This window comes from Adiantum capillus-veneris, chromosome 2 (assembly GCF_014529385.1).
Source record: "Adiantum capillus-veneris isolate H3 chromosome 2, ASM1452938v2, whole genome shotgun sequence".
NCBI lineage: Eukaryota > Viridiplantae > Streptophyta > Polypodiopsida > Polypodiales > Pteridaceae > Adiantum > Adiantum capillus-veneris.
Genome location: NC_140932.1, coordinates 106,658,290 through 106,730,378, shown reverse-complemented (window position 1 = coordinate 106,730,378; position 72,089 = coordinate 106,658,290). Strand labels below are relative to the sequence as shown.

The following is a 72,089-nucleotide window of genomic DNA, read 5'->3' as shown; positions in this document are numbered from 1 at the left end:
CATTTTTTCTTGATGTGGTGAGGGAAGACCGTAAACAAAAGACGCACATAGTAGTAATCGTCTTTCTACCTTGCTCATCTATATGTATCTCACCAATATTAGGGTCTATGGTGTAAGGGAGCTCCATTGGCATATTGCAATGGTATTGAGATTTCATAACGTGTATTTCAACATGGTTCTTTAAGAGAGTCTTGACAAGGGTGAAGCCGGGGGTGGCAACAACTTCAAAGTGAGGGGTATCAAGTAGTATATCCTACAATATGAAGTGCGGTGAGTCCTGTGATCAGGCAAAAGCTGGAGTAGATGATGACTCGATAGCATGTGTGGAGCATGAAGAGATGAGGAAGGTATGGATGATCAATAGCTGTGAGATGGTGTAGAAGTGTCAGTGGCACTACCTCCACAACATGCACCTCCTCCACCATTGGAGCGCCAGGCTTGGAAGGACTCGCGTGAGGCTCGGTAAAAATACATCACTCAGAGCATTGTGATCACTCTAAAGATGTACATGGTGAAGGGGAGGGGTGGTGTGATGCACCAACACATGGTGGTAAAGTGAAGGGGATGATCTGTGTGATGGCCAACACCTTGAGTCGAGGTAGGGTGAGTCTCCTCATACCATCTCCTCTGCTCAAGTGACAGAGATGCTAAGCAATGCTCCATGTCCCCCTAACCATAGTTGTCCATGTGAATGTGTATGAACAATGAAAAATATGTAAAAAGATAAAGAAACAAAAGGAAAGTGCAAGAATAACAGCTATCCTACATAATAAACGATTAAACTTAATGTTAAAAACCATACATCAACATTTTACACTTATTACTCAAACTTAAACTTTCAAAAAAGGAAAATATATGTTTTTATTGCAGTAAAACATATCTAACTAATTGCAATGGGATCAAAAATGCTCAAATACAATGTATTGACACTTTAAGTAGCCTCCCTCTCATTTTGGCATAAGACATTCTCACAATCATCCAAGAGGTCCTCTGCATTTTCTAGCTTGTTCACCACTATCTTTGCATCTTCATCTGAATATTATTCTATGTATTTCTCTACATTTTCTAGCTTGTTCACTGAAACCTCAACATCTTCCTTTTGCATTTTCTATAGTTGGGGGATTGTAGCTCTCGTAGAGTCGTGCCATACCATGCGGATTGACATGGAGCGAGCTTTTGGAGCAACCTTTGGAGTGAGCTTTTTTTCTCTTTTTGTTTACGTTTCATAGCTCACTCCAAAAGCTTCTAGGATCCCCCCCCCCTCTCTCTCTTTCCTTTCTCTCTCTCTCTCTCCCCCTCTGCCCTTCCCTCTCTCTCTCTCTCTCTCTCTCTCTCTCTCTCTCTCCAAGTGGGTGCTCAGAGAGCGAGAGAGAGAGAGAGAGAGAGAGAGAGAGAGAGAGAGAGAGAATATCTAGACACACACACACACACACACACACATATATATAAATAAATAAATATATATATATATATATATATAGAGAGAGAGAGAGAGAGAGAGAGAGAGAGAGAGAGAGTGAGGGAGCCTTGTTTTTGTCTTTGTATCTATCTCTCTCTCTCTCTCTCTCTATCCCACTTGCTTAGAGAGAGGGAGAGAGAGAGGAAGAGAGAGATAGAGGTAGAAAGGGTAAGAGGGATTGTGTGTGTGTGTGTGTGAGAGAGAGAGAGAGAGAGAGAGAGAGAGAGAGAGAGAGAGAGAGAGAGAAGGAGTGGGAGAGAGATAGAGAGAAATAGAGCTAGGGAGAGGTAGAGGGAGATAGAAGAGGAGTGAGAGAGAAGGGAGAGGGAGAGAAAAAAAAAGTTTGCTCCAAAAGGGTTTAGAGCGAGCTTTCTTTGTTAAATGTGAAACTTAAGCAAAAAGAGGGAAAAAGCTCGCTCCAAGGGGAAAAAACCTCTTCAAAAAGCTCGCTCCAAATGATGTACTTGTTCATATTGTTTGAGGAGGATGAGTGTGTCTCAAAGATCATTTATCTTTTTGTTGAGTCCACCTCAAGAAATCTCGCAACTCTAGTCTATGCACAATAGTAGCACAACCTTAAACCATTGCACATCAAACAACTTCAGTTTATATGCTCTATAATCCACCCTCAAAATTTATTGTAGCATTCCAAAATACATGATTTTTGTTACAATGGGGACAATTGGACGATCGTCCGTCGGCTAGATTACACGAATTTTTCCATGACCTCACACTCAAACGTGCATCACTTTGTGCCCACTCTACTCTGTAGTGGCATCCTTTACACCATGCTACCATGTCTAACTTATACTACAACAAAGAGTGTCAACATGAAAGAATACCATGCCACACGTTTAAGATTAGAGATTTACCTTGGGGCTACAACCCTACAAATATTCTCTCCTCTTCTATCACTTGTCCACCTTGTTATTGGGTCCTTGCCATGCAGGCATCTTATACTCGTGAATGATGGTAAGCTCTCAAGATCTATAGGATAAACCTTGCTAGAGCATATGTTTACCCCTTTTATCTTCTTGGGCTTCATGAGCAACATGTTACTCAAAGGTAGGTCTCATTTCATTGTCCTCAAAATGGCCAAATGTCATGTGCATCAGAATTGAAATGGTGAAGATCTATGTTTTACACTTTCACAAATCCTTCACTTCTTTACCTTGCGTTAGTGATTTGTTTTATCTTGAATAATGATTCTTTTGCCTTTCCCTAAAGAGAGGGAATGAGAGAGTGTTGTAGAGATGTGTAGAGGGAGAGAGGAAGAGAGAGAAGAGGAGAATGACACCTGATGGGGTCCTCACCAACCTGCTCAAGGCCCCCACACCATTGCCTATGTGGTAGTTTCTTTAGAATGCGTAAATGGAATGTACACACATGTAATACCTCAAGTGAAGAATCTACTGACTCGAATGATGATTGTCGATGTTGTAACTCCTGAAGACAAGGCACCACTGGGGCTGATTTGATGCACCTTTGGATCCTTCTCGATGTGGGATTGTGGATGGCCACCAAGAAATAGAGATGTGGCTTAGTTGTGCTCCCGATGTGAGAGGAATGAAGGGATGAAAATGCAGATCTCAATGACGATGGGTTGTTGAAGTATCGGACCACAACGAGGATGACTAGTGATCACAGATCCGAAACAATCTGGTGAGGGAAGGGTTGAAAATTGAAAATGCTAGGGGTTGATCTACTATTGAATGTGGTGCTAGGCTAAAATCTAAAAATGCTGGCTGAATCCTACCCAAAACACCAGGCTGAGCTGGGACTGGAAACGTTAGGCTGCTCTTTTGCTAGCGCTAGGCAATTTGTAACTTGTCCCAACAATTGGTTGCCCTCGTCCCTTTATAGGTAGGGTTTGAGTCTTATGAACTCCTTTAGTCACAAATTGTCCACCAAACCCAACAAATAAATCATAAAAATTATTTTATTAATTAATTTGACCAACGGGTCAATTTTTGGGTGAAGCTCTCACACATCTACTCACTCAGGAATTCGATCGATGCGGAGAATTTCTTGTTGGATTCCTCTAACCTAAAACTACATGCACTCATGCTAGATGCCCACCGTAGTGTAGCAACATCTGTCAAAATGCGTGCACAAACCATTTATGCAAGTGGATTCAAAAATTGGAAAACGTAATGTAATGGACTCATCCGAACATGCAGGCCCTATGAACAGGCTCTCAAAATTTCCGGTACTAATCCTCTTAGGATTCTATACACTCTTGTCTAGGAAGAAGAGAAAAATTGGCTCTGAAAGTTGATAAAACATGTCCACATGATGGTCTCAAATGAATCCACGACAACTTTTGAGAGAGAGGCTCCCCTGGGTGATGTGGAAATGTCCAAAACACAAGGTTGATGTTGCATCTACTCACAAAAAATGGATTTTCATCACCAACCTTCCCTTCTTTTCCTTGTGTTAGAGATTCCTTTTAGCTTGATTGATGGTTCCTTTTGCCTTTCCCTAAAGAGAGGGAATGAAAGGGTGTGGTAGAGATGTGTAGAGGGAGAAGAAAGAGAGAGAAGAGGAGAATGACACTTGATGCGGTCCCAACCAACCCTCTCAAGGCCCCCCGACACAGTTGTTGATTTGGTATTTGATTTAGATTGTGTAAATGGAATGTACACACATGCATACCTCAAGTGCAGACTCTACTGACTCAAATGATGATTGTCACCATTGTAACTCCTCAAGATGAGGCACCTCCGGGGCTGATTTGATGCAGCTTTGGATCCTTCTCGAGTGGATGGCCACCAAGGGATAGATCTAGGGCTGATTATGCTCTTGATGTGAAGGAATGTGGGAATGTTTGATGTAATGTGATGGTTATGAATGGTTAATGATGCAGCATGGGGATATGCCAGCAAGGGGATGGCCAAGGGGAGGCTCGATGGAATGCCAAATATAAGACCGCTAAGAGGATGGCTAGCGATTGCAGATCCGAGCCAATTCGACAAGCAAAGGGCTGAAAATTGAAAAAAGCTAGGGCTGGAGGTGGCACTGGGCTGAAATCTGAAAACATTGGCTGACCCTTGCCCAAAACACCAGGTTGACCGAGAACTGGTAACTCTAGGCTACTCTTTTGCTAGTGCTAGGCAATATGGAAGTTGTCCCAACGATCAGTTGTCCTCCTCCCTTTATAGGAAAACTTTGAGGCTTATGAACTCCTTTAGGTGTAGGTAGGGCAAACCATCTACCAAACTCAACAAATAAATCATAAAAATGATTTATTAATAAATTTGACCAGGGAGCCAATTTCTGGGTGAAATTGTCGCACATTTGCCCACTCGAGAATTTGATTGATGCGAGGAATGGCTCGTTGGATTCCTCTAACCTAAAAGTACATGCACATCATTCCATATGCCCACTGTAGTGTAACTACATCTATCAAAATGTGTGTACAAATCATTTATGCAAGAGGGTTCCAAAACTAGAAAACATAATGTAATGGACTTGTTCAGAAATGCAGGTCCCACAAATAGGCTCACACAATTGTCAGTACTAATCCTCCTAGGATTCTAGACACTCCTATCTAAAAAGAATGAAAAAATTGGCTCTGGAAGTTGATGAAGCATATCCATGTGGCACACATAATCATGCGCACGTGACACCAAAAATTTCCCATTTTACTATAATTTATGGTTGATGTTTTTCCATGTTTTGAGCTTGTAAATGCCTCCTTCCCCTTGATGGTTCCTATGCAATGAAAGGCACAAATTTAGGTCCCGTTTCATGACTTATGGAATAGCCAAATCTAGGCATTATGATTTTAGTTTGATTTTGACGTTGGTGGCTGTAATGTGCCCAACATTTTTCAATAAGAGTATTTCGTTTACCTTGCAAAAGTATTTAAGGTTCGAATTATGAAACGTTCTAATGGAACCATCAGATCAGAAATCAAACTCTTGAACTATTAATTATGATCTTTTTTCACTTGAAAACAATAGGTTCATGAGAAAACTTAAGCCTCAAGTCTATTTCTAAAGATAAGAGTTGACCCTTAAGAAAGAGGGAATATTTTTAGGAAAAGGGGAGTATTAATAGAAAAGAAGAAGAGAGAGTCAAGTTTAGAGTTCTTGTCTTGAAAGCCAAGCTTCTTCTAATATTAGAGAATATATATATATATATATATATATCGAGGCGATCTGGGGCGGGCAACAAGAAGAGAAACCTTGAAACACCCTTCAAGGGCTCCCGTGCTGCTCAATTGGGGTTGGGGCAAGCACAATCAAAGACAACAACCCACAACCAAAAACCAAACAAGAAAAGAGGCACCACCTAGTTGTAGATGTGAACTAGGATGCACGTGATATCTCCTTGTACTAAAACACACAAAAGGAAGGGAATGCAAGATAGCCACACACACCAAACACAAACATTCACCACACCAGAGAGAGTAAAGAGCACAAATCAACTTGAGCAACTCAGACTTAGCCTTAAAGACTAGATGCACACAAAGCTTGGTGAGAAACAGAGAGACAACACAAAACTTGACCTTGTTGCCAATACACAAATTGTCTTAGGGTCATGGGACCCCTCTCACCAACCACCCTCTTACAATTGACTTTTAGGCAAACAATTCAACAAGCCCTCAAACCACCAAGCATGAAATGGCACAACAGACTTCAAGGACAATATACCTTCAATCACCTGATGAGCCAACTTATCAAGTGAATTTGGAGAGAAGAGTCGTAGTTGATGCATCAATTTCACCCAAAAATATAAATTTTATTTATGCACAAGAGTAGGCTACAAGTGTGATGAAGAGTATGGTATCACTACACTCCTCTAGATGGCATAACTAACTTCAAGCTTCTCCATGCACCTATGTGTAGTGATGGAATAGAGCACTCACCATGCACACACTCTACACAACTAAGCTTGAAGAGTGGTGTGTTATGTGTGGAGAATGGTGTGGGTAGTGTGATCATGTGATGATTTACAAGGGAGATAAGGGCTCTATTTATAGGTTTTAAAAGCCCCAATTAGGATTAGACCTAATCAAGTTTATTTGCAGAAATCAAAGATTATGCATATTTCTATTTTTTAAATGAGGGTGGGTCTCTCTTATCCTTTGAGTCACATGGATGTGGGCTCAAGGGAAGAGAATTATTGAGGATGAAAGGAGAGAGGATTGGGTGAATAATTTGGGAGTACCTACTCTAATAGATAGTGAAGGGTGTATTTTTACAATAAGGTTAGCTGTTAGTGGTTAGTAATAATCACTACAAAATATTTACAAAATCATTCACCAAATGGTGAGATATATGATGAGCAAAGTTAGAGAAGGGATAATTGTAAAGAGAGGTTGAAGCTTTGGAGAAGTTGACATTCACCTCTTTACAGCACCAGTAGAAGAAGCGGTCAGCATGGCGAAGTTGCGCGTGTCGATGAAGCTATGTTGTCTTCAAACCTTGGAAAACTCATGATAAAAGCCTTCATTTGCAGAGGTGGAGTTATTTACAAAGCTGAAGAGGATATGGTAATATGGACATATATGTAGAGAGAAAGGGGAGCACATAGGGGTGTAGAAATGGAGGATGAAGGCTATGGAGGTGTGAGAGAACTAGCAATGGTGAAGAGGGTGAAATAGGACATGGGAGTTGTAGGTTTGGGTGTGGGAAAGAGAGGGAGGAGTGTGTAAGAGTGAGTAGGTGTGTGGAAGGGTGAGAGAAAATGGGAAGATTTTTTGGCGTATAAGGTGGCAGTGTTGAAGTCGGCCATAAATTTCATGTAAAATCGTCCTTGACTTCAAAATTTTTGAAAAAATTATGAAAAATACTTCAACTCACGAGCTACATTTTTTCCTTTGGACGTATCCTCAGATTTGGATCAAAAGATGGTGCCAAAATTCGAGCAAAAAGCTGTCCCTGCAGCACCTAATAAAGCTTGAAGTGGACCACTATTTGATTCTTTTTCCTTTGTAGTCTTCCAAGTGAGCCCCTCATACATCAACCATGACCTAATATTTCCAAGGAGCTTGCACACATGTATGGTATAGAATAAGTATCAAATATAATATATATTTGTGGGATAAAAAGATAGGCTAGCCAGTCATGAAAAACGGACACATGGGATGCATGGTGCAAAATATATAAAATAAAATGAGGAAAATCATGAGGGAAGGGACCTCAATTATTCTCTACTTTGAGTGATTTATGGAACTTATTTGAAGATGAAACCTGTGTACTTGTGAATATTTATCTGCGAGGCATGAAAAAAAAAATGACGAAGCCAATAAGGTTATTGGGGAATTTTTACGGTGAAGGCTTGTGTGAGTAGAGCTTAAGGGATAGAATGATAGTAAAATATGTATAAGGAATAACACGATGGAAGCTAACATACTTAGGCCTGATAACGCACACCTAGGAATATATATTTATATAAATATAAGAAATTTGAAAAAAACCCTTTATTTGATAAAATATATTTACATGTAAAGAGGACCGTAATATTATAAATTCATTTTTTTGTCTCCTACCTCAATAACTAGCTCAATGATTTAATAAAAATATGTGATAAAAAACCCTAAACGCACACACGCTATTTACAATGAAAAAGCGAACGTAGTCATTGTGCTAGGGTGTTTTTGTGGGGTGAAGTGGCTTCTTAAAATATTTTATGAGAGTCGGAAAAAACGGCTATCAATATATATATATATATATATATTATTTTTATTTTTATTTTTTATTTTTTAAGAGCCGCAAACGTATGCGAACTTATCTCTCTTTGCTTCCCTCTATTCTTAGCTGGCCTTGAGAGCCTCTATAAAGACCCTCTCCCTTCACTTTGAGAACACACACTCTCAGAAGCAGAAGCTCTCTTGCCTTGACATCGGAGTTACCTTCTCACCCTCAAGCTCTCTCTTCAAGCTCTCACCCTCAAGCCATCTCCATCTCCAAGTCCTTCTCTACCATCGTCGTGTTGCTTTCGGATTCTTGAGTTCTCTTTCTCTCTTTCCCTTTTCTCTAACTCGTTATGATGGCCCCGAAGTAAGTGAATTGAAGCTTGAAGGACGCTCATGCCTCTCTATCTCCAAAAAACGTACAAGGGAAGACATCAACTACTCCAAACGTTGCTCAAGCGGAGGTATTAGCTGCGAAGGAAGTTGAAGCAATCGAACCTCAACCACGTGAGATAGTCAAACGTGTCACTGATCTGGTAAGACAAACTTATAATTCTGCATTGCTATTCATGTTGACTTGGGAAGCTAAGCATAGGAAATCGCTTAAACTATCCAAGAAACGTGATTCTATCACAAGAAACAAGCATATGTTTTCACAGACTAGGGAAAGAACTGTTTGATAAATTGTCACTTTTTGTTGAATTTGCTTGATAAATTGTTATTGTTTGATAAGTTGTTACTGGTTGATATGAAGAGTTGGTTGATCATGTTTGAAGAATCATTTAAAGATAAGAATTGTTGAAAGAATATCTTTTGTTCCTCGCACATAGCGAGATGATTTCGTGGTTAGCGAAAATTGAGCTGAGGTTATTAGCTCTCTTTTGTTCCTCGTGGTTAGCGCGATGCCTCGTGGGTAGCGGGATGCTTGGTAGTTAGCAAGATGCCTCGCGGTTAGCGAGATGGGAAGGTTGCACAATTCGTGGTTAGCGAATAAATCCTTTGCAAAGGCTCTGTTGGTTGGACAGAGAAAGTCCATGGGTACCGGCAAACTCATAAGAAATTGGAAAAAAAAATCTATTGAAATATAGGGTTGTCTTCAATAGGCCTTGTTTAAATTTTTTTGGTATTGTTTGAAGGGCTGTATAAAAGAATTTGTGTCTGAAATTAATTTAGGAACCCTGTTTGTATATGTAAAACAGTGTGCTAGTAATTAGAAAACAAGATAAAAAGTGTGAGTGTGGGGTGAAAAGTGGGGGCTGGCTCATGTTGCCAGTCAAGGATGGGTAGTCTCGATTAGTTGAGAAACTCTCCACTCTATCGTATTAAGAGAAGCGAAATTAGAGACTCATTGTGTCAAGAGTCGAGATGTTCCAAATATACGTGCCCTTGAAAGCTATGGCTCCGATTAGTCAGTTACTTTTCACAAGATTACTAGTTAGTTTAGACTAAGTCTCATATCATATTTATAGTTTATGGATGGTGGCCGTGCCTCTTAAACGTGGGGAAAAAGGCATCGTTTATGGATTTTAAATATGTCACTGAGATTTCATCTTTATGTTAGAAAGTATTTTTCATTAGAATCCTTGATTTATCGACCTGGCTTGTGGTGTATGACCCTTATAACCATGAACATGATTGATAGAGGACTTCTTCTCTTCTGTTGTTTGTATCTCTACTTTGTGGAAACAGAGTAGGGTGTCGTCGACAAAAAAGGAGAATAAAGGAAGATCATCTATCAAGTCGTCCCAATCTTCTCAGGATTGGGGACCTCACAATTAGTATCAGAGCCTAGGTTAAAAAGATTTAATTGGCTACTTTAAGCTTCCTCATGTATATGGTTTTCTATACCCATTACCCGACTTGTAGAGATGTTACATTATGCGGATTGATGTGTACCATAGTTATGGCTGAAACCTCTAATATATTTTCTCATGGATAGATCTTTTGTAGACCCCTATATGAAATTTTGATGATTTTATGAATTGAAAATTACGTTGTTTCGCTACAAAGAAATTGTTTGACTGGTTAAGTTATGAAATTGAGTTTTTTTGTCTGGATTCAATGAGCCATGACTTGTTAAGTCATGTGATAAAAAAACTCATGACTCGTTAAGTCATGTGACTGCGTTTTGATGGACTAGATAAGTCAAGATTGGTTAAGTCATATGCTTGAGTTTTAATGGATCGGATAAGTAATGGGTGGTTAAGTTATACGATTAAGCTTTTAGTGGACTGGATAAGTCTAACTTTGGAAAGTACCCTATTGATTTGAGTTATTATAAACATTGATGTACACTCAGAAGAATCCTCAAATCACTTCTATAATGGGAAACCCTCATAATGATGTTATCTATATGGAGATTCAGGAGAAGAAGTTGTTGCTCAAACAACTGCAACCACCTTCTTTTAAAGGAGAGGGTGATCATATTGAGAAAGATGCAGAAGTATGGATTGAAGCTATGGATGATTACTTCTCTACTACAAGGACCACACCTGAAAATCAAGTGGAGTTGTTTTGTCTCTCAAGGGAAGCGAAATTAGGGTGGAAACAACATTGTCGTGACATGGGAGTAGTAGAGAAATCTCAGAGTGGGAGATTAAACAAGCAGTAAAGAAAAGATACATACCCCCTGCTCATGAAGCGATAAAGATGAATGAGTTCTTTAGCTTGAAACAATACAGTTTCCTTGGAATAGTACTACTCAAAGTTTATAAGGCTCAGACGTTACGCAGTGTCAATGACCATAGAGCAGCACGTAGCTCGCTTTCATCAAGGTTTAAGAGAACCAATTAGCTCGCGATTGGAAGCCCTGAAACCTACCACTGTACAAGATTTTTTACTACGAGTCAAACCTTTAATGAAATAACAAGGGATTACAAGAAGAATTGAACAAAATCAGAGCTTCAGAGATAGACAACCACAGAGAGCTTATGCTGCTAATACGCAAGATCCTCCATGCTTGAATGTTCGATGCTTTGAATGTGGAGAATTGGGACATTATCGAAACACTTATCCATGATTGAGTAATGGAGCAGTAGTAGAAAGTGAAGCAAACTAAGGATACCACTCTTTTGGATATAATGATAGTCGAGCTAGTATTAAGAGTAGGAGTATCCTCACTTTTTCTCAAGATGAGGACATCTTGAATCCTTGAGTTGGGGAGATTGTAATGTACCCAACATTTTTCAATAAGAGTATTTCCTTTACCTTGCAAAAGTGTTTAAGGTTCAAATTTTGAAACATTATAACGGAACGATCAGATCAGAAATCGGACTCTTAAACTATCAATTATGATCTTACCCTTAAGAAAGAGGGAGTAATTTTAGGAAAAGGGGAGTATTTTTAGAAAAGAAGACGAGAGAGTCAAGTTTAGAGTTCTTGTCTTGAAAGCCAAGCTTCTTCTAATATTACAGAATCAAAATCGCCCATCAGATTTTGTGTCCGCAAAATAATAATAATAATAAAGAGCCATAAACGTACGCGAACTTATCTCTCTTTGCTTCTCTCTATTCTTAGCTTGCCTTGAGAGCTTATATAAAGACCCATCTCCCTTCACTTTGAGGACACACGCTATCAGAAGCGGAAGCTCTCTTGCCTTGACGTCGGAGTTACCTTCTCACCCTCAAGCTCTCACCCTCAAGCCATCTCCATCTCCAAGTCCTTCTCTACCATCGTCGTGTTGCTTTCGGATTCTTGAGTTCTCTTTCTCTCTTTCCCTTTTCTCTACCTCGTTACGATGGCCCCAAAGCGAGTGACTCGAAGCTCAAAGGACCTCCAAGGAATGTGCAAAGGAAGGCATCAATTGTTGGGATTAAAGCCCAGGTTGCCTCTTATACGGATATGTCCGGCCGCCCGCCTTACTCACTTATCACTAACTCACTTATCACTAACTCTTTGTATATACTCACTTATACTTTTGTGGATAATAAGGTTTGGGAGATAACCCTTTGACGACTTCTCTGTGTATCTGTGTGTGTGTGTGTGTGTGTGTGTGTGTGTGTGTGTGTGTGTGTGTGTGTGTGTGTGTGTGTGTGTGTGTGTGTGTGTGTGTGTGTGTGTGTGTGTGTGTGTGTGTGTGTGAGTGTGAGAGTTGATCCACGCTCCGCTCTGCGACTTCAATTGGTATCAGAGCTTGGTTCAGTGTGATTTTGCGTAATCGCGCACGCGTACTTTTCAGGCAGATTCTGGATCCGGAACTTGGAAATTCACACTCGGTGTTCCGGGAGTATTTCCAGTAGGCGATGTGGGGTTTTACCCCCCTTTCGAAGTTGTTTATGCCCTCAGAATTTTGTTCTGAGCACTACATCAGAAGACAGGTTTCAGCCGTAAAGAAACCCGTCTTGTGTAGATGAGCAAGCAGGAGGTGGTCGGCATCAATATCGGCATCGACATACATCACTCATTAGTCTTCAAAGCATCATCTATAGACCAGGCACACATATATATCATCAGATATATATATTGCAGTCTGCATTGCTACTTCGTGTGCTTGCCAGGTTACTGGGGAGGTGTGGCCATACGACGGCTTGACACCACTGGCATGTATTGCAGATTGATGTACTGTGATTGTGGGTCTGCTAGTTGTGAGTCACGCTAGCAGACAGATCACTGCAGTGATCATAGGATAGTGAGTGGTCTATTGTAGGATGTATGCTAGTTCTGGGCAGTTTGCTGAGCCGTCTGTGAGGGTCGTGTGTGAGGTTTTTTGAAGCCAAGCACTGGGGGCTGGTTTACCCAGTGTGAGGTAGATTAGGTTGCTGGAGTTCCCCTCTACACGCATCCTCTTCGGCGACTTTTATCCCATATGATGTATGACTTTGTGTAGACAATGGATTGCATCTTATGCGTCAGGCGGTTGAGGCATTTTTCAGGGTTCATTCTTGAGACAGATACAGGTTTTGTGATCGCCCAGACAGGAGACAGTGTATGCTTACAGGATAGCATATTACAGAGATTCTTAGATTTATCAATGGTCAGCTATTTATGGTTGTTTTTTGAGCTATCTTTTGGTTTCCAGAGCTCAGTTTACAGGGGAGACTCTGTCAAAATTTATCAAAATACTGACAGTTCTTGAGGAGAGGTGTTCAGCTTGTTGTTTACAGCTTGTTTATTGTGTACAGAGGCCAATTTATAGGGGAAACTCTATCGGATTTTTCCCAGAAGTAAACAGTTTGGCAGATATGGCATCTTCTCAAAGTGAGACTCTTTACAACATAAAGAAGCTGGATGGCACAAACTTTCCATTCTGGAAGAAGCAGATTTGGTAGGTTTTGGTGCAGAAAAAACAAGTGAAGCCCCTGAAGCTCAAAGGGGAGAGACCAGAAGGTATGGCTAAAGATGAGTGGGAAGAGCTTGACGAGTTAGCTTGTTCCACAATCATGCTGACACCGGCAAAAAATGTTTACTTCAACGTAGCAGAAGAGACTACATCGTATGGCGTATGGCAAAAGCTATGTGGTATGTACGAGAAACAAAATGCTACTTCTCAGATTTACTGGCTCAAGAAATTGGTGGATTTGAAGATGAAGGAAGGGACAACCATGTCAAATCATCTCAATGAATTTCACACAATTTTCAGCGAGTTAATAGCACAGGAGATAGTCTTTCCAGATTCAGCGAAGGCTATGTTTGGGATACTTTTCGTACAACGTTAAGTAATTCTGTCGCGCCAGAAGGTCTTACAAGTGCCAATGTAGAAGGCATCTTGCTCACACAGGAAGTGAACAGGAAGAACATTGACAAAGGCAAAGGCAATAGTGCTTTGTTCGTTCGAGGGAGACAACAGCCTAAAGAGAAGAAGGGTAAGAAGGCACAAAACCGAAGTAAGTCTCGTGACTCGAAGTCAAAGGATGACATAGAATGCTACCATTGTGGCAAGAAGGGTCACATGAAGTGAGACTGTACAAAGTGGAAACAAGAAAAAGGCAAAACAAAGAGTTCTGAGCAAGATGAAAAGAAGAGTTCAGTGAAGATTGAAGAGGTGAATGTCACAGGATCTGGTTCAGACAGTGATTCTGGTATAGCAACTGGTGACATCTTCCTCACAAGAAATCTTGATTTTGTTTTCTTGATTGCAGAGGATGGACATGCTATGAGTGATTGGATTATCAACTCAGGGGCATCTTTACATGTTTCTCTACACAAAGAGTGGTTTACATCATATGTGGCTACTAAAGATTATGTCAAACTTGGCAATGAGCAGGTTTGTGACATACTTGGAGTGGGAGATGTGCAGTTGAAGTTTCAGAATGGCTCTTCTTTATGGCTCAAGAATGTCAGATATGTTCCAGCAATCCGAAAGAGCTTGATGAGTACAGGGTAGTTGGATGATGCGGATTATGTGACAGTTTTTGGGAACAGTGCTTGGAAGATCTCCAAAGGTTCGATGACTATAGCACATGGCAGCAAGTCAGGAACTCTGTACACTTTACATGTTTCAGAGGTTAAAAACCATGTAATTATGTGATTGAGCAGCCAAGTGTGTCACTGTGGCATCGTAGGCTCGGACATATGTGAAAAAGAGGAATGGAAATACTTTCTCATTATGGTTATTTGCCTGGATTTTCATTTCAAGATTTTGAGTTTTGTGAGCATTGTGTTTATGGTAAGCAAACACAGGAACCGCACAGATCAAAGAGGATTCGTAGGGACGAACGGTTAGCTCTTGTGCACAGTGATCTATGCGGACCAATGCCTAGTTTGTCACTAGGGGGAGCAACGTACTTTTGTACATTCATAGATGACTATTCTCGCAAAGTATGGGTTTACTTCTTGAAGCACAAGGATGAGGTGCTCAAGGTCTTTAAGACATTCTTGCAGCTTGTGGAAAAGCAGAGTGGTCAGAAGCTGAAGTGCTTGAGAACTGACAATGGTGGAGAGTACGTTTCCAAAGCTTTTCAAGACTTTTGTGAAGAAAAAGGGATAAAACGGAAACTTACTGCACCATACAATCCTTCACAAAATGGAGTTGCAGAACGTATGAATAGGACCATACAAGAGGAGGTCACAAGCATGTTGTCAAATGCTGAGTTTCCTGATGGATTTTGGGCAGAAGCAGTGGCTACAGCAGTCCATTTGATCAATAGGTCTCCTAGTAGGGTTCTGGATAAGAGTGCAGTGGCCGAGATGCTATGGCCAGGCAAGGCACCTTCGTATAAGCATCTTAAGTCTTTGGTTGTGAAGCTTATTGTCATAAAATCTAATATCTAACTAACCCAAATGATTTTCTCATATTAAATTGATCACTTAATGTGGGAGAATAAACGGGAACAAGTGTTAAGATATAGGTATGTGCTTTTAGATCTATCTCAACACGGGGCCAATGTAAAGGGGCCCAAAAGGGAGATGGTCTATCAAAGAGCAAGGCTAACCAATGGAGCATAAGACCTTAGGGTTAGCTTCATTGAAGACCTCCAATAAATGTGTGTAAAAGTCCTTTTGACCTTAAGTAAGCTAGGGCTGTGAGCTTGAGGTGGGAACCCGGCCCAAGCTCGAGGTGCTTGTCCTGCTTGAGGTGCTTGTCATGCTTGAGGTGTTTTTCATGCTTGAGGTGTTTTTCATGCTTGAGGTGCTTGATTAAGATGCTTGAGGTGCTTGACTGGCTCCATGCTTGAGGTGCTTGACTTGCTGCATGATTAAAGTACTTGAGGTGCCTTGAGAAGCTTGCCTGAGATGCTTGTGGGAACCCCCCCTAGTTCAAGTGCTTTGTCATGCTTGGTGAGTAAGGTGCTTGATCACCTAAAAGTCAAAAGCATTCCTACAAGAGGGGGGGCGAGCCCTTTTCCTAGGTCCTAGAGAGAGAACACCCACTCACACACACAAGGGAAGCCCATCTTGAAGAGGCAGCAAGGACACATGTCAGGCCCCTACCCATGTTACCTTCATGTGTTGCTTGAAGCCTATTGGCTAAGCTTCAAAGGGGTCCAATGATAAATTACATGAATTATCTAATTGTTTTAGCATTTATCAAGTCCTCTCTCTCAAAAGGGAAAGGGGGACACTTGTCCCAAGGCTACCCATGTTGCTTGTAATGGCTCCTGCTTGTGATTGGCTAGGCCTGGAGGGGTCCAATGAGCTTCAGGCATGAGCTACAAGGGGGGGTCGACCCAAGCAAGCTAGGGGGGTGCCTAGGGGGTATACTCACCCACACACACTCACAAGCACTCTCATTGTGTGATATGCAAAGTGCAAGAGCTCCCTCTCCAAGCAAGTAGAGGTTGAGAGCCTACACCAACACTCTTGGCTATGGAGTGCAAATCCAAGCAAGAGCCATGCTTCAATGCTTAAGCTTGCCATCTCCTTCTTCTTCATTACTATGCTATTATGTATGCTAGCAACAAGAGTATGATAAGTGAGGAACTAATTCTTTCTCCTACGAAATGTTTCTTCTTCCTCTTCCCTACCCTCATTCCCTGCTAGCTCTCTCCACCTTCGAAGGTGTTTGAGGTCTTGGGACTGAGGCTTGCGATAGTTAAAGCTTTCTTCAAGTTTATGTTATGTTTGTGGTGCATGAAGCCTTCCATCTTCATGGCATCACCTAGGTCACAAGGAACACAAAGACTGTATTGTAACAAGTCTCTCTTTATGGGAGAAATCATAATACAAATGCCTATTGGAGGGGGGACCGGCTCCACATAAATCCGGTCCTCAATTGTTGTCATGTTCTCTAAACTCTCTCTCTTGAAAAAGTATTGTCTATGCCAAGTTAACTAATTGCTATGATTATGTTGCTATCTTCAATTATGTATACCCGCTATGCTCACAAAATCATTTCTTGAAAGTACTCTCATTAAATTCCGCTATTCTCAAATTGAATAGGCAAATTCCATTACATTGGTATCAGAGCATTTGGTTTCTCTTTTCTTGCTTAAGAAGAGAGGTCCTTAAGTAGCCTATAAATGGTTGATGTTGTTAATTATAATAGAGTAAGTGGAACTGGGATCTAATATCGGTTTTGTTAAGCCCACTATGTGGGGGATGGTGCACACCTCGGGAGCTTTGGACTTAATAATGGAGTCTTTTTAGACTTGCCTACGGCTTTACCATTATTGAGCCATAAGAAGTCCGAAAGGAGCTAGCCCTTGGCAACTCTGCTATGTTAGACCTACTCCTCTACTCTCTATAATTAACCACTTTGAGCCGTGGGTGTAGATACTTAAGAGCCGATTTTCAAAGGCTAAGAGGAGTGGCAACTAAGGTTTTGAATTGCCAAAGCATACACTAAGTACATACATAAAATTTTGTTAACATGGCTGACAATAATCAAGAGAGTAGAATGAACATTGATAGCTTTGATTTTGCACATGAAGGTGCTAATGATGATGCTCCCATGTTTGTGAATTATCTTGTGACTAGGTTGCAACAAGCTATGGGCAACCCTACCTTGCAAGCCGAAGTTACTCAACAACTTCGTGCCTATGGAATTTCCCTTCCTCTCCAAGAGGAGAGAGAGCTTAGGAGGCCTCTTGAAGAGACCCCCAAAAGAAGACTCTCTCCCATTCGAGAGGAGGAATCCAAAGAGAAAGAAAGCAATGAAAGTCTAAGTTCTTCTGAAGATGTGGCTCCACGAAGAAGGCGGTCTAGACGATCGCCTACTCCTCCCAAGAGGAAAAGAGCAACCCATAGTCCTTCTCCTCATCACTCTCAAAGGCAAGAGAGGAAACAAAGGAAGAAAAGGGCTAGGAAGAGGTCACCCTCTTCTCCTTCTTCTTCACCTTCCTTCTCTTCCGATGAAAGTTATGGCTATTCTCCTAGAGAATACAAGAGGGGAGGGCATCGCAAATCATTTCCTGCATGGCGAAGGTCACAAAAGCTAAAGAAGTTCAAGGAGGGAGGAAAGAGTATCTCTTTTCTCACCTACGATGGCACCTTTGGTGCTACCGACAAAGTGTTGGCCTTCATCCAGCAATTTGATGCGGCCTTTGGGGACGAGGGCTTCACAGAGTCCTCCAAGCTACGCCATGTAGCTATGCACTTCCAAAAATCAGCTCGTCAATGGTGGGCTAGCCTTCGTGGCAATGGAGAAGCCCCAAAGACATGGAAAACTCTACGAGTTTCCATCATGAAGCAATTTCTTCCAAGCGATACTAAAGATAAAGTTCTTACCGAATGGCGCGGCTTGAAGCTCCTCTCTCATGAGTCTATCAACAAGTATGTAGATAAGTTTTGGGATTTACATCTCAAAGCTACTGTCTTTCAAAAGATAGACTTTGCCGAGCAAAGACAACAATTCTGTGCGGGATTACCTGAAGAGATGGCCGAATATATCAACTCTCAACGGCCCGGTACTATTACCGAAGTAATCCACCACACCATGGTTGCTTCACGCATCAATTTCCATCAAGGGGCTAGACGTAATGTCAAGCCCATGGAAAACAAAGATAAAAATGATGCAAAGGGGAAATCCAATGCTCAAAATAATTCCCAAGGCACTTCCAACAACAACAACAACAATCGGTCCAAGGAGAAGGGAGTTTACAAAGGTAAAAACAAACTCTCTCCTGAAGAGCTTGAAGCTTTTCGCAAGGACCATAAGTGTTTCAAGTGTGGGGAGCAAGGACATGGCTATCGTTCTTGCCCCAAGAAGAATACTCGCAATGAGACTCCTAGGGCTTCCACCATCGAAGCTCCAAAAGAGGATGCTCATTGCAAAGGATCATCACTCTCCTATGCTTGGGGAAAGGTAAGAGAGCATGATGCCTTCATCTTGTTTGACCCTGGCTCTACTCTCAACTTCATATCAATAGAGTTGGCCACCAAGTTGGGCATTCAAGCTTTTGAGATGGGAGATATAGTAACAGCTGATGCAGCTTTCAAGGGACAACAAGCCTCCGTTACTCCCTTGATTGGGAAGTTGAGGCTTCATGTCCAAAGCTATGTCAACAAAGAAGACTTCTTCATCTCTCCCCTCCAACATCAGGATGTTATCCTAGGGGCACCATGGTTTGATCGCATGGCTGCCAACATGAAGTTCCCTGAAAGGAGAATTTACTTCACCTACAGGGGAAAGAACATGTATATAGATGCTAGTGAGCGTGGTCGCACTATTCCACTTGTAAATCCTCTTTCTTTTGATAAATCAATGAAGAGCTCAGTTTCTGCGTACATGATTTATGTCAAAGAGTCTCTAAAAGCTAATAATGTTTCATCAAATGAAAATGATAGGAATCAAGAAGAGTTAGACTTGTCTACTTTTCTAAAAGGATTCCAAGATGTGTTCATCGATGATATCCCTATGGACCTACCTCCAAAACGAGGGGATGATGATCATCGTATTGAGCTCCTTCCAGGAAGCTCACCGCCTAACAAACCTCCTTATCGAGTCTCACAAGCTCAACAAGAGGAGATCATGAGGCAAGTACAAGAGCTGGTAGACAAAGGGATGGTGAGGCCTAGTTCCTCTCCCTTTTGTTCTCCAGTCCTTTTAGTGCAAAAGAAAGATGGTACATACCGTATGTGTGTGGACTATCGAGCACTAAACCATATCACTATCAAAAACAGATTTCCCGTACCTCGGGTAGAAGATCTGTTTGATAAGCTACAAGGCTCTACCTACTTCAGTAGGATTGACCTTAAGAGTGGCTATCATCAAATAAGGATAGTGGATGAGGATATCTTAAAGACCGCGTTTCGCACAACATTTGGTCTTTATGAATATCTAGTCATGCCTTTTGGCTTGACTAATGCACCAGCTACGTTCAATCGTTTGATGGAGAAAATTTTTAGACCATATCGAAAATTCACTGGAGTGTTCTTCGATGATATCATCATCTACTCCAAGTCTTTGGAGGAACATAAGCAACATCTCCAAGTGATTTTTCAAGCCTTGAGGGAGAACAAACTTTTGCTCAACCAAAAGAAAAGTGAATTCTTCCTTCAAGAGATTCAATATCTAGGCCATATTATCTCTCACGATGGTATTCGTATGGATCCATCAAAGTTAGAGGTAATAAAATCATGGCCTAACCCAAGGAATCTACATGAGCTAAGAAGCTTTATTGGTATGTGTGCATACTATAGACGCTTCATAGCAAAATTCTCTCAAGTAGCAGCACCACTACACTACTTAACCAAGAAGAACGTTAAGTTTGTATGGACTGCTAAGGAGCAAAATGCTTTTGAAAAACTCAAAGAGAAGCTTACTTCCCAACCAGTCCTCGTGCTTCCGGATCTCTCAAAGCCATTTGAGGTCCAATGTGATGCTTGTGGTGATTGCCTTGGAGCGGTTTTGCTTCAAGAAGGGCATGCCATAGCATATGAGAGCCGAAGACTCAATGGTGATGAACGAGTCTTGGGCATTTATGAGAAAGAGCTTTTAGCTGTTCTACATGCCCTAAACACATGGAAGCACTACCTATTGGGGACTCCATTTATCCTACGAACCGACCACCAAAGTCTCAAGTATTTCATGACGCAAACCAAGCTTTCCGACAAACAAATGAGGTGGGCAAATTTTCTTTCGCAATTTAATTTCCATATTGCTCACATAGGTGGTAAGCACAATCAAGTTGCCGATGCACTTTCACGACGACCAAAATTTAATGCGGTGTCTATAGCTACTCACAATGATCTATCCTCTATGATAGATGAGTATGCTACTGACCCTGACTTTAGAGACATAATGTCAGCCCTTGCTTTGGGGAAGAAAGAGGAACCATTCACCTTGCAGGATGGTTATCTTCTCCACGGCAATAGGCTATGTGTTACCCATTCCCTTCGTGAGAAGGTTATGTATGAATCCCATGCTCCTCCATATGCAGGGCATAGAGGTATTCAACCTACTCTCCGAGGAGTAGAGACGTATTTCTATTGGCCTACCATGAAAGTGGACATACAAGAGTATGTTTCAAAATGTGTAGTATGCCAAAAGACCAAGTATGATAGAGGGAAGCAACCTGGATTACTCCAGCCATTGCCTATTCCAAATTCACCATGGGAGAGTATATCCATGGATTTCATCTTTGGATTACCCAAGTCTATCCATGGGAATACAGGAATATGGACAATAGTCGACAGGTTTAGCAAGCAAGCACATTTTATTCCTGTCAAAAAGACTATTAAGGCACATCAAATGGCAACTCTCTTCATATCTCAGATTTTCAAACACCATGGATTACCCACATCCATCGTGTCAGATAGAGATCCTAGAATGACCAGTAATTTCTGGAAAGGTCTCTTTGAAAATCTAGGAACAAGATTGAATTTCTCTTCGGCCTATCACCCACAAACGGATGGCCAAAGTGAGATAGCCAATCTTACGATACTCGATCTACTCAAGACTTATGTTACCGAAGTAGATCAACGCTCACAATGGGAAAAGTATTTACCGCTAGTAGAGTATGCCTACAATAATACTGTACATACTTCTACGGGCAAAGCACCTTTCGAGATCATAGAAGGAAGACCTAAAAGTCCCTTGCTACTGAAAGTACATGGGAAGATCTTCGCCGCCGATGAGTATAGCCGTGACCTACAAGAATCTTTTCAAAAGATTAGGGAGGCTATAGCCATCTCTCAACAAAGGCAAAAAGCTACTGCTGATAAGCACAGAAGAGTCTTAATGTTCAAAGAAAATGATTGGGTCTTACTCAAGTTTTCTAAGGCTCGATTAAGGCAAACGACGGGCAAAAATCCTACGGGCCATCAAAAGTATTATGCTAAACTAGCAAAAAGATACTATGGTCCTTTCCAAATCTTGAAGCCTATCAATGAGACGGCTTATCAACTCAAGTTGCCCAACCATTGGATTATACACAATGCCTTTCATGTAAGCTTACTTAAGCCCTACAAAGGAGAGCCACCAATTGAACCAATTATTGAAGACCCTCCCGAAGTTGAAGACCAAGAAGAGGTGCTACAACCCGAAGCTATCCTTCGGCATGAAGACAAGGTACTACGACATGGTAAGATTATCCGACGGTATCTTATTAAGTTCAAAAATTATCCTTTTGAAGATGCTAAATGGATGCAAGGAGTACAACTTAAAGATAGTATGAACCTTGTCAATGCTTACAATGCTACATTAGAGTAAGCAAATGTACAAATTTCTTTTAAATAACTCATGTTTTTGTCTTATATGACTAGTCCTCTTTTTAATTGTGCACAAATTTAACTAGTATGCATGCTTAGAATCATGTTTGTGATGACGACGTCTCTCAAACACCAAGTAGAATTTGTCACTCTACTTTGGGAGAATGAAATGGACTAAAGAGCAGACATGCTTGCGGCAGCTATGTCTCCCAAGCACCAAATGGATTAGTCATCCATCTTGGAAAGATGTCGTAGGGTAAAAAGGGATCCTTTACCCGCTAAGTACGATTGACTAATGACTAAGACTTTATCTCTTCTACCTCATAGTCGAGGACGACTATGATTTCAAGAGAGAGGTAATGTCATAAAATCTAATATCTAACTAACCCAAATGATTTTCTCATATTAAATTGATCACTTAATGTGGGAGAATAAACGGGAACAAGTGTTAAGATATAGGTATGTGCTTTTAGATCTATCTCAACACGGGGCCAATGTAAAGGGGCCCAAAAGGGAGATGGTCTATCAAAGAGCAAGGCTAACCAATGGAGCATAAGACCTTAGGGTTAGCTTCATTGAAGACCTCCAATAAATGTGTGTAAAAGTCCTTTTGACCTTAAGTAAGCTAGGGCTAAGCTTGAGGTGGGAACCCGGCCCAAGCTCGAGGTGCTTATCCTGCTTGAGGTGCTTGTCATGCTTGAGGTGTTTTTCATGCTTGAGGTGCTTGATTAAGATGCTTGAGGTGCTTGACTGGCTCCATGCTTGAGGTGCTTGACTTGCTGCATGATTAAAGTACTTGAGGTGCCTTGAGAAGCTTGCCTGAGATGCTTGTGGGAACCCCCCCTAGTTCAAGTGCTTTGTCATGCTTGGTGAGTAAGGTGCTTGATCACCTAAAAGTCAAAAGCATTCCTACAAGAGGGGGGGCGAGCCCTTTTCCTAGGGCCTAGAGAGAGAACACCCACTCACACACACAAGGGAAGCCCATCTTGAAGAGGCAGCAAGGACACATGTCAGGCCCCTACCCATGTTACCTTCATGTGTTGCTTGAAGCCTATTGGCTAGGCTTCAAAGGGGTCCAATGATAAATTACATGAATTATCTAATTGTTTTAGCATTTATCAAGTCCTCTCTCTCAAAAGGGAAAGGGGGACACTTGTCCCAAGGCTACCCATGTTGCTTGTAATGGCTCCTGCTTGTGATTGGCTAGGCCTGGAGGGGTCCAATGAGCTTCAGGCATGAGCTACAAGGGGGGGTCGACCCAAGCAAGCTAGGGGGGTGCCTAGGGGGTATACTCACCCACACACACTCACAAGCACTCTCATTGTGTGATATGCAAAGTGCAAGAGCTCCCTCTCCAAGCAAGTAGAGGTTGAGAGCCTACACCAACACTCTTGGCTATGGAGTGCAAATCCAAGCAAGAGCCATGCTTCAATGCTTAAGCTTGCCATCTCCTTCTTCTTCATTACTATGCTATTATGTATGCTAGCAACAAGAGTATGATAAGTGAGGAACTAATTCTTTCTCCTACGAAATGTTTCTTCTTCCTCTTCCCTACCCTCATTCCCTGCTAGCTCTCTCCACCTTCGAAGGTGTTTGAGGTCTTGGGACTGAGGCTTGGGATAGTTAAAGCTTTCTTCAAGTTTATGTTATGTTTGTGGTGCATGAAGCCTTCCATCTTCATGGCATCACCTAGGTCACAAGGAACACAAAGACTGTATTGTAACAAGTCTCTCTTTATGGGAGAAATCATAATACAAATGCCTATTGGAGGGGGGACCGGCTCCACATAAATCCGGTCCTCAATTGTTGTCATGTTCTCTAAACTCTCTCTCTTGAAAAAGTATTGTCTATGCCAAGTTAACTGATTGCTATGATTATGTTGCTATCTTCAATTATGTATACCCGCTATGCTCACAAAATCATTTCTTGAAAGTACTCTCATTAAATTCCGCTATTCTCAAATTGAATAGGCAAATTCCATTACACTTATAGCCATATTCCTAAGAAGTTCAGGAATAAGTTAGAACCAAAGAGCAAGAAGTGTATATTTCTTGGCTACGGAGAATCGGGTGAAATGGGTTACCGGCTTTGGGATCCTGAGTTCAGAAAAGTTATTCGTAGCAATGATGTGCATTTCAATGAAGCCAAGTTTCACGCTAAGCCAGAGAAGACAAAGGAGATCAGAAGAGTTGTCTTCAGGGAAGATGGACCTAGTGCTAGCACATCAAGACATCATGGTCAGGCTCAGGAACAGCCTATAGTGGCTAGAGAGGTAGAATCAGTTGTGGTGAGACGTTCTGAGCATGTCTCCAAACCACCTGATCGTTATGTGCCATCTCTAAATTATGTCATGCTCACAGATTGCGGAGAACCATCTTGTTACAAGGAAGCATTACAAGTGATTGACTCGAAAAAATGGCAGTTGGCCATGCAGTCAGAGATGATAGCTCTGCATAAAAACCAAACATGGAAGCTAGTTTAATTACCACAGGGCAAAAAGGCTCTACCTTGTAAATGGGTTTACAGGTATAAGATCACCGCTCGTGATAGTTAGCCAAAGTACAAAGCAAGGCTTGTTGCCAAGGGCTTTAAGCAAGAACAAGGCATTGACTTTGATGAAGTCTTCTCTCCAGTGGTCAAGATGACTACGTTGAAATGCTTTCTTGCATTGGTTGCCATATTGGATTTGGTGTTGCACCAAATGGATGTCAAGACAGTGTTCTTGCATGGTGATTTAGATGTGGAAATTTACATGCAGTAACCAAAAGGGTTTGTTGAGAAAGGCAAGGAAGATTTGTTATGCCAGTTGTTAAAGAGTCTTTATGGCTTAAAACAATCACCGAGGGCATGGTACCATAAGTTCCACCAGTTTATGCTTTCTCAAGGCTACAAACGTAGTGAGTTCGATCATTGTCTATATACAAAGAAGGCTAAGGATGGCATTTGGCTGATCCTTATTTTGTATGTGGGTGACATGTTGATTGCTGGCAAACACTTGGAAGAAATTTCAGCTTTGAAGGCAAAGATGGCAAAATCGTTTAACATGAAAGACATGGGTGAGGCAAGTCATATACTTGGTATGCGCATTGAGAGAGACAGATCAAAGAAGTTGATTTGGTTATCTCAAACAGAGTATATTGACAAGGTTTTGCAACGTTTCAATATGGAGAAGGGAAAGGCATTGAGTGTTCCATTGCCACCATATGTGAAACTTAGCAAACAAGATTGTCCTGTGTCTGAGGAAGAAAAAGATGAAATGGATAAGATTCCATATGCATCTGCAGTGGGTAGTTTGATGTATGCAATGATTTCTACACGTCTGGATATTGCATTTGCAGTGGGAGTGGTTAGCAGATATATGTCAAATCCCGGAAAGAAACATTGGGAGGCAGTGAAAGGTATCATGAGATACTTAAAACATACAAAGAGTATGCGCATATGCTATGGTAGTCAGGATTTGAGTGTCAGAGGATACACTGACTCAGATTATGCAGGAGACTTGGATAAGAGGAGATCTACATCAGGCTATGTCTTTACATTGGCTGGAGGTGCCATATCATGGCGATCTCGATTATAAGATTGTGTTACGCAGTCTACTACAGAAGCTGAGTATGTTGTAGCAAATGAGGCATGCAAAGAAGCTATTTGGCTTGGTAGATTGGTAGCAGACTTGGGAATCAAAGTAGATATGCCAGAGGTATATTTTGATAGTCAAAGTGATATACAATTGGCAAAGAATCCAGTGTTCCATTCAAAGACTAAGCATATTGATGTGAAATATCACTTCATTAGGGAAGTACTTGAAGACAAGCAGATACAACTGCTGAAGATCCACACCAAGGACAATCCTGCTGATCTACTCACAAAGGGACTTCTAGGAGAGGGCTTTGTGCATTGTCGTGAGTTATCGGGCATTGGATAGATGGAAGCCATGTAAATCTTTGTACATTTATGTTCATAGATTTACAGTTACTTAAAGTGCCACATTGGACTTTAAGTAGGAGGTTGTTGGGATTAAATCCCAAGTAGCCTCTTATACGGATATGGCCGCCCGCCCGCCTAACTCACTTATCACTAACTCTTTGTATATACTCACTTATACTTTTGTGGATAATAAGGTTTGGGAGATAACCCTTCAATGACTTCTCTGCGTATTGTGTAAGATCTCTGTGTATCTGTGTGTGTGTGTGTGTGTGTGTGTGTGTGTGTGTGTGTGTGTGTGTGTGTGTGTGTGTGTGTGTGTGTGTGTGTGTGTGTGTGAGAGAGAGAGAGAGAGAGAGAGAGAGAGAGAGAGTCGATCCACGCTTCGCTCCGCAACTTCATCAACTACTCCAAACGTTACTCAAGCGGAGGTATTGGTTGAGGAGGAAGTCGAAGCTATCCAACCTCAACCACGAGAGATAGTCGAACGTGTCATTAATCCGCTAAGACAAATTTATAATTCTACATTGCTTTTCATGTTGACTTTGGAAGCTAAGCATAGAGAATCCCTTAAACTCTCCAAGAAACGTGATTCTATCACAAGAAAAAAGCATATGTTTTCATAGACTAGGAAAAGAATTGTTTGATAAATTGTCATTGTTTGTTGAATTTGCTTGATAAATTGTTATTGTTTGATAAGTTGTTACTCGTTGATATGAAGAGTTGGTTGATCATGTTTGAAGAATCATTTAAAGAGAAGAATTGTTGAAAGAATATCTTTTGTTCCTCGCGGGTAGCGAGATGATTTCGTGGTTAGCGGAGATTAAGTTGAGGTTATCAGCTCTCTTTTTGTTCCTCGCGGTTAGCGGGATGCCTCGTGGATAGCGGGATGCTTGGTAGTTAGCAAGATGCCTTACACTTAGCGGGATGTCTTGTGGTTAGCAAGATGGGAAGGTTGTGTAATTCGCAGTTAGCAAAAAAATCCTTTGCAAAGGCTCTGTTGGTTCGACAGAGAAAGTCCGCGGGTAGCGGCAAACTCATAAGAAATTGGAAAAAAAAAATCTATTGAAATATAGAGCTGTCTTCATTAGGTCTTGTTTGAATTGTTTTGGTATTGTTTGAAGGGTTGTATAAAAGAATCTGTGTCTGGAATTAATTAAGGAACCCTATTTGTATATGTAAAACAATGTGGTAGTAATTAAAAAACTAGATAAAAAGTGTTGAGTGTGGGGTGGAAAGTGGGGGTTGGCTCAGGTTGCCAGCCAAGGATGGGTGGTCTCAATTAGTCGATAAACTCTCCACTTTGTCGTATTAAGAGAAGTGAAATTAGAAACTCATTGTGTCAAGAGTTGAGATGTTCCAAATATATGTGTCCTTGAAAGCTACGGCCCCGATTAGTCAGGTACTTTTCACAAGATTACTAGTTAGTTTAAACTAAGTCTCATATCATATTTATAGTTTATGGATGGCGGTCGTGCCTCTTGAACGTGGGAAAAAAGGCGTTGTTTATGGATTCTAAATATGTCAATGAGATTTCATCTTTATATTAGAAATTAGTTTTCATTAGAATCCTTGATTTATCGACCTGGCTTGTGGTGTATGATCCTTATAACCATGAACATGATGGATAGAGGACTTCTTCTCTTTTGTTGTTCGTATCTCTACTTTGTGGAAATAGAGTAGATTGTCGTCAATAAAAAAAGAGAATAAATGAAGGCCCTCTATCAAGTCGCCCCAATCTTCTCAAGATTGGGGACTCACAATTGGTATCAGAGCTTAGATTAAAAAGATTTAATTGGCTAATTTAAGCTTCCTCATGTATATGTTTTTCTATATCCCTTACCCAACTCGTAGAGATGTTACATTATGCGGGTTAATGAGTACCATAGTTATGATTGAAACCTCTAATATATTTTCTCATGGATAGATCTTTTGTAGATCCCTATATGACATTTTGATGATTTTATGAATTAAAGATTGAGTAGTTTTTGTGCAAAGAAATTTTTTGACTGGTTAAGTCATAAAAGAGTTTTTTTTTGTGTATTGAATGAGCCATGACTGGTTAAGTCATGTTATGAGAAAATCATGACTGGTTAAGTCATGTGACTGAGTTTTGATGGACTAGATAAGTCAAGATTGGTTAAGTCATATGCTTAAGTTTTAATGGATCGGATAAGTAATGATCGATTAAGTTATACGATTAAGCTTTTAGTGGACTGGATAAGTTTAATTTTGGAAAGTACCCTATTGATTTGAGTTATTATAAGCATTGATGTACACTAAGAAAACTCATCAAATCTCCTATAATGAAAAACCCTCAGAATGATGTTATCTATACGGAGATTCAAGAGAAGAAGTTGTTGCTCAAACAAATGCAACCACCTTCTTTTAAAGGAGAGGGTGATGATATTGACAAAGATACAGAAGTATGGATTGAAGCTATGGATAATTACTTCTCTACTGCAAGGACCACACCTACAAATCAAGCGATGTTAGGGAAGTTTCGTCTCTCAGGGGAAGTGAAATTATGGTAAAAACAACATTTTCGTGACATGAGAGTAGTAGAGAAATCTCAGAGTTGGTGGGAGATTAAACAAGCACTAAAGGAAAGATACTTACCCCCTGCTCATGAAGCGATAAAGATGAATGAGTTCTTTAGCTTGAAACAATATAGTTTATCCTTAGAAGAGTACTACTCAAAGTTTGTAAGGCTTAGACGTTACGCACCGTCAATGACCATAGAGCAGCAGGTAGCTCGGCAACAAGCTATGGGCAATCCCGCTTTGCAAGCCAAAGTTACTCAACAACTTCATGCTTATGGGATTTCCTTTCCTCTCCAAGAGGAGAGAGAGCTTAGGAGGCCTCTTGATGATACCCCCAAAAGAAGACTCTCTCCCATACGAGAGGAGGAATCCAAAGATCAAGAAAGTAATAAATCCCTAAGTTCCTCCGAATATGTGGCTCCACGAAGAAGGCAGACTAAACGATCACCAACTCCTCCCAAGAGGAAATGGTTAACCTATAGTCCTTTTCCTCATCACTCCAAAAGGGAAGAGAGGAAACAAAGGAAGAAAAGGGCAAGAAAGAGGTCACCCTCTTCTCCTTCTTCTTCACCTTCCTCCTCTATCGATGAAAGCTATGGCTATTCTCCTAGAGAATACAAGAGGGGAGAACATCACAAATCTTACCCTGAATGGCGAAGGTCACAAAAGCTAAAGAAGTTCAAAGAGGGAGGAAAGAGTATCTCGTTTCTCACCTATGACGGCACCTTTGGTGCTACCGACAAAGTATCGCCCTTCATCCAACAATTTGATGTGGCCTTTGGAGACGAGGGCTTCACGAAGTCCTCCAAGCTACGTCATGTAGCTATGCACTTCCAAAAATTGGCTCGTCAATGGTGGGCTAGCCTTCGTGGCAACGACGAAACCCCAAAGACATGGAAAACTCTACGAGTTTCTGTCATGAAGTAATTCCTTGCAAGCGATGCAAAGGACAAAGTGCTCACCAAATGGCAGAGTTTGAGTCTTCTCTCTCATGAGTCTATCCACAAATATGTGGACAAGTATTGGGATTTACATCTCAAGGCTACTGTCTTTCAAAAGATAGACTTTGCCGAGCAAAAGCAACAATTCAGTGCGGAATTACCTGAAGAGATGGCCGAGTATGTCAACTCTCAATGGCCTAGTTCTATCAACGAAGTAATCCACCATACCATGGTTGCTTCGCGCATCAATTTCCAACAAGGGGCTAGACAGAATGTCAAGCCCATGGAAAATAAAGACAAAAGTGATGCAAAGGAAAAAATTAATGCCAAAAATTCTTCCCAAGGCCATTCCAACAAAAACAACAACAATAGGTCCAAGGAGAAGGGAGTTTACAAAGGTAAAAACAAACTCTCTCATGAAGAGCTGGAAGATTTTTGCAAGGACCATAAGTGTTTTAAGTGTGGGGAGCAAGGACATGGCTATCGTTCTTGCCCTAAGAAAAATGCTCGCAATGCAACTCCTAGGGCTTCCACCATCGAAGCTCCAAAATAGGATTCTCATTGCAAAGAATCATCTCTCTCCTATGCTTGGGGAAAGGTAAGGGAGCATGATGCCTTCATCTTGTTTGACCTTCGCTCTACTCACAACTTCATATCAATGGAGTTGGCCACCAAGTTGGGCATTCAAGCTTTTGAGATGGGAGATATTGTAACGGCTGACATAGCTTTCAAGGGACAACAAGCCTCCGTTACTTCCTTGATTGGGAAGCTGAGGCTTCATGTCCAAAGATATGTCGACAAAGAAGACTTTTTCATCTCTCCTCTCCAACATGAGGATGCTATCCTAGGGGCGCCATGGTTTGCTCACATGGCTACCAAGGTGAAGTTCCCTAAGAGGGAATCTACTTCACCTACAGGGGAAAGAACATGTATATAGATGCTAATGAGTCTGGTCATACTATACCACTTGTAAATCCGCTTGCCCTTGATAAATCAATGAAGAGCTCAATTTTTGAGTACATGATTTTTTCAAAGAGTCCCTAAAAGGTCCTAGTGTTTCATCAAAGGTGAATGTAGGAATCAAGAAGAGTTAGACTTGTTTAACTTTCTAAAAGGATTCCAAGATGTGTTCATCCATGATATCCCTATGGACTTACCTCCAAAACTAGGGGATGATGACCATTGAATTGAGCTCCTCTCAGGAAGCTCACCGCCTAACAAACCTCCTTATCGAGTTTCCCAAGCTCAACAAGAGAAGATCATGAGGCAAGTAAAAGAATTGGTAGACACAGGGATGGTGAGGCCTAGCTCCTCTCCCTTTTGTTCTCCAGACCTTTTAGTGCAAAAGAAAGATGGAACATACCGCATGTGTGTGGACTATCGCGCACTAAACCATATCACTATCAAAAATAGATTTCCCGTACCTAGGATAGAAGATCTATAAATTACAAGGCTCTACCTACTTCAGTAGGATTGACCTTAAAAGTGGCTTTTATCAAATAAGGATAGTGGAGGAAGTTATCCTAAAGACCACGTTTCGTACAACGTTTGTTCGTTATGAATATCTAGTCATGCATTTTGGCTTGACCAATGCACCTACCACATTCAATCGTTTGATGGAGAAAATATTTAGACCCCACCGCAAGTTCATTGGAGTGTTCTTTGATGATATCATCATCTACTCCAAGTCCTTGGAGGAACACAAGCAACATCTCCAAGTGATTTTTTAAGCATTGAGGGAGAACAAGCTTTTTCTCAACCAAAAGAAAAGTGATTTTTTCCTTCAAGAGATTCAATACTTAGGTCATAATATCTCTCAAGATGGTATCCGTATGGATCCATCAAAATTAGAGGTAATAAAGAATGGCCTAATCCAAGGAATCTACATGAGCTTAGAAGCTTTATGATATGTGTGCATACTATAGACGCTTCATAGCAAAATTTTCTCAAATAGCAGGACCATTACATGACTTAACAAAGAAGAACATTGAGTATTCATGGGCCGCTAAGGAGCAAAAAGATTTTGACAAGCTCAAAGAGAAGCTTACCTCTCAACTAGTCCTCAAGCTTTCGGATCTCTCAAAGACATTTGAGGTCCAATGTGATGCTTGTGGCGATTGCCTTGGAGCAGTCTTGCTTCAAGAAGGGCATGCCATAGCATATGAGAGTCGAAGGCTCAATACGAATGAGCAGGTCTTGGGCATTTATGAGAAAGAGCTTTTAGTTGTTCTACATGCCCTAGACACATGGAAGCACTATCTATTGGGGACTCCATTCATTTGAGGTCCAATGTGATGCTTGTAGCGATTGCCTTGGAGCAGTCTTGCTTCAAGAAGGGCATGCCATAGCATATGAGAGTCGAAGGCTCAATACGAATGAGCAGGTCTTGGGAATTTATGAGAAAGAGCTTTTAGTTGTTCTACATGCCCTAGACACATGGAAGCACTATCTATTGGGGACTCCATTCATTTTACGTACAATCTCAAGTACTTCATAATGCAAACAAATCTTTCCAACAAACAAATGAGGTGGGGAAATTTTCTTTCGCAATTTAATTTCCACATTTCTCACATTGCTAGTAAGCACACTCAAGTGGCTAATGCACTTTCACGACAACCAAAATTCAATGTTGTGTCTATAGCAACTCACAATGATCTATCTTCTATGATAGATGAGTATGCTACTGACCCTGACTTTAAAGACTTAATGTCAACCCTTGATTTAAGGAAGAAAGAGGAACCATTCACCTTGCAGGATGGTTATCTTCAACATGGCAATAGGCTATGTGTTACCCACTCCCTTCGTGAGAAAGTCATGTATGAATCCCATGCTCCTCCCTATGCGGGGCATAGAGGCATTCAACCTACTCTTTGAGGAGTAGAGACGTACTTTTATTGGCCTACCATGTAAGTGGACATACAAGAGTATGTTTCAAAATGTGTGGTATGCCAAAAGACCAAGTATGATAGAGGGAAGCAACCTTGGTTACTCCAGCCATTGCCAATCCCTAATTCACCATGGGAGAGTATATCCATGGATTTAATCTTTGGATTACCCATGGGAATACGGGAACATGGACAATAGTCAACAGGTTTAGCAAGCAAGCACACTTTATCCCTGTCAAGAAGACTATTAAGGCACACCAAATGGCAACTCTCTTGGTATCCCATATATTCAAACACCATGGATTGCCAACATCCATCGTGTCAGATAGAGATCATAGAATGACCAATAATTTTTTGAAAGGTCTCTTCGAAAATCTAGGCACAAGATTAAATTTCTCTTCGTTCTATCACCCACAAACAGATGGCCAAAGTGAGATAGCCAATCTTACGATTCTTGATCTACTAAAGACCTATGTTACAGAAGTAGATCAACGCTCACAATGGGAAAGTACTTACCTCTTGTAGAGTATGCATATAATAAAACTATCCATACTTCTACGGGAAAAGCACCTTTAGAAATTATAGAGGGAAGACCTAAAAGTCCCTTGCTACTTAAAGTACATGGGAAGATCTGCGTTGTTTGTCGATGAGTATAGCCGTGACCTGCAAGAATCTTTTCAAAAGATTAAGGAGGCTATATCCATCTCTCAACTAAGGCAAAAAGATGATGCTGCTAACAAGCATAGAAGGGCCTTAACGTTTTAAAAAAATGATTGGGTCTTACTTAAGGCTCGATTGTAGCAAACGATGGGCAAAAATCCTACAGGCCATCAAAAGTATTATGCTAAACTAGCAAAAAGATACTATGGTCGTTTTCAAATTTTGAAGCCAATCAATGAGGTGGCTTATCAACTCAAGTTGCCTAACCATTGGCTCATACACAATGCTTTTCGTGTGAGCCTACTTAAGCCCTACAAAGGAGAGTCTCCAAATGAACCAATTATTGAAGACCCTCCCAAAATCAAGACCAAGAAGAGGTGCTACAACCCAAAGCTTTCCTTCGGCATGAAGACCAGGTACTACGACATGGTAAGATTATCCGACGGTATCTTATTAAGTTCAAAAATTATCCTTTTGAAGATGTTAGATGGATGCAAGGAATCCGGCTTAAGGATAGTATGAACCTTGTCAACGTTTACAAAGCTACATTAGAGTAAGCAAATATACATATTTCTTTTAAATGATCAATGTTTTTGTCTTATCAGACTAATTCTCTCTTTATTGTGCACAAATTTAAGTAGTATGCATACTAAGAATCATGTTTGTGATGACGAAGTCTCTCAAACACCATGTAGAATTTGTCACTCTACTTGGGAGAGTGAAATGGATTAAAGAGCAGACATGTTTGCGGCAGCTATGTCTCCCAAGCACCAAATGGATTAGTCATCCATCTTGGAATGATGTCATAGGGTAAAAAGGGATCCTCTACCCACTAATATAAATTGATTAATGACTATGGCTTTATCTCTTTTACCTCATAGTCGAGGACGCTATGATTTCAAGAGAGAGGTAATGTCATAAATCTATTATCTAACCAACGCAAATGATCTCCTCATATTAAACTGATCATTTAATGTGGGATAATAAACGAGAACAAGGGTTAGAATATAGACATGTGCTTACAAATCTATCTTAATACGGGGCCAATGGTAAAGGGGTACAAATGAGAGATGGTCTATCAAAGGGAAATGCTACCTAATGGAGCTTAAAGACCTTAGGGTTAGCTTCATTAAAGACCTCCAAAAGTTAGTGTTTAAAAGTCCTTTGATCTTTGGCAAGCTAGGGCTGACCTTGAGGTGGGAATCCTACCCAAGCATGAGTTGCTTGTTGGCTTGTTAAGTTTTAGTGAGAACTTTATCCAAAAGCTTGAGGTGTTTCTCACATGCTTAAATGATTAAAGTTCTTGAAGTATTCAATTCAAAGTTAACTCTCAAGAGACATGAATGTGTCATGCTTGATTGAATAAGTTCTTGAAGTATTCCATTCAACCAAATGACTTAATAAGCTTAAAAGACACATATTCAAATGATCCTCCACATGTGGCCCTCATGATGTTTGAATGCTATTAGATAAGTTTTAAAGGGGTCCAATGAGAATTTAGATACATAAAAATAAAAAATTAAGTTCTTTCTCTAAAGAAGAAAAAGAGGACACATGTCCAAAGGAGATAATAAAATAATAAGAGAGAGAGAGAGAGGTGGACCAAGCATGAAAGGGGGGGTATACTCTTCCACACACACACACAAACACACACATTCTCTCATTGTGTGGAGTGCAAAATGCAAGAGCACCATATCCTTCTCCAAGTTTGTTGAGAAGTGGAGAGTCTACACCAACACTCTTGGCTATAAAATGCAAATCCAACCAAGAGCCGTGCTTCAATGCTTAAGCTTGCCATCTTCTTCATCTTCATTACTATGCTATTATGCTATGCTAAGCAAGAAGAGTGATGATAATTCAGGAACTATTTCTTTCTCCTATGGAATGTTTCTTCTTCCTCCTTCCTACCCTCATTCCCTGCTAGTTCTCTCCACCTTCGAAGGTGTTTCAGGCCTTGGGAATGAGGCTTGGGATAGTTAATGCTTTTTGCAAAGTTTATGTTAAGCTCGTGATGCATGAAGCTTTCCATCTTCATAGCATCACCAAGGTCACAAGGAACACAAAGATTGTATTATAACAAAGTCTCTCTTGATGGGAGAATCTATAATACAAATGCCTTTTGGAGGGGGGACCGACTTCAAGTAAATCCGGTCCTCATCTATTGTCATGTTCTCTAATACTCTCTCTCTTGCAAAAGTATTGTGCATGCCAAGTTAATTAAGTACTATGTGTATGTTGCTACCATCAATTAAGTTCACCCTCCAAGTTCTCAAAGTAATCTCACAAAAATGCTCACTCTAATTCTCTTAATTCCGCTATTCTCAAAGTTCATAGGCCATTTCCATTACATCAGCCCTCTTTTTGTTCCTTGCGGTTAGCGGGATACCTCATGGGTAGTGGGATGCCTGTCAATTAGCAAGATGTCTCGCGGATTAGCAGGATGCCTCGCGGTTAGTAAAATGAGAAGGTTGCACAATTCGCGGTTAGCGGATAAATCTTTTGCGAAGGCTCTATTGGTTAGACAGAGAAAGTTTACGCGTAGAGGCAAACTCATAAGAAATTGCAAAAGTTGTTTTGTTGAAATATAGGGATGTCTTCATTTGGCCTTGTTTGAATTGTTTTGGTATTGTTTGAAGGGCTGTATAAAAGAATCTATGTATGGAATTAATTAAGGAACCCTATTTGTATATGTAAAACAGTGTGGTAGTGATTAGAAAACAAAACAAAAAGTGTGAGTGTGGGGTGGAAAGTGGGGAGTAGCTTAGGTTACCAGTCAAGGATGGGTGGTCTCGATTAGTCGAGAAACTCTACACTTCGTCGTATTAAGAGAAGCAAAATTAGAGACTCATTGTGTCAAGAGTCGAGATGTTCCAAATATACGTACCCTTGAAAGCTATGGCCCCGATTAGTCGGGTACTTTTCACAAAATTACTAGTTAGTTTAAACTAAGTCTCATATCATATTTATGGTTTATAGATGGCGGCCGTGCCTCTTAAACGTGGAAAAAAAGGCATTGTTTATGGATTCTAAATATGTCAATAGGATTTCATCTTTATGTTAGACAGTAGTTTTCATTAGAATCCTTGATTTATCTACTTGGTTTGTGGTGTATGACTCTTATAACCATGAACGTGATGGATAGAGGACTTTCTCTCTTTTGTTGCTCGTATCTCTACTTTGTGGAAACAGAGTATGGTGTCGTCAATGGAAAAGGAGAATAAAGGAAGGTCATCTATCAAGTCGCCCCAATCTTCTCAAGGTTGGGAACCTCAAAGTAGCTCCCCATTAAGCTTAACCTTGACCACTTGTCTTCATAGTTAGTCTCCCCATCCATGTGTTAGCATAGAGAGTGGATCTATCAATTGGATTGCACGGATTAATCCATTGGTTGATAAATTGGCTCTAAGTATAATAGGCACTAATCTATGCATACGATGTCACCCCTTAGATCATGGCAAAGATGACAATAAATATATCAAAAAACACTCTATGCATAGGAATACGGCCCACAAATTGGAATTGCTAGAACTTTGTATCTAGCTAGCATCTTTTGCCTCTGCCAACACTTGTGAGCCTACATAAGGTGGGTGTATCTCTTGCTAATCTTGTGATAGTAGATTAGCACCTTTACTAAACCCATTCTTTGAGCCTGTTGTGAACGTTTTTTAGGGTAGTGAATGTTGTGTGGCTCATTGAGGTTTGTTTGAAAGTTACTCCTACCATCATATATACGTGGAAAATTGTTGAAGGAGTGGGTCATACCCTTGTTTTGTAAAGTTAAGATTTTTCATAATATCATAATCTCTCAAGATATCTACCCTTGTGAATGAGTGCAATGTATAATTCATACTCGACACAAGAGAAGCCAATGTATAAGCAAGATCTCATGCAAGTTTGGCTCTACGAGATAAGAGAGAACATTCTTTTTGTGATTTAATGGAACCCCTATCTCTCGAGAAAAATGATACTTAGTAGGCGGAAAGGTAATTTAAGTACTCAAAGAGACTACCTTTTCGCGAAAACGCACTTATACTCTTGGTTTAGAACGTTTGAGTTAAATCAAACACCCCAAAAATGATGCTTGGGTTTTTATGACAATATTAATTAGGTCAATCAATAATCTTGACTCTAATAGGTGCCAATGCTCAATGTAATGATTCAAAAATCATCGATAGTGACATACCCATGCGACTAGTAGTGTAATACTTTTATATTCGAATGTTGCCCAATGATACATTAGTGTAGGCAAGATAGTTCTTTAGTGTGCCTATCCATGTTAACGTGGGTGGTATACATAGAGCCGTGAGAGATTGAGGTAAATATTTGCATACAATAAAAAGTTGCACGATAACTTTGATACAAAGGTTTAAGGTAAAGGGAATTGTATTCTTGGAAGGTGCATATCTCTAAGAAAGCAATTTAGGCTTTGACCAAAAAGAAAAAAAAAACATTATTATATGAGTACTCAACCATTGGACCACCGGGTCCTAAAACGACTTTTAGAGAAACCATTAATTAGTTTGGAGCGGAGAAAAGAAAGGAAAAGGGAAAGGTTGTTTTGGGGGGGGGGGGGGTGGGTTGGGGTGGTTTGTTTTTAAGTGCTTAAGGACACCTCCAAAGGTACTGTAAGTTTGTAGCGTAGTGGTTAAGGTTGAGCCTTTGTTCTCCTACGTGTTGAGGTCAAATTCTACCTATTACCATGGATTTTAAATTGTGAGTTGAATGGAGATGCTAATTGGAGATGCTAAAGCATCTTGGAAAGATTCTATGTAATGGAAAGTAAAAGTATAGGGACACCATACATTGGACCATACTGGGTACTTTCGACATCTATTAATTAATTAAACGGATAGATTTTGTTTCTCAATTTGGATAAAGGAAGAACTTTTTCTTCGACGCGGTTCCTGCACTCATCTCGGGTCTGATCTCTGCCTAAGTCCATCGCTCTTCATCGCAGCGTAGCATTGTGCGCATCTGCTCCACTAGACTGGACCGAGCAACACACTGCTAGGGATGCCTTGCCAAGTGTGGATACAGAGCTCCTTGCGTACCCCCTGGCTCTGTTTCTCCCTCCGCTGCTCTGCGCTCCAACACGCTGTAGCTGCGTGCACACACTGTCCGCCTTGTGTGGCCGAGCACAGCAACGCGACCATCGCCTTGCAACGGAGACAAAGACGCAAACTCTCCTCACTAGCACTGCGCCTGACCAAGGCCACCACGGCTCTCTCTCTCTCCTTCTCTCTGACACGTCCGCGACTCTCGTCACTAGCAGTACGCCTGACCAAGGCCACCACGGCTCTCTCTCTCTCTCCTTCTCTCTGACACGGAGAAGCGTCGACGACGGCCAACACCACGGCTCTCTCTCTCTCTCTCTCTCTCTCTCTCTCTCTCTCTCTCATTCCCAAGTACGATCTCCATGCCTTTTCCTCCCCAAAGACCCCGAGCATCTTCCAACATTCGCACTAGTTTGACCTGCTGCCAAGATTGTAGGCACATAATGGAGAGGTGAAAGGCAATTAATATTCCATTGATAGTTGTGTCAAACTTAGCCAAGACAATTGTGTATGTCTTTAGCACTGCTTAGCACCTTCTAAAGATTGCCAAAATAACTACAACTTTTGGGAATTAACCAAAGTGAACAGCTCTAAAGTTGAACATGACAATACCCTTAGGATTGAGTAACACCCATATTTAAGAGGGGGGCCAATGGGATCAAAGGCGGAGAAGCTCACGCAGAAAGCAGAGGAAATTGTAGCTGCAACAGTCAAATAAAAAATTAAACTTGGACAAACACTAAACCTAGACAGCTTGCAAAATGTATATCACCTCACAATATAATGCCATAAAAACACCTAGGCATACATGATGCGCGTGCGGGTGAGGTGGTTAGTCTATGGGACCCTCAACCCGAATTGTAAGGCCATCGGTTCAAAACCCTGCAACGCACCTCGTTTTTTTCGTTGGCTGAGTTTACTGCACCTCGAGATCTTGCCCCTCAACCCGAACCGTTGATCCCATTACTCCACCCCGCATTCAATATGGGTGTTAGTTAGTCCCAAGGTGACAATACCAATGATAACTTTCTTAGATTAGCCAACCACCCGTTGATAGATACTTAAGTGGTAAAAAGAAACCCACTTAAAAACAACAACAAAAACAACCACCCCTTCATAGACACTTAAGTGAAGCGAGTAGGTCCCCAAAACAACTTTTCGAGAAACCATTAATTAGTTTGGAGTGGGGAAAAGAAAGGGAAAGGGAAGGGGGGGGGAGGGGGCGGGGGGGGGGGGGGGGTTGTGGTGTGGAGGGGGGATTGTTTTTTTTTTAGTGCTTAAGGGCACCTCAAAAGCTACTGTAGGCTTGTGGCCTAGTGGTTAAGGTTGAGCCTTTGTTCTCCTACTTGTTGAGGTCAAATCCTATCGAATTCCATCGATTTTAAATTGTGAGTTGAATGGAGATGCTAAAGCATTTTGGGAAGATTCTATGTAATGGACAGTAAAAGTAGAGCGAGTAGTAGGGACACCATACATTGGACCATACTAGGTACTTTCGATATCTATTAATTAATTAAACGTATAGATTACGTTTCTCAATTTGAATAAAGGAAGAACTCTCCCTTCGAAGCGGTTCTTGCGCTCATCTCGGGTCCGATCTCTGCCTAAGTCCATCGCTCTCCACCGCAGCCTAGCATTGTGCGCATCTGCTCCACTGCACTGGATAGAGCAACACACTGCTAGGGATGCTTTGCCAAGTGTGGATACAGCACTCCCTGCGTACCCTCTGGCTCTGTTTCTCCCTCCGTTGCCCTGCGCTCCAACACGTTGCAGCTGCGTGCACACATTGTCCGCCCTGTGTGGCCGAGCACAGCAGCGCGACCATCGCCCTGCAACGGAGACAGAGACGCAAACTCTCCTCACTAGCACTGCACCCGACCAAGGCCACCACGGCTCTCGCTCTCTCCTTCTCTCTGACACGTTCGCGACTCTCGCCACTACCAGTGCGCCCGAACAGGGCCACCACGGCTCTCTCTCTCTCCTTCTCTCTGACACGGAGAAGCGTCGACGACGGCCAGCACCACGGCTCTCTCTCTCTCTCTCTCTCTCTCTCTCTCTCTCTCCTTCCCACGTACGATCTCCATGCCTTTTCCTCCCCAAAGACCCCGAGCATCTTCCAACATTCGCACTAATTTGACCTGCTGCCAAGATTGTAGGCAAATACTGGAGAGGTGAAAGGCAATTGATATTCCATTGGTAGTTGTGTCAAACTTAGCCAAGACAATTGTGTATGTCTTTAGCACTCCTTAGCCCCTTCTAAAGATTGCCAAAATAACTACAACGTTTGGGAATAAACCAAAGTGAACAGCTCTAAAGTTGAACATAACAATACCCTTAGGATTAAGTAACACCCATATTTAAAAGGGGGGCCAATGGGATCAAAGGCGGAGAAGCTCATGCACAAAGCAGAGGAAATTGTAGCTGCAACAATCAAATCAAAAATTAAACCTGGATGGACACTAAACCCAGACAGCTTGCAAAATGTATATAGTCTCACAATATAATGACATAAAAACGCCTAGGCATACATGATGCACGTGCGGGTGAGGTGGTTAGCCTATGGGACCCTCAACCCGAATTGTAAGGCCATCGGTTCAAAACCCGGCAATGCACCTCGTTTTATTTGCTAACCGAGTTTATTGCATCTCGAGATCTTGCCCCTCAACCCGAACCGTTGATCCCATTACTCCACTCCGCATTCAATATGGGTGTTAGTTAGTCCCAAGATGACAATACCAATGATAACTTTCTTAGATTATCCAACCACCCGTTGATAGATACTTAAGTGGTAAAAAGAAACCCACTTAAAAACAACTCATAGACACTTAAGTGAAGCGAGTAGGTCCCAAAACTACTTTTCGACAAACCATTAATTAGTTTGCAGGGGGAAAAGAAAGGAAAAGGGAAGGGTGGGGAAAAAGAAAGGAAAAGGGGGGGGGGGGGGGGGGGGGGGGGGGGGGGGGGGGGTTTGTTTTGTTTTTTTTTAGTGCTTAAGGGCACCTCCAAAAGTACTACAGGTTTGTAGCTTAGTCGTTAAGGTTGAGCTTTTGTTCTCCTACGTGTTGAGGTCAAATCCTACCTATTATCATCGATTTTAAATTGTGAGTTGAATGGAGATGCTAATAGGAGATGCTAAAGCATCTTGGGAAGATTCTATGTAATGGAAAGTAAAAGTAGATCGAGTAGTAGGGACACCATACATTGGACCATATTGGGTACTTTCTACATCTATTAATTAATTAAATTGATAGATTTCGTTTCTCAATTTGAATAAAGGAAGAACTCTCCCTTCGATGCGGTTCTTGCGCTCATCTCGGATCCGATCTCTACCTAAGTCCATCGCTCTCCACCACAGCCTAGCATTGTGCGCATCTGCTCCATTGGACTGGACAGAGCAACACACTGCCAGGGATGCCTTAACAAGTGTGGATACAGCGCTCCCTGCGTACCCCTTGGCTCTGTTTCTCCCTCCGTTGCGTGCACGCACTGTCCGCCTTGTGTGGCCGAGCACAGCAGCGCGACCATCGCCCTGCAACGGAGACAGAGATGCAAACTCTCCTCACTAGCACTGCGCCCGACCAAGGCCACCACGGCTCTCTCTCTCTCCTTCTCTCTGACACGTCCGCGACTCTCGTCACTAGCAGTGCGCCCGACCAAGGCCACCACAGCTCTCTCTCTCTCTCTCCTTCTCTCTGACACGAGGAAGCACCGACGACGGCCAGCACCATGGCTCTCTCTCTCTCTCCTTCCCACGTACGATCTCCATGCCTTTTCCTCCCCAAAGACCCCGAGCATCTTCCAACATTCGCACTAATTTGACCTGCTGCCAAGATTGTAGGCACATAGAGGAGAGGTGAAAGGCAATTAATATTCCATAGGTAGTTGTGTGAAACTTAGCCAAGACAATTGTGTATGTCTTTAGCACTGCTTAGCACCTTCTAAAGATTGCCAAAATAACTTGAACGTTTGGGAATTAACCAAAGTAAGCATCTCTAAAGTTGAACATGACAATACCCCTAGGATTAAGTAACACCCATATTTAAGAGGGGGGCCAATGGGATCAAAGGCGGAGAAGCTCATGCACAAAGCAGAGGAAATTGTAGCTGCAACAGTCAAATCAAAAATTAAACCTGAACGGACACTAAACCTAGATAGCTTGCAAAATGTATATCGCCTCACAATATAATGCCATAAAAACGCTTAGGCATACATGATGCGCGTGCGGGTGAGGTGGTTAACCTATGGGACCCTCAACCCGAATTGTAAGGCCATCGGTTGAAAACCCGACAATGCACCTCGTTTTTTTTGTTGGCCGAGTTTACTGCACCTCGAGATCTTGCCCCTTAATCCGAACCGTTGATCCCATTACTCCACCCCGCATTCAATATGGGTGTTAGTTAGTCCCAAAGTGACAATACCAATGATAACTTTCTTAGATTAGCCAACCACCCGTTGATAGATACTTAAGTGGTAAAAAGAAACCCACTTAAAAACAACAACAAAAACAACCACCCATTTATAGACACTTAAGTGAAGCGAGTAGGTCCTCAAAACGACTTTTCGAGAAACCATTAATTAGTTTGGAGGGGGGAAAAGAAAGGAAAAGGGAAGGGTGGGGAAAAAGAAAGGAAAAGGGAAAGGGGGGGGGGGGCGTGGATTGTTTTTTTCTTTTAGTGCTTAAGGGCACCTCCAAAGGTACTGCAGGCTTGTAGCCTAGTGGTTAAGGTTGAGCCTTTGTTCTCCTACCTGTTGAGGTCAAATCCTACGTATTACCATCGATTTTAAATTGTGAGTTGAATGGAGATGCTAATTGGAGATGCTAAAGCATCTTGGGAAGATTCTATGTAATGGAAAGTAAAAGTAGAGTGAGTAGTAGGGACACCATACATTGGACCATACTGGGTACTTTCGAGTATGTCTCTCTAATCTTTTCCCAATTTCTTTTTGTAAGAATCTTCTTAGGCTTTTGAGGGTGACAAGGAGGGTTATCGCATGCGCCAGAGAGATAGTGAGTTATGTTTTAAAAAAATGAAGTTGTTTGTCTCCAAAGCTTAAATAACTATAGTTTCACTCGAAAAGCTACATATAGGATGGCACGTGGAGGAGAGGGAAGGGAGCAGGGAGATCTTAGTGTGTGGAGTCACTGATTGGCTTGGGCTGCTATACAGCACTGCGCTTCTCCTCTGCCTTGCCTTTCTCTTTGTCGGGTTTATCTGCCGATGAGGCCACAAGTGTAGGCAATGGTGGATAAGGACGGCGGCGGTGAGAGAGAAGGACATTATCTTCTTTCTCTCTCTCTCTCTCTCTCATTATCTACAGGGGAGGCCATGTGTGAGCGCCAAGGAAGTAGATAAAGAGGGATGCAGTGAGCGAAGGGTCTGCATGGGAATATCAATGGCGAGACTAAGGCAAGCGAGGGAGGTGAATTGTTCGAAGCATGCAACAAGTGTGCGTGCTACAAGACAACCGTAGCTGAGCGGACAAAGGAGGAGGGCCGAGATGTGAGATGGCGTGGACTCTATGTGTCTGTTCGAACCATGGAGATTTCCAGGTGGCCAGGTAGGGAATGAGGAGCAGTGGCATGTGTGCGTCACGTTAGGCTTTTAGGATTTTAGGGTCCATGGAATCTTCAACGTTAATTAATTAATGAAATGGTGAATTCGATCCAGTAAGAATCTCAATAGATCCTCTTAGATTTGGAAGAGGATATGGCACGTGGAAGAGAGAGAGTGAGACGACTCGGGTATTTTCAGGGTGGAAAAGGCAAACTTGCCACGTGGACCAGAGAATGCGATTACAAAACCCACAATTTTTCCTTTCCAACAACACATTATTTGGCGTCGAAGCAAATAATGGCTTAAAACAATTATTTCTCAAATTCGATGGTGTTATTTATTATCTACAAACGCAATGAGAGCCAAGATGTGGAGGCAATCTACAACCCTCTCGTATACTCAATGAGCTCCAAAAGATTCCTTTATCACAGGTTTTGTTTTGTCTTTAATAGTTGCCTTGGTTCACATGGTTGGATACATCTATACTAAGGATAAAGGTGGAGGGAATTTCAGCTCCCCCCCCCCCCCCCCCCCCCCCCCCGCCACGTGCTACGAGCTCCTTCCTCCGGTCGTGTCTTCTGCAATTTGGCAACACAAGCGATTTAGCAAGTGCGCTTAGAGCGAGAAAGAGAAAGAGAGACTTTTTGTGAGTCTCGCACGTGGGGCTGTCAAGCAACCCCGCACGTGGAAGGGGAATAGAGAGAGAGAGAGACAGAGAGAGAGAGAGAGAGAATTCTCTGTCAACGCAAGTGTACTCAGTGCTCGCTGAGTCATTGTAGAGAGAGAGAGAGAGAGAGAGAGAGAGAGAGAAGGGGAGGAGGAGGGCACCGCGCCTCTGCAGGTCAAATCAAAGCAGCAGGGCGTTGAAGTCAACCAAGGCGAAGGGGGAGCACATGATTGGTGTGTGTGTGTGTGTGTGTGTGTGTGTGTGTGTGTGTGTGTGTGAGAGAGAGAGAGAGAGAGAGAGAGGGGGGGGGGGGGGGGGGGGGGGGGTACTGACTGTTGTCTCAGCTTAATATCTTGCCGTTTTCAATTTCAAAGGAGGAGGAGAAATTCCACCCCGAGAGAGAGAGAGAGAGAGAGAGAGAGAGAGAGAGAGAGAGAACGTTGTCTGTCAACTTATCAATGTAGAGAGAGAGAGAGAGAACGTTGTCTGTCAACTTATCAATGTAGAGAGAGAGAGAGAGAGAGAGAGAGAGAGAGAGAGGCCTCAGGTGTGATGAAATGAAATGTTATATTAAACGTCTTCAAAAGGTCAAAATGGCTTATGACACCAAATTGATACAACCTTGGTGGATCTAAAACAATGTCCGGTTTATTTTAAAAATGATATAAAGTGAAAAACTAAATCATTATCATCATCAACATCAATGTCTAAGGATGCCCGGCATTGTGCATTGTCCAAGAAAGTATCGCATCAGTCGTTGAAAACATCGTCAATGTTCGCCTCTGTAAATAGTCATATTGGACGTCTCTTATGTCGTGCTAGAATAGTCCTGAGCGCTCTGCAAAACGGATCGGCAGGGGAGGGGGGGAGGGGGAAGAGAGAGAGAGAGAGAGAGAGAGAGAGAGAGAGAGAGAGAGAGAGAGAGAGAGAAAGCACTGCTGTGCTCTGGGTTGTCTTCAGCGTATACAATGTGAGGGCATCCCTCCAGATTCAATCATCACCTACGCTTGAGAACTCCCTATACAGAGCATCGCCGAAGAGGGGGTGGGGTGAGGAAGCTATCCAGAGCAAGGGTCTCTCTCTCCTGATGCAATCACCTACGCTTGCAGGCATGTGGAATTACACAAGATGCTAATCTATACTAAGGTTCCCTCCCCCTGCCACATGGCAGCACCTGCTTGCTCCGGGCAACTTCAGGCAGTGTGGCCTGTGTGAACAGTGACAACGAGCGCGCAGCACGGCCAACAGGAACGAAGCAAAGAGAGAAAGAGAGAGTTGTGCAAGAACGTCATTGTCCGTCAACGTGGGCACCTGCTAGTTGTTATGATTGCGATAAATGTAACACGTGCTATCCGTCTTCAGTGAACCGATCTAGGGTAAGGTGCCCACTTTCGAAATGTAGGTGCCCACGACCGCAGCTTCGAGCGAAAACTCAGGTGGGGTTAAGACATGGGCGGGAGATCTCAGGTATGAGCGACGAAGTGAATAATACAGAGGGGGAATGGGCTTGATGGATAGCGTCCACAACGTGCTTGCAGTTCAGCCTTCAGGTAGCTACGCTTGCGATCTATCACGCACAAGCTAAAGGAAGGAAACTTGAATAGGCAATGGCCTTTCTTGAAAGCTCAGCGATGGCTATGGCAGACACAAGCTGCAAGGGACGAATCAGACAGCACGGGGAATGTGTTGATAACCTGCTCAATTTCACAATTTCCCTGGAGAAGGTTCCATTCACACTAAATCCTCAAATGGGGGACACAATCATCCTCTGTGCACGGGGTTGTATGTACGCTGGCTTTGGAAGCCCATCGACTCGGGGTTACGTCGGTACTTCCGAAGACCACCATCAAGGGGGTAGACATAACAGGGGAGCACGACGCCCTGCTCCCACATAGTTCGACCACCCCTCTCACAAGCCCCTGCACTGCAATGTGCATGCCTTTGTGCAATGTGGACTTTTTATAAAACCTCAGTTTCCACGGCCCAAAATGCCCTTCAAATTTTTCAAAATTCCTGAAATACCCTTGCTAAAAGTAGGACTTGATTTGGTTACGTCCTTCAAATTTTTCAAAATTCCTGAAATACCCTTGCTAAAAGTAGGATTTGATTTGGTTACGTAGGCTTTGGAGATGAATCATTTCATTATTTTTAGGCATTATTGACTTTTTTGGGGTGGAATTTATCCGCACACAGAGGATTCGGGAGTGTGGACCAGTATTCGGAAACATCATTTTACCAAACATACAAAATTCCATTCCTTGAATTTGCCAAGTGGAAATTTTTGAAAAATAAGGTTTGTGTTTTAAGTTTTTACACTATTTTGTCTATTTTGGGGTGGAATTTCTCCTTTGTCCCTTGCCCTCCACTGGCATTTATGAAATTGAAAACGACATGACATTAAGCTGAGACACATTTTTTTCCGAACATTGCCGTGGACTTTGCCTGCATTTGTGTATATGAGACAGAGAAAGAGAGATAGAGAGAGAGAATCTTGCAAGACTTCATAATTTAACTCTATTTTTGGACACACACACAGAGAGAAAATGCACAATAACTAGCTCCTTTGTCAAATGCTCCTTTGTCCGGTGCCTTTAGGCCAATGCTCTCTGACCAACGGACAGTGTCTCACACACACACACACACACACACACATAGAGGTGAGATAGGTCACAGGCATTAGTGCCATAATGCTCCCATGCTTTACAAGAAGCTAGTGTAGCCGGCAGCTACCACCCCCAACATGTCAAGTCATCCCCTCTCTCCAGGCTCCAATAGCCTCGACTTTTGATGCCCGCCATAGCTACCCAATCCCCACTTTCACATGATTGGGTGCTGCCCTCTTAGTGAGGTGTGGAACTTGGGGTTCTACACGCTACAGACCACGCAAAACAGACCATCTATTTTGGGGTGGAATTTCTCCTTTGTCCCTTGCCCTCCACCGGCATTTATGAAATTGAAAACAGCACAACATTAAGCTGAGACACATTTTTTCCCGAACATAGGTATGGACTCTGCCTGCATTTGTGTATATGAGACAGAGAAAGAGAGTTAGAATCTTGCCAGACTTCATATTTTAACTCTATTTTTGGGGGGGGGGGGGGGGGGGGAGAGAGAGAGAGAGAGAGAGAGAGAGAGAGAGAGAGAGAGAGAGAGAAGCACAATAACTAGCTCCTTTGTCAAATGCTCCTTTGTCTGGTGCCTTTAGGCCAATGCTCTCTGACCAACGGACAGTGTCACACACACACACACACACACACACACACACACACACACACACACACACACACACACACACACACACAAAGGTGTGACAAGTCACAGGTATTAGCGCCATAATGCTCCCATGCTTTACAAGAAGCTACTGTAGCCGGCAGCTACCGCCCGCAACATGTCCAGTCATCCCCTCCCTCTAGGCTCCAATAGCCTCGACTTCTGATCCCCGCCATAGCTACCCAATCCCCACTTTCACATGATTGGGTGCTGCCCTCTTAGTGAGGTGTGGACCTTGGGGTTCTACAGGCTACAGACCACGCAAAAAGAGCGAGAGAGAGCCACACCCACTGGCAATTATGTGTGTGTGTGTGTGTGTGTGTGTGAGAGAGAGAGAGAGAGAGAGAGAGAGGCTCCCTTTTCGGCACGATTGGAAGCTGCCTTCTTCGTGAGGTGTAGGCCTTGGTGGTTTACAGATGACCACATGTACACGAACATCCAAGATTCTCTGTGTGTGTGTGTGTGTGTGTGTGTGTGTGTGTGTGTGTGTGTGTGTGTGTGTGTGTGTGAGAGAGAGAGAGAGAGAGAGAGAGAGAGAGAGAGAGAGAGAGAGAGAGAGAGAGAGAGAGAGACGTTCTAAGGTTTGAAGTTTGTAGCAAAGGCATTGAAAATTGTGTACAATGGATTCTCGCAGCTGCAACCATCCCCCAACTTTCCAAACAGCTCCATTCTCTCTCTCTCTCTCTCTCTCTCTCTCTCTCTCTCTCTCTCCCCTTGCTTATTGATGTCCATCTCGACCACCCAATTGGCAGCCCGCATCAGAGTCGGTACTCGAAAGATACATAGGGGCACGATTGGAAGCTTCCTTCTTCGTGAGGTGTATGCCTTGGTGGTTTACAGATGACCACCTATACACGAACATCCAAGATTCTGTGTGTGTGTGTGTGTGTGTGAGAGAGAGAGAGAGAGAAAGAGAGAGAGAGAGACATTCTGAGGTTTGGAGTTTGTAGCAAAGGCCTTGAAAATTGTGTACAACGGATTCTCGCAGCTGCAACCATCCCCCAAATTTCCAAATAGCTTCATTCTCTCTCTCTCTCTCTCTCTCTCTCTCTCTCTCTCTCTCTCTCTCTCTCTCTCTCTCTCTCTCTCTCTAGGTCCCTGCTTATCGATGTCCATCTCGACCACCCGATTGGCAGCCCGCATCAGAGTCGGTGCTCAAAGGATACGTAGGTTTAGTGTGATGATCCCACCTGCAGCCACCAGTGTTCAGGAAAAATCATTTTTCTAAACATACAAAATTCCTTTCTTTGAATTTGTCGAGAGGAAATTTTAGAAAGTTAGTTTTAATTTTTGGGTTTTAAAACTATTTTTCTCCATTTTGGGCTGGAATTTCTCATTTTCCCCTTGCCCTCAACCGGCATTTTTGAGATTGAAAATGATATGATATTAAGCTGAGACACATTTTTCTCGAGCACTGGAGCCTCTAGCCCCTCTCTCTCTCTCTTTCTCTCTCTCCACCCTTGCGGGTCCATGCTTATCGAGGCGTGCGATGTGTGATTGCAGGTCCATTTTGACCACCTAATTGGCACGCTAAATCTCTGATCCTGTTATCTCATAACTTTGTCCGTGGTCCAAAACCCTCTCTGAATAGGCAATGGAAGCAAGGGATTTGAGGGTAAGAGGGGCCATGCCGCCGGCCGTTTTACTAGTATCTATAAGTGAAATCTTTAATTAGTCCTTCGCCTAGGCTCATGAGCATCTACAAATTTAGAATTACCTCTTTGAAAAAGCACATAGAGTAATTTACTTGTGTGAGGTTAGAGAAATGATTTTTGCCAAACACGGTACTACTCGTAGTTCCTGGAAGTTAAGCAATGTGGTAGAATTCCACCAATGAAAGAGGCTGAATCCCTCTGATGTTGACAAAAAGAATAGGAGGAGTTGGATTAGGCGATGTTCAAGTGGTGCACAGTTCTTAGTTTCTTTTGCCTAACCTTCATCCATGGTCATGACTCATATGTGCGCCATTCTTTGGCTTGGATGCAACTATGTCAATTTCGGCATCAATGCACCATTCACATATTGTCGAGGCTCGCACCTTCAGAGGCCAGCTCTCTCTCTCTCTCTCTCTCTCTCTCTCTCTCTCTCTCTCTCTCTCTGTGTGTGTGTGTGTGTGTGTGTGTGTGTGTGTGTGTGTGTGTACAATGCGCACTGGCTTGAAGTAGAATTTGATGACACATGTCTTTCAAAATCCCTCTCCCCTTAATATATACTAGTAAAGCCGGCCGCCGAAGGCGGCCTCTCTCTATCTCTTTCTCTCTCCCTCTTTATCGTGTGTAGACGATTTTTGGATTGTAGTCTTCATTTCGCTGTTCTTGACACGTGTAAAGTGCACTCTCTCTCCCGTTTTAGAATACATATAGATAGTATAGTATAGATATAGATATAGATAGTATAGATATGGTGGACCCATGGGCCATGGATACACCACATGTGTACATATATGGATATAGATAGTATAGATGTGGTGTACTCATGGGCCATGGCTTTATCCTTTTGAAATTTGAATCTCTCTCTCTCTCTATCTCTTTCTCTCTCCCTCTTTATTGTGTGCAAAGGATTTTTGGACTCTAGCCTTCATTTCATAGTTCTCGACATGTGTAAAGTGCACTCTCTATGCGTTATAGAATACATATAGATATCGATAGTATAGATGTGGTGTACCCATGGGCCATGGCTTTATCCTTTTGAAATTTTAATCTCTCTCTATCTCTATCTCTTTCTCTCTCCCTCTTTATTGTGAGCAGAGAATTTTTGGATTGTAGCCTTCATTTCGCAATTCTCGACACGTGTAAAGTGCACTCTCTCTACGTTATAGAATACAAATACGGCCGGCCGCCTTCGGCGACCTCTCTCTCTCCCCCTCTCTCCCTCTTTATCGCGTGCAACTGGGCTTTTTTTTTTTTTGGACTTTAGCCTTCAGGTCGCAGATTGCGACACGTGTAAAGGAGAGCCCTTCCGCCATATTATGTTAGTAGATATAGATATAGATAGATAGATAGTATAGTATAGATGTTGTGTACCCATGGACCATGGCTTTATCCTTTTGAAATTTGAATCTCTTTTCTCACTCGAAAAAAAAAAATGTTTTCTTTGTGAGCATTGCAATATTCATGCTGGATCCACTCTGGTAAAAAAAGATTGCTTAGAAAAGAAGTTTCTCATATTCAAATTTCACTGGCATCACAGCACGGGTTCTCAACTTCTCATTAGCCCTCCACTCTCCCTGCCAAGTTCAAGCATGCGATCCACCCATGAAAACTCTCTCTCACACACACGCGCGCACACACACCCACACACACACTCTCTCTCTCTCTCTCTCTCCTCCTCCGTGTGTGTGCATTTACAATTCGACGCGAGGAGGGAAAAGTTCAGGCTGGCGGTACCTGCCTTGGCCATCTTTATGCAGATCACAGCTCGGGCGACGGGCATGGCAAGCTGCCCCGCCTCGCTTCCCAAGAAGCAGAACCCAACAAGACAAGAATCATACTCTCGCGCATGGAAGCTTGACCATGTCTCCTGCCCAGCGTCTTCTCTTACAATGTCCCCATCGTACAATCCCTTCATCTAAGCCTGCTCATAAGTACCTAAATCACCATAGCCAAGAAGTTTCTTCACAAACTCTCTGAAGCTTTTCACGGCCTCGACATTCTCCCTTGCCTGCTTACAGCTTCTTGCCTCCTCTGCGCAAATCAAGAGCTTCATGACAACGGAGCTTCACTTCATGGCCGTCATGAAGAAACTCGCTTCTTCATGAGTTCGCCATAGCTTCTCTGTGTGCAGAGCTGACTTTTCAAGGCTCGTTCATGGAAAAGAAGCAGAAAAAGAGCAAAACTCCGTACATCATCTTCACCACTGTGGCTCTGGCCATGCTTCTGATGCTCCTCACCATCATCTACTACTCCGTGTTGAAGCCACAGAAGCCGGAGCTCGACGTCAGCGAAGTCATGCTGGAAAATTCTAACAATGGCGCTGAAAATACAACGCGCACGCAGACATTGCAAGTAGTCACGCTGGGGATGAAGATGACGCTGCACAATCCGAACAGGGGGCCGCTCTACTATGCGAATGTGGGAGTGGCGATGTCGTACAGAGGGAAGGAGCTAGGGTACGGGATGGTGCCCGGGGGGAGGGTGAAGGCGGGGGGGAAGACAGGGTTTGCAGTGTACGTGGCTACGATGGAGTCTGCTGCGAGCTTTGAGCAGGCTATGGCGCTTGATGGGGAAGCTGGCAGGCCACAGATGGTGACGGTGAAGATGGATGTTAGTATTGCTGGCGATATCACGGTGCTGGGGAGCTTCAGCCATCACACCTCCATCTGTACTTCTTGTCTTGTGAGCATCTCCCCCATCTCTCTTGAGGTGATTACCTTCATTTGTGGTCTTCATTCCTAGGAGCATTACATGTTTTAGTGGTCTTAAGAATTATGAAGTTCCTTTGACGTATGGATTTGAAACGTAGTCTCTAAATTTACACAAAAGTGGAACGTGCAGGTCTTCTTAAAGAAATACTTCAAATCCCATTCATTAGTCTCTTCTATGGACTCTTAATACAAGGAAAAAAGAGTGCATTTGCAAAATTATTAGGTTTAAAGTGTCGAAATCATTGTTACGATTATCGGACCATTCGTGTATTTTTTCTTGGTTAAATTGAGAACCAAACAATATAATAAAATAAACCAAGCGTGCGAAACTTTCTAAGGAAATAGAGCGAAAAAAATACGGGAAGAGAGAAAAGTTCACAAATTGATTAAACAGATTGCATTTGACATGGCCAACGCGTTTCGACCACAAAAGGGTCTCATCAAGGCAAGTTACAATCTCTTTGTGTAGTGCTTATATAGGGTGAGGGTGAGGGTGGTAGCTCCGGTTAAGAGAGTTAACTTGAGTTGAGTTTTCATGGAGTTTTAAAAATGTTGGAGTTTGAGCTTAGACAGGAATTAGGACAAGTACATTTTTGACTCTTCCCAAGAGTGTAGAGGGAAAAGGGCTCATTGAATGTTGACAAGCTTGAGCTATTTAAAACGTGTACCCTTGATAGAATTAAAAAGGACTAGAATTGGGATTTGCACATAGGGAGATATGTGAGATGAAGGAACTTGGAAGATGTGCTTTATGTCAAAAAAGGAGAGTCCACAGCAGTAGGTGGTTGTAGCACATCAAAAAGCCTTTTAACAACTCTTACAAGGATATTATCGAGGCACTCGGAGAGGGTCTAGGACTTGGGGGGACAAAATGTATATGGTGGGATAGAAGTCGAGAGGTACAAGTAGAGGTTTAGTTAGGTCAAGGCCACCTATATCAGAAGGGTTGTTGAAGATTTAAAGGGAATATATTTGAATATAGTTAAGAACCTGATACATATAGTATTTGGGTCAATACTATAAGGTTTTGGTTTTGAGGTGAATAAAAAGTAGTGTTAGGGTTTCCTCTAGGATAGAGAATGTTTACAGATAACCTTGTGGATTAAGGTTTAGGTTAGTCTAAGGCTGCCAAGGGTAAGGGCTAAATCTAGAGTAATGAAAGGATTTTGGTTAAAACAAAGCTTTGTTGGAGGGGGGGTTAAGTGATAAGGGTCCATTCAACTTTACAATGATTTTCGTAAGGATTGGTGTCAAGAAAACCCATGAAGTGGACGTGGGTGCAATCAAGAGCTTACCAAACGTTTCTTGCAATTTGGTTGGGTAACACGATTTTACTAGGGTAATATAATAGGTGGTATTGGAGGTGAAGTATAGTGGGGCATTAAGATCCCTAGAATTGGAATTTGTGTTACCAATGAGGAGACTAGTTTTTTCTCTAGGGTGAAGATGGTTTCCAACTTGCTTGAGCATCAATGGTAAAAATATGCCAAGCGTGCGTAGCACTTAAATTTAAGCATAAGGTAAAGGGGTTAAGGATGGGGTTAGGTTAAGGGTTGAGAGAGGAACCAACTTAGTCTGGCCAACAAGATTTGGGCTACACATCATTACTCGAGCATTGAAGGGGACAAGTGATAACTTCATAAGAGAGGAGGAGAGGGTGGTCTCAAGGTTTAGGAACAATAGCTGCACTGGGCCAACAAGAATATTTGGGCTACACATCAATACTCAAGCATTTAAGGAGACATGTGATAACTGAATAAGAGAGGAAGGGAGTGTGCTCTCAAGGTTTAGCAACAACCGATGCACGTGGTTTCTACTGCAATCTTGGAGAAGAGGAGAAGATGAGTGGACAAGAGTTCTTCATAGTCCTTTTAACAATGGGATCAAACTGGCGCTAGGGTTGGGGTGTTGCACCTCATTGCCAAAAAATCCTAATCAAGAATCACATCTTGTGCACATGCGAGGGGTACCAATTTACAGGGAGAGAGATGACAAATCATGCTTTAGTGGTTAAAGCCAATTTTTAGGAAACAAGAGCGATTATAGTGGGTGGGGTTATGCACCATGCAAATTCTCTTTGCAAAAGGTGAAGGCCATGTAGCCATGCCTCGTCTTTAAGCCATTTATGATGGGAAATCCAAGCAATGATAGCGAGTGGCGTTATGTACCATGTAAACCTTCTATATAAACAAAGGCAAAGGTGAAAGCCACCATGGCTGCTACTCGATATTAGGTTCGGCATGTTCAATTGAGCTTTGGATTTGATGGGTGGGTGTAGAACCAAAGTAGTAGGGAAGGAAAAAATGTATCAAGGTTGTGACAAAGACAATTAGTGGCAATGGTTGTAACACTGTCAAACTAGATAATGGAATGGGGCAAAGAAGATTGGCACTAGAGGATTATGTATGGCAAAGGGGCATAGGCATGGCTGTCTGGAGATGCCATGGTATACTGATGAAGCCCTCGCAACATTTACTACTAAAATAACAGGCACTTACAAAGAGTTTTTTTTAGCGGAGTTGGGTGCGACAACTTACAGAGAGAAGATAGAGATGATGGCACTGGGATAAGGAAGCTGAAGGTGTTGAAGGCCACATGAACGGCACATGGTGCACAAGGCTTTGAGGAGACTAGCTTCATGATTGCAAGGTTGCTTGGTGGTGGCTATGAGATATGAGGCATGCATTGGTTTGAAGGTTACAATTGATGAAGATTTGGGCTGCCAAGTCGGGCCATTGAGCAATGTAAGCGAGGGTCATCGATGCTAAAGGAGGTGTCAAGAGATGTAGTAGTGTGGGTTGTTGATGCTAAAAGCGCTTTTGGGACTTGGAGCAAGTATAAATTTATTAAAAGTTTATCGATCATCATATGGGTCACCATGGAATTCACACTAGCTGAGAATGAGTAGTATTGGCACAGGACTAGTAGCATGTGAGACTTAGTGGTGGCATGCTAGGGTAGGATAAGCAAGTTTGGGATAAAGCTTGGAAACTGCAAGAGATAGGGCTTCTAGCTTATCTTCAAAAGTTTGGCGGGGTACTAGATCAGGAGGAGCCACACCCGTTTGCAAGTGATAAAGAACCGTCTCGACCCGCGTCCGTAGGTGTTGAACCATAGTGGGTGTGCCTAAAGGCCCTCACCTTAACCATTAGGACAACACCCTTTGGATAGACCCAAACTAATTCTTATGCATGCCCTGACTAAACACATAAAATTTATAAAAGAGAATGTGTTTTTCCCCTTGTCTTAGAAAGTCTTTTGGTGAGCATTGGTTATTCTTGGTTGAGGAGGCAGAATTTCTCTGGGAAATGATTGGCCACATACCCCTTGCAACACTTCTAATTATTGAAAACTACCTTCCTTCCCACATCACATGCTTAACTCATTGTTGAGACTTGCTCTTTGTATTGTGCGATCGTGGTTGGATTGTCGTGGTTGGATTGTTGTGCATGCAACACCCATACACCAAAGAAGAAGAAACGAAGTTGCTCATTGCATTGGCCACCACTTGTATACATTGTGTGTGTGTGTGTGTGTGTGTGTGTGTGTGTGTGTGTGTGTGTGTGTGTGAGAGAGAGAGAGAGAGAGAGAGAGAGAGAGAGAGAGAGAGGATGGACTGACTTGACTACCTACAAGGTGTGGTTGAGCAATGTGCTCCCTCATTCCATTAGATACACTAGTATGGTCGGCGGGCCAAATCTCTCTCTCTCTCTCTCTCTCTCTCTCTCTCTCTCGTGTGTTCAGAGGCTGTAGGAAACTTTGTTGGGTGAAGGAGCTCATGACACGAGTGTGTGTGAGTTTTTTTTTTTTTGGGGGGGGGGGGGGGGGGGGGTGGTATGTTCAGGAATACCTCCCCCTTTTATAATAGTATAGATGAATACGTAAATGGATAGTGTCAATAGTAGAGGACACATGATTGGACACAACATGACACATGTTTAGGGTCTACAAACATCATCCCCTAACATGCCAACAACACAACTACGCAATTCAAGCTTTCATATCATCCCTTTTAGATTCACAAGCAAACTTCAAACCGATCAAGTAAAGGCACCTCCACATAATATCAGTCAAGACAAAGCTACGAAATGGGCAATCAATGATCAAGTTTTGAATGGTATAATTCACTTACAACTTCTAATATGCAAAGTTAACCTTGAGGAGCCTTTGCAAGTAGAGGATAGATTATAGGCAAGAATGAGACAAAATTTGATTCACATGAAGTAGAAACTCCTCCTCAGAATCAGGCATTGTACATGTGACTAAGAAAAATGACTCCTTTAAAGTTGAATCATCATTTTCATAAAAAATTGTAAGTTTACTAAGAAACATTTACAACATGATAACTGCTTTTGCAAAATCAAGGATGACAAATCTCTCTTTGATTGATCATTTATCTAATTTTGCAAAATTTCGTCTAAACAAAAAGAAACATGGATCAATGAATCACCAAAATGACCCTCACATTAGCAAAATCAAATTTTGTACCTTTGTAAATAAAAAAATTGATCTATTAGCGTCGTCAAGCCGAATAACTCGATCTTTAAAACTCACACATTCACAATTGTCCATACATACTCATACATTCTAAATACATTTCCAAATTTAGCTTCAACCACCATTTTTCAGCAAGCAAAAAAATTTATAAATCAAATCTCAAGGTATGAGAGGCTTAAGGTGAATTAGAAGCTTTGTAATCATTAGGCAATTCCTCTTCAGCCTTTTGAATATCTGTGAATATGTATGCCACACTCGAACACTCAATGTAGGGTTTGTATGTTCTAGAAATTAGTTATCGTGATTCCCTTGATATAGGATCACCTAAATTGACTTGCTTCTTCGTCAAACTTATTTCATTTATGGCATAAAAGTAACTTGTTGGATCTCTTCACACACATAGGACAACATCAAATTGCTTTATTCATAATTCACCCCTCAAAATCCATCACAAAAACTACGTTTTGACTCTAAAACATCTCCAACCAATCAGATTTTCCTCAAAATGATTCGCTTCACCTGCTAATTTTGCAATCAAGAAATTGAGACACATGAACGTGAGAAATTTTGACATATTGGTCCTGATAGTCATTAGGAAAAAAATAGAATCATTTTCGGACCTTTTAGCTCGAGTGAGAGAATGCTCCTTAGCCAATAGGAAGAAAGCTAACGTTACGTAGAAAAAGTCATTTTTCTCATTTTAAAAAAGTCCATGAAAACCATTTAGGTGAAATTGTCACTATCACCAGAAAGTAAAGCGTTTGATGGTGACAACTTGCACAAGCGTCGAGCGTCTTTTTATGATCCGCTATTGCTATCCTATAAAATGAAGTACTTGTACGTGTGAATCTCGCACAAACATCAATCACCTTTTTATGAGCTACACGCAATTCAAATTCGAATGGATCGTCCTTGATAATGATTGATAGGTACTTTTTAAGACTATGAAGGGATCATAATCGAGCGAACAGAGGCTCTTGAGGGGTCTCTCGGCCCTCTATTCGCTTGGTTTTGACCTCATGAGGCCCTAGGCTTCTAGCTCAAGATATAGCATTTTTAAGCTTAGGGATTCATGAGGTCAGAATCAAGCGAGTAGAGCCCCTCGAGACCCTTCTACTTACTTGATTCTGACCTCATGAGGTCCTACGCTTAAAAATGCTATATCTTGAGCTAGAGACCTCAGATTTCAGCGTTTTAAAGTGTTATCCTAAGGTTTTTGGACATTTCGAATACATTCACGATATTCTTTTTTTATTTTGGAAACATCTCTTATGTGTTTTTTCTCATCCTTCATCACATCACTCATTAAGATTCACATACATGGATTTTTGTGTACACCTAAGTTGGGATCTCAAAAAGCATTTTATACGAGCATGCATTTAAGCGATCGAGAAAACTTTTATATGTGTACTATGACAAAATAGAATTCCAAAAAACTACTTTTGTATTTTTCAAAATTATCTCTCTCTATGCTAAGTTGGCCTTTCTTAGAGGGCCCAAAATTGAGTCCAAGTTTCTCATAATGTTAGAGATAATTGCTACCAAAACATTGCATTAGATAGCTTCAAATGATCTAACTTTAAGAGATTTCAAAGTGTATTTCTTGCATATATGTAGCCACTTATCTTTTTCGTACATGTACTACACCACAAGGTCAAAGATCCAAGACAAGCTTGTCATCAAATTGCTAAAAAGGCTTCAAAACTTCAAGCACCTTGATATGTGTTCCCATGTACATGTCTCCAAAACTACTACCAAACTATATATATGAATCATTTTCCCCCATAGAAAATCACTTTAGTAGCAAACTTGAATACAAGAAAACATTTTGGAAGTATATTTACATTATGACCACATCTTGTTAACATATTTTACATCTTAGTAAATCAGCTTGCAGTATCCCAACAAAGAAATATCACTACTTGAAAAACAACCCATGTCATTTAGCGTGCATTGAACTTGTGATTGATAAGACCCTCCTCGTCTTCTTCATTTGTAAAATGACATAAAAAGGCAACCATCTTCATGAGAAACCCCTTGATCACTTGCAAATACTTGTAAAAGCCTTTCATAATTCTCAACCAAAACCATCTTTTTAGCATCGTGAAACCATTGCCAATATTGACATCCACATCTCCATCACATAAAGTATATACATGTTTCCAAAACTACTACCAAACTATATGTATGAATCATTTTCCCACATAGAAAATTACTTTAGTAGCAAACTTGAATACAAAGAAAACATTTTGGAAGTATATTTGCATTATGACCACATCTTGTAAACATATTGTACATCTTAGTAAATCATCTTGTAGTATCCCAACAAAGAAATATCACTACTTGAAAAACAATCCATGTCATTTAGCATGACCACATTGAACTCATGATTGATAAAACCACCCTCATCTTCTTCATTTGTAAAATGACATAAAAAGGCAACCATCTTCATGAAAAGCCCCTTGATCACTTGCAAATACTTGTAAAAGCCTTTCATAATTCTCAACCAAATCCATCTTTTTGGCATCATGAAACCATTGCCAATATCGACATCCACATCTCCATCACATACAATATATACATATGCAAGAAAGTCATCAAGAAATTGAACTTCCTTTGAAAATGATCCACATTCAAAGTCCCCATCTAAAAATTTTCAAGCATCAAAACCATAGAAATCATTCAAGACTGACTAGAGTAGTTCCTAAGGGATTTGCACAAGAGGAAGGCATCTATTTCGATCAAATATTTTTTCCTATGTTCAAGATGACTAGCTTGCATATTGTGCTTGGATTAGTAGCTACTAAGAATTTGGAAGTGGTCCAAATGGATGTGAACACGTATTTCCTTCACAGAGATCTCCATGATAACCTATATATGCAACAACCTGAGGGGTTTGAAGTTAAAAATAGGCAGCACTTGGTAGGAAAACCGAAGAAGGCCCTTTATGGCTCAACACAAGGATCCAAGCAATGGTAGGAAAAATGAAGAAGGGACTTTATGGATCAAGGCAAGGATCCAGGCAATGGTATCAGAATTTTGATGCATTCATGTAGTCTTATGGTTATAAGAGAAGTCAAGAGGATCATTGATTATACGTGAGAAAATTCAACAATGTTTCAGTGCTTATTCTCATCTGTATGTTGATGACATGCTTATTACTGAGAATCCACTCATGAGATTTCCAATTTGAACTTTGAAGCAAATGTTGAGTCAAAACTTTTCTATGAAGGATTTTGCATAAGCTAGTCACTTTCTTGGTATGCACATTAAGCGAGACAGGACCAAAAACATTCTCACATTGTCTCGGGAAGCATACATTTAAAAGGTTTTGTGTCATTTCAATATGCAAGGGAGGGGGGGGGCGGCATTGAGTACCCCATTGCCGAAACTTAACAAATAAGATTATCCTAAGTCAAATTCTAAGAAGGAAGAGATGGCAAAGGTGCCATATTCCTTAGCAGTTTTGACAGTCTTATGTATGATATGGTGGCAACAAGTCCGCATACTGCATTTGTAGTGGGGGTGATGAGTTGCTACATGGAAAATCTTGGCAGGAAACATTGGAAAGTAGTGAAATATAACTTCAGATACTTAAAAGGTACATCAAGCAAGTGCTTACTCTTTGGGAATAATGATGCATCTATTTTTGGATACATGGATGTGGATTATGCAGGGATTCTAGACAATAAAATGTCTACATCAAGCTATGTCTTCATATATGCTAGAGGAGCTATTTCTTGGAGGTCATGTCTTCAAGATTGCACATCCTCTTCCAGTAGAGAGTTTGAGTATATTGCAATCAAATTCCAACAAGGAAGCAATATGGTTGACACGTTTAGTGGAAGATTTGGACATCACATTGTTATAGTTAGAGCATGATTGTTTTGGCAAAGAATCATGTGTTTTATATGAAAATAAGACTCATTGATACGCGGTATCACTTCATTTTGAATGTCTTGGCATGCAAGAAAATTGCACTAGCCAAAGTTCATACCAATGATAACCCTACAAATGCCCTTATGAAGAGCCTAGGGTTGAAGTGGTTTGCAAATTGCATTGACTCATTGGGTGTAGGTGAAGCCACTGACATGCTTCACACTTGTATAGGTTTTGTACATACTACTTGTTTTTGGAGACTTAAGGCCACATTGGCCTTTAAGTGAGAGGTTGTTGGAATAAAGGCGACTATGGCTAGGCAACCAGACATAAGGCCACATTGTCCTTTAAGTAGGAGGTTGTTTGGATAAAGGCCACTATGGCTTGGAGACCAAACATGTTCGGCCACCCACCCTCTTATTAACACCCATCACTAACACATTATCATATACTTTGTGGATAATAGATAATAAGGAGCTCACAACTACTGTGTATGTGTGCCACCACATCTCTATGCCTTCTCTCTCCCTCTCCCTCTCTCTCTCTCTCTCTCTCTCTCTCTCTCTCTCTCTCTCTCTCTCTCTCTCTCTCTCTCTCTCATGCTCTCCATCCTTGCACAACCGTTCCTTTCATGTGTGTGTAGGTGAGTGTTCCCGCAGTGGTCAACAACCTAATTCTTAGCTTCTCCTCTTTGCAATATCGCTTTCCCTTGGCTTCCTCTATCTTCATATATCTTGGCATTCCACCATGCATGGCACCCTCGTGGCTCTCACACCCATGTTTCCTTCTTCAAAGCACCCTTAGACCGACTTCTCTCCTCTCCACCATAGAGAGAGAGAGAGAGAGAGAGAGAGAGAGAGAGAGAGAGAGAGAGAGAGAGAGAGAGAGCTATAAGCTATGATATTAATGTAAGATAGAGGATTATGGCATACAATTCTCCACCCAGCCAATACCTTTATAGACTTTTGGTATATTACGTTCTTTTTCCATGCCATATGGGCCCCATAGCTCCTTTCCTAGTCCTTGCCTAGGACTCGTGTCCTCATAGACAACCCATAGAATCAACATCAACAATGGTGGCTTCAAGGGTATAGAGCAAGGAACCAATGCTTTACCAACCATCAACAACCTAAGCATAAATAGTTATGGAAGTCTAAAAAAACTATTACAACACTACAAAAACCTAGGCTTACCATCAAGGAGAGACATTCCAACAAAAAAAAAAATATCTTTGGAAAACCAATACAAAAACAAGAAGCCTCAACTTCAAACACCTTGAGAAATCTGCTCAAGAACCTCCTCTTGCAGAAATAGTATATCAACTATATTCACTTCAATTCCATGTAGAGCAATAAGGGCTATGCCAATAGACAAGCAGTTTCTACACATGCATGGCACTACCCTAACAACTCATTGTCATCTAAGAGGACTCCGATTAGGAGGGGGGAGGCATTCTAAATGTGGGACCCAACTAGCAAAAAAGATAAGGGCATTGTTTTCTACAGCACATTGCAAATTTTTTGAATTCTTGATTTGAAGCATTTCAACCTTTTGCACTTTTTAATGTTCTAGGGTATGTTTGATAATTTTTGGTTTAGGCCACAAATGTTCGATGGAAAAATGGACTTCAAATGACAGATCTCAAAGTCAAAATTGGCATGACATAAAAATTTGGACGAATTTGAAGTGTATCGACGAATACCTTAATCGGCTACACAAGCAACATCGACAAAGCATAGGTAGGCAGGCTACACAAGCCCCAATCACATAATTTTTTCTTGAGAGTATACAACATGATTTGGTGGGGCTAATGGGTACTTTCAACCAAATTGAGGCCAAAAAAATCCTAGCTCATGTAGTCAGAATTGTTGGAACTAGGGTTGCAAGAAAACACACACATCTTGAAGAAGACGAAGGAAGCTCAAGGCACACAACAGAGAGTATATTTCTTAGTGTGCAATGGAAAGATAAGTTAGCCCTAGAGTGATGGGTGTATATACAATGCACTGGGGAAAAAACCTCCTAGAGAGGGAAAAAATGCCCCGGCGGTCCTAAGTGTGTTCACACACATCACTACCACATGTATATGGTAACAAATCCCCCCTGGAGTGATACGGTGAACGAGATCTTGCACATAGAGTAAAGGGAAGTGCCATGCCCTGAGGACATGATCAATCCACAAAGGGGAGTAAGCCCAAAGCTTTGCAGAAAGCTTCGAACTTCTCACGAGACAATGCCTTTATGAAAAGATCTACAAGGTTGTCATGCGTTGACACATAAGCCAAGCTGATCTCTCCTGTTGAGAGACTCTCCCTGACATAGTGGTAATGCACCTCAATGTGCTTTGTGCGAGCATGAAAAATTGGGTTCCACACAACTGCCAATGCGCTATAATTTTCAGTGTAGATAGTGTTGACACTGTCTTGTCCAACACCCAAATCAACCATGAGGCGTCTGAGCCATACACACTTAACCGTAGCTGTGAAGATTGTTATGTGCTCAGGCTCACAATTGGAAGTGACCATAGTATGTTGCTTCTTACTCGACCATGATATGCATGACCTGCCAAGCATGAAACAAAAACCACTTGTGGACGCTCGTGTGTCAAAACAACGAGCCCAATATGAGTCCAAAAAAGCATGTAAGTCTGGCCGCAGTGATCCCCCCTTGGGATAAAACAAGCCAAAATGTAAAGTTCCACTCAAGTAGTGGAAAATCCTCTCGACAACCTGCCAATGCTTACACCTTGGGCTATGCATAAATCTGATGAATTGTGAGACTGCAAACTGAATATCCAGTCTCGTGTTGCATACATAAATGAGGCATCCAATAGCATTTTGGTAAAGAGTGACATCTGTAGGATCATCATCATCATGAAGACTCAATTTCAATCCCGTTTCCATGGGAGTGGCAATAGGTTTGCAATCCTCAAATCCAAACTTACATAGCAATGTCTCTATGTAACTTTTCTAACACAAGGCAATACCACCATCACACTGATTAAATTGTATACCCAAGTAATGATGCAACAGCCCCAAATGTTTCATCTTGAAAGTAGCATTCAAATCAGCCTTAAATTTAGCAATATGTCTCTCAGTTGGTCCAATCAGCAAATCATCTACATAAAGGACAACAAGGAGAAGTACATCACCCTCACGCTTTACATACAATGTGCTTTCTGTTGGACTATTACGAAAGTCTCTTTTAACCAAATGAGTGTCAGCCTTCTCATACCAAACACAAGGAGATTGCTTCAACCCATACAAAGCTTTGTTACATTTGCACACCTTATCCTCTTGTCCTTTCTTGACAAAACCGTGAGGCTGCGTTACATAAACTTCCTCAAATATGTCAGCATTCAAGAAAGCAGTAACAACGTCTGATTGATGTACATCCCAACCAAAATGAGCTTCCAATGCACATGGAAAATTCACAGTAGTCATACAACGAGTGGGAGCAAAAGTCTCTTCATAATTTATGCCTTTTTGTTGTGCATAACCCTTTGCAACAAGTTGAGTGTTATAGCGATCAATCTCACCATCCGGCTTGTGTTTTAACTTGTAAAACCAATTCGTACCAATGGCCTTTTTCCAGGAGGCAAATCACATAGAGTTCATGTGTCATTTTCTATAAGTGCATCATATTCTGATTGCATGGCAGCCATCCAATTTTTTGAATTTTGTGCTTCATCAAAAGACAGAGGTTCCTCAACCTCATGTAAACTAGACACAGGTAAAGCATAACAATCTGATGCATAAGATGCATGGCGAGAGCCTAAACGAGTGCGACTAGACAAAGGTGCATCCAATTTACTGTCATGCAATGTATGTACCAACCATTTTGGCATACCTCTAGCCTACTCATTTTCAGCCCTTTCCTCATCAAGTACATCATGTACATCTATATCAGTAATAGGAATTTTTAGAGACCCCCATAGGCTGTACCTCATTGGAATTTACATTCAAACTTCCACCACTGAAAAAAGGCAACAAAGTGTCATAAATGTCCTGTGAGCTTACATTACTGTCTCTAGTACATGACAGCAAGGGCTGAATAGAATCTTCCACAAACACAACATCCCGTGAAACCAGAATACACTTTTTGTGCGGATGATAAAACCTGTAACCTTTCCTTTCAGCACTCTAACCAACAAAAATACATTTGACAGCCTTCTCATCCAATTTTTTGCGTTGTGTTTGTGGCACCAAAGCATATGTCAAACAACCAAAAACACTTATGTGCTCAATAGAAGGCTTTTTATCATGCCATGCTTCATATGGAGTCATAGACTACAAAGCTTTGGTAGGACACGTGTTAAGTACATAAGTTGCACACGTGATGGCCTCAAGCCAAAACAAATGCGGTAAAGCTTGACTTTTGACCATACATCGTGCCATTTTCGTAAGTGACCTATTTTTCCTCTCAGCAACACCATTTTGCTAAGGCGTATAAGGCACTGTACATTGGTGTTTTATCCCACGACTAGCCACAAATGCATTGGTGTTTTATCCCACGACTAGCCCATAGTACATTTCGAGACATTTTCAGCCATAGCCAGAAATTGTTTGAAACACATAAACACTTCGGACTTTGCTTTAAGTGGATATACCCATGCATGCCTGAAGTAATCATCAATAAAAGTCACAAAGTAAAGGTAATTGCCCAAGAACGGAGTTTGCATGGGCCCACAAATGTCACTATGCACAAGCTACAACCTGCATGTGGCCCTAACCAAACGATCCTTTGGAAACTTAGAACGCTGCATCTCACCCAAAATAATACATCCTTCACAAACATGTTTGACAGGTGCTTCAAGAGGTGGCAAAGAAGCAACCATATGAGATTTCTGCAAATGCATCAAACTGGCAAAATTCAGATGAGCAAAACATGCATGCCAAGTTTTGCATCTGAAATAGCCTTTGAATCCACCACTCCATTTGCAAAATTTTGCCCACAATTGTCATAAAAAGTGAGCTTATACAGCCCACGGCATAAAATGCCAGATGCAACAATTTCATCATCAAAATTGAGATCATGTACTGTACATCTGTCATCCACAAATTTGACTATAGGACCAAGTCTAGCAAGTGTAGATACAAACAAAAGATTCTTCTTGATCCCAGGTACATAAAGTGCATCAACAAGTGTGAAAGAACTGCCATTTGCAACAGTAAGCACAATATTTCCAACTCCTTGAACCGGATAAGAGGCATTGTTGGCACAAGTAACTGAATTCCCATGAGGGATAGTCTCAAGAGAGATGAACAAATCACGATGTGAGGTAATGTGCTTTGTAGCACCACTATCAAAATACCACACACGTGAATCTACAGCAGCTGGCATGCATGCATCATGGACAACATGATTTTAGGTACACTCTGCATTAAAAGCCCATTCTGCATCAACATTAGCATCATAGTCTCCTTTCACAGAAGACTCAAGAAAAGCTGCATTTGTAGTGGAACCAGCATTTGGAGTCACCCTTCAACACTAGAACATGTTGCATCATGTACGCCCACATAGGGTAATTGTTCCCATCCAATCTGTCCCCATTAGAAAACGTCTTGAACACATCTATGTTGTTGTCGGCCATGACGAATGCTTGCACCTGATGTGAAAACTGTGCAAAAAGAGGAGAAACGAAGCGGGAACAACACATGCTATATAGCACAAACGATAAAAGATTGTAAGGGACATGTTATGCAGAAAACGGCAATGACAGATATTTTGCACAAAATAACGAAATAGCTTGTACAATACTTCTTGTAGTAGAAACGGAGGTCGAAATGAGCCCGAATCAAAAATCTGAGCAAACTCATCTCTTCGAGCCTTCCCAAAAAATTTGTCGACTTGTGAACGCTAGTCGAATCTCATTGAAATGGGAGAAAGTGAGCAGGTGTGTGCTGGAGCTGCTAGCGACTAAGCCCAGGAGGATGTAACCTGCTCTGATACCAATTTTTGGAATTAGGGTTGCAGGAAAACACACACAGCTTGGAGAAGACGAAGGAAGCTCAAGGCACACAACAGAGAGTATATTACTTAGTGTGCAATGGAAAGATAAGTTAGCCCTAGAGTGATGGGCGTATATACAATACACGGGGGAAAAAACCTCCTAGATAGGGAAAAATGCCCCGGCGGTCCTAAGTGTGTTCACACACATCACTACCGCATGTATATGGTAACAAGAATGGCCAATTCCAAGCTCATCACTTTAGCCTCTCACAAAGAGAGAGAGAGAGAGAGAGAGAGAGAGAGAGAGAGCTAATTTGTAGTTTTCCTTTTTCCAGCAAGCACATCACGTGAGGGGTAAGTTCCTAGTACAATAATGGATATTTCTATTCATGCTTTGGTACTGTCAAATTATGGGTAGGTAGAGAATAGTGCAAGTAGAAAACATCAAATTTTGGGTGGAAAATGATCGTAGGGGACATATGTGTGGACCAAATCATACCAAATTTGAGCCATGGATTGGGGCCTAGTTTAAAACCAATAGGTGCAATGATGGCAACTACCAAAAAATTTCAAGTACTTAGAATTTGGTTTTGACTTCATCAACAACTCTAGGACACTTGGTATAACACTACTATGTGTTTGGATCACAAATGTGGGACCAAAATTACCATTGTATCATCAAATTTGTTTGAATGCCTACAAAGCATCATTTTGCACTAAACAAAATTAAATGTATCAAACATGACCAAACTTCATATGCAAGCCCTGTAGACCATGGGAAGACAATGTATTGTCAAAATTTGGATTGGAATCCTAGGACGCTTTAGACCATCGAATATGCAAAAAGATGCACTATACAGAAAAAGTGTGCAATTGAGCGTAAATCGGGTGCAAAAGTCGAGAATTCATGGATTCATAGCTGCACAAAGCTATTAGCAACCAAAGCTGCCATGGTACAATTTAGAGCCATAAGTCAACTCTAGGGGCCAAGAGGTGTGAGTCAAAGACCTTTGGGCAACCATTGGACTATGCAGACTCTCTATAGAAGCTCTACAACTCCAAATTTCTTGTGCAAGGTACCAACAAAGCACCAAATGCTAGAAGGAATCAATGCAAGCCAAGAAATATCAATTTTGACCAAGAAGACCAATATCGTAGTACTAATCAAAAATGTCAAAATAGGACCTTTTTCATTCCGAAGGTATCTACCAATTGAACCAAGGTCATTGATGCCATATTCAAAATGAATATTGGATCATCACACGGGCCAATTAACTGCATTTCAAAGACTACAAACCAAATATTCTACCAAGGGGCAATTTTTGACTTTAGAATTTTCTTGTGTATGCGTGTATGTGTTCAATAGGCAATAGGGGAGGTGTGGTACAAGTGTTGGTGAATTTGGCTGAGTTAATCCAGTATCACGGTAATCGGCACTTCCATCAAAATTGGGGGAAGGCTATCACCAAAGGGTCATAAAGGTCTTTTTATCATGCCTAGCCATTTTCACAAGGTTTGAATCACAAAATTGCACTAAACTCCAAGAAAAGGCCCTTCCGACAGCCTCGAAACTAAATTTGGGCTTAACTTCTTATCTAGATATTTAAACACATCAAGATTTGACAAGTAGCCTTGTAATAGAATGTAATAATGTTATGTCATTAGCAAGTAGTGAGTATTGAGTTAGTGGACAGTTGTGTCAAGGGGGAGATTTTTCATCACCAATGTGTTGGGACATGTATGCTTAGCCCCACACCAAATCTTATCTCATTTGGAATAACCAATCATGACCAACCACAAGAAGAGCAGATTTATGAGTCTTGACATTCAATTGAAGGGCTTTACACCAAATTCTATTTATCTAAATTACCAAAGACTCCAAATAGATCATTAGGGGCATGTAGAAACCCAACTTATGAAGAAAAAAGTGTATGTAACAATCCAATATCACAATACTCGTTACTTTTCACAAGTCATGTGTATTCCCATATGCCTGTAAACATGTATTGCATCACTAAATAAAAATTCTAAGTTCAAAAGTTTTCTCTTATTTGCCAAAGTTTGTCCGCTACAAAAAATATATATATATATTAGACTTTTGGACTTAACACTGAGTATGTCTAGTCGGGAAACCTCTCCCAAAGTGAATGAGAGTGATAAGCTGGAGAATCTCACCTTTCAACTAGATGAAGATACAATCAAGCAGGAAACAGTGTGCTGGTTGGATAAGGATTATTTTCCATAGCATACAAACCATAGTTTTTAAAAGAAAGCTCAGAGATGCACATGGAACCTGGTGGAGTTTCCCATCATATGCCAGGAGATGGAGGCCTTGCCAAAACAAAAAGAGGCCCAAAAGATCTTCAAGAAACTTGGATTACAAGGATACTTTGAGCTTCCACCATGTGGAGTAGATCTAAAAAGAGCACATGAGTTGGTAACTACCATTAAGAAGGATGGCGCAGACACATTGACAGACTCAAACTCCAAGCTGATAGAAGTTAGAATCAAAGAAGAGATGGTGGCATAAGCATTGACTTTGTCAGGCACTCAAGAGTCAATAAAGGCAAGAGAGTGGAGTACCATTGAAACTTTCACGAAGGCAGGGCCTTCTGCCACATTCTTTAACCTCATAAGGCATGAGTTGGAGGGACCACTACAGATTTACTAGCAACATTGGAATTTTTCAAAGACCAGGCCAAATAGATACACCAACCCCAACCATGCCATTACTAACCTTATTGCCCACCAACTAGGGACGGGGACCAAGAGGTAGTTGAATCTTGAAAAGTATGTACAAGAGAGTCTAATGAAGTTTCCAAAGAGGAAAACATACAAAGTGAACTACATTGGTAGAGTAAAATTTCTCACTAGTATGGCCTACTATGCATTGGGAATGGCCAATAACCTACTACTAGCCCTAAGCAAAATCACTAGCTCAAGCCTTTAGAAAAAGTGTAGAGAAAGGCCCCTAGACCAAGCACTAGATTGGGCAAGAAGTTGTAGATGGTGCACACTTCATCTGAGGAAAAGTCCTCTGAGCAAAAAAATCAAGAAATTTCAAGTGAAGATGCCTAGGAGATTATCTCCCTTAGATCCGTGATGGCAAGTAGGTCCAAGCTTAAATTGTGTTGCAGGTAGATCTAGCAAAAGAAAGGTGGAGGAGCTAGAGATGGCAGCACACAAAAGAAAACTCGGTTAGATCAAGAGCAAACAAATGCTACCAAAGTTATCCAGAGATAAGGAAGTAAGAGAGGGTAGAATCCAGAAGAAAGACCATGGAATAGATCCACAAAGAAAAGATGAGAAACCGTCTCTAAGGAACATTGTTGAGCAGGAAAAGTGGAAGCTATCAAAAGAGCAAGGATAGCCATCGAAGAATCGGCAAAAGTGCAAATAGAGAAGGAAGAAAAAAAAAGGGAAGAGGGCAAAAGAGGGAGAACAAGACCACCAAGTGCACATGCCACCTCAACAACCCTCTCCACCACCAATAGAAGAGGTGCATAATACCTCACCAGTGCAAACACAAACCCAAAGGGAAGAAGACAAAGATGTAGACACCTCAAAGCTAGAGAAAAATAAATGGCACACACTCTCCAAGGAGACTTGGACAAGCAAGGGAATCCCAAAACCCTAGAACTAAGAATCCCTCGACAGTGCAACCAATGGATATGCAAGAGGAGATAAAAAAGATCTATCGCTGAGGAGATCCAAGAGGATTTGCAAAGTCACAAAAGAACAAACCAAGAAAGACAAAGAATCAACACCCAAGGGCCAGCAAATCCTCAAGCACAACTCAATGCTAAAACTGTGCCCACAACAAAAGATGGTGCTCTAGAAACACAACATAGTGCTCAGAAAATAAAGTCCCTGACATTGTACCAAGTCCTCTCTAGAATTTGGAAACTACAAAGCCTAAAGAAGCTACACCAAGTGAAGTGAGAGAAGCATTCAAAGAGATTATTACCTAGCCTAGCACAAGGGAAAATATACAAGATGTGTATGAGTATTCATAAAAGATGCTCCTATTAGTGGAAAAGTTCAAAGGTACTTCCTACAACGAAGAGCACACAATAAAGCAAATGAACAATCAAGTGCTACACCTGAAGGGATAGTCACACATATTTGACCATTTATTTTTATCATTACAAGAAAGTGTGCGAGTACTTCACCAAGAGAAAATGGGACAAGGGTGATTTGAAAATACACAAGATAAAGGGAAAGAGAGAATTTCACTAAAACATGGCATTTTCCAACACGTTTCATTTTATTGAGCCTCATCAAGGCATTCCATGAATATGAAAAATTCTCTCTTTAGGCTTATGATTTTATAAGCACTTTTAGAGGGGGGGAAATGTTTAAGACTTTTGGAGGGAAGTGTGGATAGTTGGGCATTCATTGGTGGGCTTGTGTACAACTTCAAGTTTTAAATGGTGATGGATGAATACCAAGACATAGGTTGGCTTTGTTGGGCATTCATTGGGCTCGTGTACAACTTCAAGAGTTTCAAATGGTGATGGATATATACCCAGAAGTAGATTGGCTTTCTCTAGTTGGGAATTCATTGGGCTTGTGTACAACTTCTGTTGGGGTATAGGCGCCTGTGCCTTGCCCGACCGCCCAGAGTCTGGGCGCCCACTGACTTGTATACCTTGTACATAGCATAAGTGTACAGGGGGCTGCGCACTCTTTGAGTCTCCCCACCCATATCTATGTGTCGTGTGTCTCCTTCTCTCTCTCACTCTCCGTCTGTGGTGCTCTCCGATCCCCTTCAATTGGTATCAGAGCGACAGGTGTGAGAGCGTAGATGGACGGCTTCGCGATGAACTCGTCGGCTATGGCGGAGAGGTCACAGATCTGAGCAAAGAAATAGAGGAGGCTTGTGGACAGCCATACAGAGGCTTGCAGGAGAGCTCTCAGGAGCTTCCTAGTGCTCACAGATCAGTCCACACTTCCTCTACAGATCAGCCCATTGTGTACAACATCTTCCCTCTTCTCGGCAAGCTTTGCAACGGCTACATCGGCGACAGATTGGAGCTTGGAGCTTCCATAGACATGGAAGCATTGTGAGATTGATGCATTCAGCTCACGCATCGAGGTGGGAAGTGAGTTTGAGCCTTTCTATGAGCTCAAAGAAGCATAGAAGAAAGTCGTTCAGTTTTTGGCAGTTTGACAGCAGTCTACTGTTTTCTCATAACTTGAGCTACAAAGCTCCGATTTCAAAACTTTTTGTTTCAAAACGGAGCTGGCTTCAAGCTCTACGACTTTGTAGAAGGAATCATTTTTTGATTCGGAGTGCAGGTGGGTCTGAAATTAAAAACATAGAGACTATTTTTCAGGACAGTTTTGGGCTCTATTGTTTTCTTTGCTGCAGACAGCTTACCCGTGCACACTGCAGGTAGTAGGCACATGTGAGGTAATACAAGATCGGGTTTGACTCCCAGGTACAGGTTGAGTCTAGTACTCCCACAGGTGTTGCCAGTTGCAGTTGAGTGGTTCTTCTGCAGTGTTGTGGCTTGCATACATGGTCTTTGAGCGGGTAATGCTCTATGTATGCTTATGTGGTGAGCAGTAGATCTTGTGAGCAAGTGCAGAGGTTGGTTCTGGATGACATGTATGGTCACCTGTGGTACTCTTTGTGAGCATTTGTTGGACACAGATTTGCAGAGCTTATGCATGTATGTTGAGTGTAGTTTGATGCGCATTGATTGCTCATTATATTGAGCTTGCAGGACAATGGTTATTTTGTGTTGATAGCCATTGTGCGTTGAA

At 41.7% G+C, this 72,089-nt stretch overlaps 2 protein-coding genes across 2 annotated transcripts; one reads left to right on the top strand and one right to left on the bottom strand.

The window, feature by feature from the left end:
* The first annotated feature begins 51,189 nt into the window (after positions 1–51,189).
* On the top strand, positions 51,190–52,155 carry LOC147463343 (uncharacterized). Its single transcript, XM_086528549.1, has one exon. The coding sequence runs from the start codon at positions 51,433–51,435 to the stop codon at positions 52,018–52,020; it is 588 nt and encodes a 195-aa protein (XP_086384675.1). The 5' UTR covers positions 51,190–51,432; the 3' UTR covers positions 52,021–52,155.
* Positions 52,156–62,536: 10,381 nt separating this feature from the next.
* On the bottom strand, positions 62,537–63,268 carry LOC147463342 (secreted RxLR effector protein 161-like). The gene has a single exon (XM_086528538.1). It carries the CDS (start codon positions 63,266–63,268, stop codon positions 62,537–62,539), a length of 732 nt encoding a protein of 243 aa, XP_086384664.1.
* Positions 63,269–72,089: the final 8,821 nt, after the last annotated feature.

Bases quoted from the DNA above. Each gene is read 5' to 3' on its own strand.
- LOC147463342 (XM_086528538.1), bottom strand. From the start codon at position 63,268: ATGGAAACGGGATTGAAATTGAGTCTTCATGATGATGATGATCCTACA.
- LOC147463343 (XM_086528549.1), top strand. From the start codon at position 51,433: ATGGAAAAGAAGCAGAAAAAGAGCAAAACTCCGTACATCATCTTCACC.